Source organism: Haemaphysalis longicornis, unplaced genomic scaffold (assembly GCF_048455015.1).
Source record: "Haemaphysalis longicornis isolate Haplotype H1 unplaced genomic scaffold, Haemaphysalis longicornis Haplotype H1 scaffold_6, whole genome shotgun sequence".
In the NCBI taxonomy this organism is placed as follows: Eukaryota; Metazoa; Arthropoda; class Arachnida; order Ixodida; family Ixodidae; genus Haemaphysalis; species Haemaphysalis longicornis.
The window spans coordinates 112,845,235-112,917,323 of record NW_027526407.1 but is presented as its reverse complement, the minus strand read 5'-3'; the positions used below and the strand labels follow the sequence as shown (position 1 = coordinate 112,917,323).

Sequence of the window (72,089 nt, the reverse complement as noted above, 5' to 3'; positions counted from 1 at the left end):
GCAGTCACAGTGGGCTTAATCCTACTCAATGTCCAAAGCCAAACGTTAGCGGTGGCCGCTTTTCTCATGGAGGCGAAAAGCAAAAACGCCCGTCACACATTGCCAGTTTAAATGGTGTACATTCTGCTCACCTTCGGTAATTCCTATGTTGTCATGCTGGAGCAGTGCCTCAAATATTGATGCGTATGCATGCAAACACATTCAAAGTCCCATGCAAGGTGTAATATCAACTATTTTCGCCAATTCTGGTGCTGCCTAAGGAGACCCACTGGGGCATAAGATTACAAAGGGCAGAGCGAACGAAGTTACACCTGACATAGTTAGTACGCGAACCGGATACAGTTATGTCAGCATTGGGCCTATTTATTTCTCAAATAAGATACTGAACATTTCGTCAGCGTAAGAGTGTTTTCTCTGTCTTCTCCATCCGAGCTCATTGAAACGTGTTGTGTTAGTCGTCTTTTCTTGCAATTGGTTCTATCCTGTATTCTTCAGAGATTACGCTGCCTGTGCAAAAAACCTTAAAATGCCAGTTCGTGCAAGATGATATCTCTTCCCGGCCCAGCATTACCATCCCTATACGCTCCATCTCAAAATGTGCATTGAGTCACAGAGCAGTTTTTAATAATAAACTAAACAAAAACTTTTAAAAAATAACAACAATTGAACATTGCACGGTGAGTAATTCAAGTCAGATAGCAAAATATCCAACCAAAATAATTTCCTCATGATGGATTCGTTTTTAGGCTCCTAAACAGTGTACAATGACATCTGTTGGTATGGTTCGATTTTGTGGTATAAATTTAGATTGTTTTGCTCTTATGAGGCCTATTTTCATTCTCTTTGTAGGTACAGAGTATGGTGTCTATACTGCTATGCCGAACATTCTTAAACAAATGCAGTGTTTTGTGTTATATTTTTGGCTTTGTTGTATCTTTCATAAATTTAACCATCAAAATTTACAAGGGCCCTCCTGAGTCCGCATTGCATCTATATTATAAAAAACTACATACGATTTCCTCGTAATACTAGAGTGCTGGCTTTTTATGACTACACGAACACGGCGCGGGAAGTCGGAACGTCAAAGCAATCTCAGGGCAGCCAGTGTGGCCAGCGAAAAATTACGGAATAAAGAATCGTTCCGGCGTTGAAACGAGCCTTTTGAATTACTGTGTTACTTGGCGGTGATAAACCCCTGAAAGTTGTTAGGTTCGGCGTTAATTATTCAAAACGGTTACCCATTAGACAAACGTGTTGACGGAATAGGTACCCTCAAACTAGACTAGAAAGTTCGAAACAGGGATAGCACTATGAACGAATTAGACAAATAAATAAGCCGCAATAACGTTATTTGCACAGAGCAGTATATGAGCACTTCGACTACCACGGCCCCCGCATTTGATAGGCTGATCATACACACTAACAAACCTATATACATACGTACAGAGGTCAAACCTCTTAACAACAAAGCAGGAACGCGGGTCATTCGATGCTTGCAGCGCAGCCTGCTGATAGCCACCGGCATGAGCAGCGAGAGTTGGGGATGGCGCTGAGGCAGCTTGGCATGTGAAAGCTATAGCGGATGCTTCCGTGTTTCCCCTCTCTCTCCCTCAAAGCGAAGAAATATCGGCAATACCTTTCGCATGCCAAGCTGCCGCAGCGCCTTCCCCGAATCTCGCTGCTCACGCCGGTGGCTATCAGCAGGCGGCGCTGCAAGCATCGAATGACCCGCGTTCGCGCGTTGCTGTTAACAGTTTTGACCTTGTAATGAAGCGCCGGTGGACGAGGAAGAAGAGGAGACAGAGCGCGCAGCTGCGACGAGTGCGTGCAGGAAAATCGAACCAGGCCGGTGATCAGGGGGCGCCTGTGACGCGCTGGGTTTGAGAGCGCGGCCCTGTGATCGTTTCGGGGAAGACCCGGAGCGCAACCGCTGCTGTTCCCGAGAGCCGTCCGCCGCTGATCCCGCCAACCCGTGGGCTGGCCGTGCCTGGAGCTGGTGACGCGCTGGGCGAGAGAGCGCGGGTCCGGATTCACCTGGAGGTGGAACCCTCCGCTCACATCCACTGCTACGCCCTCGGGCTGCGACTCATCGGAAAGGTCGACGATGCCTGCCCGACGTTCTGCGCCTGGTTACGACGGGGCCAAGAACCGGTCATCGAGCCAGCCTCGCCGTGACGTCCTCGTCGAATCCGCACGCATCGGGACTTCAACACTTCGAGGCGCTGCGACAAAGCCCCGTAGGGCGTTTGCTTTCTTTATTGCGGACATTTCCGTTAGCCTCTTGCCTTTTTAGCGCTGATATTTTTCGTCTCGCGTACTTGCTTTCGTGCCTTAAATTCTACCTATTTCGTGTCATGCATAAGGCAACGTTTACTCGCGCACGCACTGGCCACTGACTCGTGACTTTCACGCAAATCCTGGGCCCATTCATTACAGACCTCCGTACGTACGTGCGTACACAAAAGGACGGGTTTACGGACCACGAAAGCGGAAATTTTGAGTGATATCTTTATCGTATTGCCACCCGGAGTGGTATGTGCGGTAGTTTTTATTAGTTCAAGACGTATACAACATCTCGTACGCATTTGGCAGTTTGTCATGCTGCTATAGGAAGATCAATGACACAAAATTACCATTTCCCTGGTGCGAAAACATTTGATCTTGACTGTACATACATACATACATACATACATACATACATACATACATACATGCATACTTGCATACATATCTATGCACACACATACGTGCGTGCGTACGTGCGTACATACACACACACATATATACATATAAACACACATATATAATTACATAATTACACCGAGGCATACGCAAGCACGCACACACGCAAGTACACTAGTAAATTTGTTAAGTGCGGACGTTTTATTAAAAATAAGAAACATGCATAATCTAGCTACAGCGGAATCCCATCTCGTTAATCACATTTAGCTCAACGCATAGCATGTGACTTTAGCATGATGGTAACGTTTACCTCTCCTGTGGCCAACGCATCGCACTTGTATCTTGCGCTTTCTTCGTTGCGTAAAGTTTAAGGTCACAATTTTTTGTATATTTCTTTACAAACATACACAACAAGGCAAAAACACCAGAAATAAGTGCCCTATGGAAGACTACCAGCAGTATATATAGAATCTTTTGATACACGACACATGTCTAGCGGAAAGGAACAAAAAGTACGAACTAGGAGAAAAATCAGTATTGTTAGGTAGACCAAGAAGGGGTCATAAAGGAGCTTTCTCTGCAAATCCTTGGTACCGGTCCTATCCGCAACACCCCGTTTGTATTTTCTTTCGTTCCCATCTTAAAAACCCTGGGCGGTGCGCCAAGTTAAATTGCCCGAGCTCTCACAATCGTTGCCGCAATCACCACAACGTTCTTCCGTTCGAATATTTGCCTAACACAGATTCTTCCCAAACGCATGCATAATCGTGTAACCGGGAAATTGACAGTTCTTATTGTTCGTTGATTTCGTATGGCGAAAAGTTATGTGGTCGATACTACGTATATTTGTGTGCCATTAAGTTCAAATTGGATGTCGCAGTGTGGATGGCGTTTCGAAAGCAATACCCCTGTAATAGACCAAAAGAAAGCTGCCTAACTATTCCAGAAATATTACAAGTGATGTTAGCTGGAATGCGGAAAATATATAGCAATAAATGTTTCCGCTCTACATATCTGTTTGCATGCTAAAAGCGAGGCGGGTGACAACTTTAGGCACCCTTGTTCGCCTAAAATCACTGTTCCAGCTGTAGGTATCGCTAGCACAACGCCCGAAAGCGTGATTGTTTCACCCGCAAGAGATGCTTTATTTTTTTGCTCTGACATTGGAGCAGTTTTCTTGATGCGGAACACTCCCAATTGTTGCTACAGGAATCTAACGTGCAGAAGAGTAAAGAATTTCCGTTTGAAAAGTCACGTTTACGTGGCATCGATAGATATGCAGCTAACCTAGCTTCTATAGAGTAAACGTCACGTGAACGGCAGGATTCACAGCGAAGGCTGTGGGACGTCGGTAGCCCAGTATCCTCAAACGCGCTCCCTTTCTGCTGCAGTATCACGCTGCAATGCTCTTATGTCGCTGCCATGTAATTGAGGCTGGCTATGCAGGAACGAAATTGCATTGTGTATACACGCTGTGGTATCTCTCTGCTTTCACCCCGGTGTCCAGCCTGACAAAAATGATTCGGAAAGTAGGGAAATAATTTTGTAGCTTTCTTAGCCCCAATAACCTTATCTGAGGTTCATATGTAATGAATTAAGCTTTCCATTCCGACCCAGAAAAGCACCCTCCGCACCCTCTCTTCAAGTCGCCGCCCTCTTTTGCTCCACAAAAAAATGACAGCATGCAAAACACGCCAGGAAGAAACAATATCTAATCCAAAGGATACCAGTATTCATTCTGTACTCATATCTGGCATTCTTGGCGATGATCTTCGGTCATTTCAGAGAACGTTCGTGTTCGCGCACGATTGAAGCATGCCGTCATCCGACCTATATTTTGTTTCGTTTTTACGGTGCGAGATTGCAGCTACGTGAAGAACCTTTTAGAGGCAATATGTGATGCCATATGTGAAGCAAAAACCCGAATATTTGTCGGCGCGGTACTGTTGAAGCCTATTTAAAGGCCTTGAAGTGCACGGATAACACTGAAAGCTTTGTGCATCTCGAGTCGCCTCGACGTTGAGCTGAGCATCCTGTTGGGACAGTAATGGACCATGACCAATTTTGTATATTCTGTGACATTTGCAGATCGTATGGTAGGCGTCCGTTTATTTGCCCTACACCGGTTGTGTGTGCACGTAGCTTAGAGAGGGGCTTGTGCCTAAAGAGAAGGAAGACGTTAAGGTGTGCGCAGCGTAGCTTGCAGTGTTGCGGAGTTACCAGTCCGGAATCGGAATAAATCCGGAATCATTCCACATTTTCGCGACCCCGGAATGGAATGGGAATGGAATGGCGACAATACTTAAAGGAATGGAATTAAGTGTATTTTGTCCGGAATGGAATGGGAATGGAATTACATGTATTTTCCCAAAATAAGGCAGATGTGCGCAGTTTTTGTAAAAATATGCATAAACACGTAAAAGAACCCACCAGCCGAAATTCAAACATCAGAAAGCCGGAGCCTTGAATTTAACAAACTCAGTACTGTTAAAATCGATTGGCTGGTTTCAAGCACGGTATATGTATAAGCAGCGACCCTACTACAATTCTGCCCTTATATACAGCGGTGCTACGACATTCGTCGCGATTCTCCACGTAATAACCGCGGCTCTAGGCCGTTGGTATGCGTGGTGGGGAACTACCGCGGAGGTATCCCCCCTCCCCCTTCTCTCCCACTAACTGGGCCTAATGATTTTTTACCTTGGCAGCGCATCCGCCCCGGCTGCGAGCTATCTCCGCTCCCCCCTCAACTTTTGTTTTTTGCTTCTGGAACCTTCGGCGACTCGCATGCAACCTTCCCCGTCAGCGGGACGCTGACGCGGTGCTTGTGTTCACTGCAAACTTCCACATATCAGCTTACGCCCCATCTCACCTCGCGCTCCCCAGTTCTCCCCCAGGAACGTTTGCAATACTGTCCCTCCTGTCTAGACACTTGGACGCATATGCCCGAAGAAGCGTCGACGAAGGCCTAAAATACTGGTTCGGGGATCCACCTGAAACAGGAGAGCCCATGAAATAGGAACTGCGGCCACGGCTGCCCCTCCCAGCTCCGACGCGGCAATTAGCGGCCGAATAAAGGCCGCGTTCGCTCTGTTCTAGGGAGCGTCTGCAAAATCAGCGAACAGCTCGTGGCACAAACGAACCTCTCACCAGATAGAAGAAGCTCTTAATCGACCAGATTTAGGGGAAATTCCCAAGGTGGAGTAAGTTTCAGTGAAGGAAAGCTTGATATTTACCTGAATGCAGCCATACGGCTAGAAAGGAAAGCTAAACAGCTTTCTCAGAAACTTCGCAGCTGAAGAAAAATTCATCGCGGTCCAGGATTCGAACCCGCGACCACCGCTTAACCGGAGCAGTCGCTCTACCAACTGAGCTAATCAGGAGGCTAGCAGTTTGTAGTGCGAGAACGAATTGATCAACAACTCGAAGTGAAGAACAGGTGTTAATCGACCAGATTTCGGGAAAATCCCCAAGGTGGAGTAAGTTTCTATGAAGGAAAGTTTGACATACACCTGAATGCAGCCATACGGCTCCAGAGGAAAGCTACAAAGAAGAAACTCTCCGTCACCTGAACAGTCGCTACTGCAACCGACAAAAATATAATAAATGATTCTCGAGATAGCAAGTAGAGCTTTGATGACGACTTCTGCTTCCCCATGCTGGATGTAAGACTTAAGTAACCACACATCTGGCGCCTGAAAGGAGAGGAGGAGGAGGAGGAGGGGGGGGGGTTCTCTTGTTTACACTGCCGCCGCGCTGGCGCCTGTAGGCGACAAAAGAAGCCCAATGATTGATTTAGGAGCACGCTCAACTGTACAAGCTAGGCGATGCTTCCCCCTCCGCTTTCTGTGATACCCCCCCCCCCCCACTTCCTCCTAGCTTTTATGGGAAATAAACACCGATTTCATAGCGCACTACCACACACTTGCTCCTGCGCCCAGCGGCTCACGTACGCACAATACGTCCGCCAACATGGCACATTAGAAATAGTTTTTTTTTATATTACCCGTGAAGAAAAAAAAAAACAAGCTGCACGCTGCAAGCTTTGTTCCGAAACGGTTCTGACCTATTGGAAAGCGAACGCTAGCCGCTTTCCCTTGCTTTCCCGACTCTCAAGGGAAGTTCTCAGTGTAAATGCGACGTCAGCTGACGTGGAACGCGTGTTTTCCACGGCATCCCTGATAATGACAGCAAAACGAAACCGCCTCTCAAACACGTCTTTCGAGCAGCTCATGTTTGTCAAGCGCCAGGTATAGGCCGAAGGCAACTGTTTTATTTTGCTTTTTTGTTTTTAGAACTTATCGTTGAACCAGCCGTCATTTACACTTCATGTTTTGACAACTGTATGGCGAAGCACCCATTTAGCTCATACCAGTTTGTTACGTAATTTGATGAATGAAACCAAAATAAAGCTTTTTTCGACCTTTCACTACAGCTTGAGACCTTTATTGCAGCATATAAAATTCACGAGGACATCTAATTGCGATGCTGAGCACGAGGTCACGGGTTCGATTCCCGGCCGCGGTGGCCGCTTTTATGATGGAGCAGAAAAGCAAAAACGCCCGTGTGTACGAGATTTCGGCGCACGTTGAAGATTCCCAGGTGGTCAAAATTAATCCGGAGCGCTCCACTACAGCTCGCCTCATCGCCTGCGTTGCGTCGGCGCGTTAAACCCTACAATTAATCAACAAGGGCACCTAAGCACTTTTTCTGGTGTAGGGATTCCCGCAACACTAGATTGGCCGACTGCCGAACGTGTCCTTCTATTATTATAGTTATCATTTTTCTTTACTTTTTTTTCGGTTGATCGCCCAGACCAGAGGACAGTTGGTGGAACCTACATTGCTACTCCACTGCATGCAACTCATCAAATTAGTTATACAGGCCTGAGTTATACAATGAGTTATACAGGCCTTGGATTCAGTTTTTGCTGAGCCCAAGGTCGCAACGGATTCTCTAAGTCCTTCGTTATATAGCTAGATTCAAAGGTTGCGTGGTGTAAAAGTGTGAACGTTCTCCCAATTTGTAAAAGAAAAAAAAACAAGACGCATATTACTATACAAACAAGTGCACTATCCCAGTATACACTAAAGAGAGAAAAAAATTATCCCGGCGCATTGCTTCCCACCAAGACAACCATACGAAGGTCGCGCATACTCTAAGCACAGCCTGAACTTTCGATCGTGTGCAGTGGATGATACCTGACGCACGTAACTAAGCTTTTCGGCAAGGGTGACATTGCAAGCCTGCACACACGCAAACACAGAAAGTTCTCAACCTATCCATCCTTTTAACGCGCGCTTGACATCCGTGAGAGCTGACGACCTCTGCGGCCCGTTATCCGTATTTGGTGCAAAGGCAGAACAAGGTGCTGGAGCGGTAACTCTTCCAACTGATACCACCAGGTCCAGCGGTTCTGTTCCCCGTTAACAAAATTATAGTTCTAACCATACTCACTACCGCTCCATACTCGTGTAAACTACTACGCGTGTAATACGCGCTTAAGGAATATGCCTTCTTCAACCATACTTTTGTCAGTACAAAAAGAACATGTCATCACTTTAGCATTTACACATTCAGGCTTAAACAATATGAAAACACCACAACTCGTAAAGACATGCTGACCATGGGAATACTATAATAACTAACGGGAGAGCTGCCCCTGTGGGAATTAGTGGGGTGATCGCACTGCACGGGATCAGCCACAAAGCCCCTATCCCTTGAGCTTGGGGACGTGTTTTGCGTGTTTTAGCAGTTCATAACGAGTGTAATAACATCAGCTTAATGGTGTGTTCATCGGTAACTTGATAATCACCCGATAAAACGGGGAGGAATTAGAGGAATGGAATTGAACTGGCCGGCCATTCCCGGAATGGGAATGGGCGATCTTTTGGCATTCTGAGGAATTTAAAGGAATGGAATTTAGGCGAATTGTCATTCCCCGGAATGGAATTGGAATGGAATGGGGACGCCCATTCCGCAACAAGCTACTAGCTTGTTGCCATACGTTTTCGAGGTACTAGCGGGTATTGGTCAGCTCGGTTTGAAGTTCTTGCAGCTTATGCTTCAAGGGTATGCTTTAATTGACCTTCACCAGGAGAAGGTAAGGACGACCCGGTATATTTAAATTCGTTAGATTTAGTGCTAGAAAACTATGTAGCAGGTCTTCCACGCTGCTTTTGGACGTGCTGGCGACCAAGCATCTTATACCACACCGTATTCCTAGACTTCTATTTTTGCTGTGTTGAACGGGAGTTGACGGGTCATTCCGGTGATCGATCTCCTGCGAAAGGTGGCTGGGGCAGACTTTATTAATTGCAGTGTGCTCAGGCTGTTTGCAGGCAACAAAGTACACTTTTCGTGCACAATCCCTAGTATGCGGGTGTGATCTTCGGTATTTTTACATACACAAGGCGACCCACCTATGTATGCCATGTGTCCGTGGTTGTTGAATTGAAACAAACATGCTTCTTTTGATGGTACTTACATAGGCTGTCCAGTCATATTTATTAATTTACTACTTTGGGCACAGTCGTGCCTTCGGATGTGAATATGGTGCTGCCGGAGTAACCAGATTTCAGGACTTCCTAATTGTCGGCCTTGCCACAACTAGTCCAGCTGAATGTTTTGTTCTGGCCTGCTGTTACGCTCAATTTGTTCCAAACTTGTGATTGCGTTTCTATTCCGAAAAACGTTTGCAATTGCAATCTCCGTGGTGTGCTGCTTCTTCTCTTGCCTTAAGGCAAGGTAATCGATCCTAATTATATTTGCATAATGAGTCTCATCTGAAAGCTTTATACGGGCGGTGGTAGCAGTCTTCGTAGGTGAAAGATGGGAGTTCGGCGAGCTTTGTGCTGCTAATTTTATTTCAAATAAAATTAGGTATTGTTTTTTAGGGTCTGTTATTATTTTAATTTTTAGAGGTAACAGTTGTAGTTTAAAAAGGGTAGGATGTGCCCTGCATATTTAGTGTCCGGTTCCATCCATGGGTTAGGTTCTTTGTCACTCGAGTGTGTCCCCTTTATTCGTACTTCTAGGTAGTTATTGGTATTCACGGTTTAGAGTGCGAATAGTTGTTGCTGAAACCTTAGTGCGGCTCCACCGGGGAAAGAAAGTCACCATCGTCGGGCTGGAAGCAGCGTCCGCAGATGTGACTTTAGATTCATTGTCCGCTGGGCGACGCTCGAGGTATCGGCCTAAACTCGGTTGCTGCGCTTTCTAGAGCGTATTAGGGATACGTACCATCCTCATTGACACAATGGTAACCTCGGGAGGGCGGGGGGCATAACATGGTTATAAATCTGTGTGTCAGTTTGGTGCCAGAGAGGAAGCTGCTGTTCTGCGTACGAAGGAAAACTCCAGAACCCCATGGGACGGTGGTTTGCAGAGCTCGCCACGTAGCGGCATTCGAGGGCACAAAAGGAAAGCAGTGGATTTTTATGGCAGGGGAACCAGAATACTCTTATTAGAAAACACTTCAAGTGAAGTGAGCACGTTCGCGGCAATTTTTTCCTTCTTGAGGAATGACATCGTTGATTATCTGATATTTGTGGGGACTAAGGCGATGCATACTGCACAAGTGTTATTAAAAAAACTGCTCAGCTTGTAATTTCTGAGCAGCGTAATAAAACACGTAAACGTGAATATACGAAATGACGGAGAAGTCCATGTAGAGTATCCAAATTTATTTTAAACGTTCTTGTGTTTTGGCGTCGGATAGTCACTTTTGTTCTTTGTCCAATTTTGTTATACAGTAAAACCTACCAATACCAAGCTCAAAAGTGTCGCGAAAAGTGGTCGTTTGATAAGAAGTCGTTTTATATGCGCTCGCCCTTTAAAAAGCGTACCAATATAATAACATTTCAAACAACCCCTTCGGTTACATGTGAGACCTTCTTGCTTCATCACCCGCCGCGGTGGCTCAGTGGCTAAGGCGTTGCGCTGCTGAGCACGAGGTCGCGGGTTCGATTCCCGGCCGCGGCGGCCGCTTTTCTGATGGAGGCGAAAAGCAAAAACGCCCGTGTGTACGAGATTTCGGCGCACGATAAAGATCCCCAGGTGGTCAAAATTAATCCGGAGCCCTCCACTACGGTGCGCCTCATCGCGCCTCATCGCCTCATCGTCGGCGCGTTAAGCCCTTCAATCAATCAATTTTTGCTTCATCAAGGGACGCGATCTCGTTTCTTATGAACGAACGAACCAAACTGTTTGCAAGAAACCTGCCACTGCAGGAAAAATTTCCGTAAAAAACTTATTTAGAACGTCTTGACACTCTCCGCTCGGTGTGACGGCTTCGATACCTATCGGCCTCGCCAGGCTGAGCGTTCCGGGAGCTGCATAGTTTCCGCGGGATACTATTTTTGCATCGCTCGATCCGGTGTTTGCGTCGACGCGGGCGTCGTAAAGATTGACACCGGTGATAGCAACGGTTATGTGCAGTTGATACGAAGTGGCATGTAATGTCCATTTATGAGATATTGCATACGCTTGAAATTCTAAACTGTTCACGCTTAATTACGTTTATTGCAGCGTGCAATTGAGTCTGTGATTCTCACAACAAATATAATTTAACTACATCTAAATAAAAACAATGACTGCAGGAGCAACGTTTACTTCTTAGAACACGTGAGGTGGAAAGTGCGCAGAAATTGGAATTTCATGTGTGGATGGTAAAGGCTATGATTTCGGTGGTTGGCCACCACGCTGCTGTGGCTGACCACCAGCTGACCGCCAGGGTTCATACTGCAGACCTATTTCTTTTTCTTCATCGCTGCCATTCTGCCGCTGAAGACCTGCCTGTACACTGAGTGACCTCGGTCGGGGCGTAAAAAAACCTGTGGGAGGTGCTCGCCGATCTTGGATATCTTCGTCGCGAATAAACTGAAGCAACGACCTGACCAGCGCGCCCTCGATTTCGTGCGTTCGGGAATGCTTGCATTTTTTTCACTTCGAATGCACGCAATTGTTATCATGACAGTGTCCGAAGCATTCCTTGTAAAAGTAGGACGCTTTGAAAAACGTTCGGTATATTTTGACGCAGTTTCAATTCGCGGCCTTATAAAGTAGACAGTGCTGCTGATTCCCAACAACAAATATATTTTAACTACATCTAAATAAAAACAATGACTGCAGAAAAATGTTTATTTTTTGCATAGAATACGTGAGGTGGAATGTGCGCAGAAATTGGAATTTAATATGCGGATGGTAAAGAATATGCTTTCGCTGTTTGACAGCCAGGCTTCTGTGGTTTACCGTCAGTTGAACGCCAGGGTTGATACCGCAGCCTTATTTCTTTTTCTCCATCACTTGCATTCTGCCTCTGACAACATGCCTGTGAGTTAGTGACCTCGGTCGTGGCGTAGAAAACCTGCGGGAGTTGCTAGCCGATCTGGGATATCTTTGTCGTATATAAACTGAAGTGGTGACAGACCACGCGCCATCTGTGTCAAGCATTCGGGAATGCTTTAATTGTTTTTTCAGTTCGAATGAACCATATTGTTACGGTGACAGTGTCGGAAGCGTTCCGTGTAAAAATCGAACGCTTTAAAAAACGGTCGGTATATTGGGACGCAGTTTGAATGGGTGGTGTAATAACGTAGACAGTGAACCATAATATGGCCGGTACAACAGACGTGCGTTAAATGTGGGATCATCATAGGTGGGTTCGACTGCAGTCTGTTTTTCGCATTGCTAGGTATAGTACTCGTACTGTAGTCATGTAGTAGTGTAGTATTTGGTACAATAACAAAGCCTACCTGAGAGGTATAAGAACTGCTGTCGCCGCATGCCACTTTGCAGGTTTGAATGACGTGCGCTTTATTTTATTTTTTCCCGAGTTAGCAGAGTGTCTGCGTTGTGCCCACATGCTTGTTTCACCCTGTAGGATCCAGTCGGAATCGGTGAGCGAGCTTTAGAAGTGCAGGCAAACGTGTCCTTGTTTAGCATCTCCGAGGTAAAGGAGGTTGTTCAGCCGCTGCGTTTGCCTCGGTTTGCTCTTCGACACTGCTTAAAACAATGCTTGCTAGTGACGCGCTAGGAGGTTTATCCTTACGAGTTTTGTAGTGAGTGGGTCACAGCGATTCCTAAAATTTCTCAGTCGTGTGATCGCAGATAAAGTGGGTAGAAATCAATGTGTAGAATGGGTCTGAAACCTAACCTATTAACACCAAAGTGTTTATTGAGCAGTACGCAAACGTCACCGACGCCATATCCGTGAGAGAATTGAAATCACCAGAAAAGGTTCCATTGGCGCAGCGGCACCAGGAGTCGAGCCCACGAACAGTTTGACCAGACTGGGATGTGTGAAATGCTCTGCCAACTGACCATTGAAGTCGTGCCTGTATAGCTTTACGAAAGGGCCTGATAACCTTCTCTCTAATTTTCACATGGTGCTGCCATCTAGCAGATGATGAGCGAAAAAGTGCGTCATGACGCTAATTAGTGCCGACACCTGGCGCCTCCGTAGGGCAGCGTATAGCAGCGGAAGATGCTGTGTTTGTTGATTCACCGCCGTCTATGTAAAACGCCGCTCAGCTCATGAAACGAAGCCGCCGCGTTCCAGCTCGTCGCAAAGCAAGCGTCATGCGTACACGCCATGGAGCACAGCCAATGTGGTCACACCTTTGCCGAAGCGAACCACCAGCAGGACGTCACTCTGAGAGCACACAAACTAAACTGCTGGCGACCCGCAAATTGTGTTCCTTTCGCTTCACAGGCCAATTCGCTGACAACCGGTTTGGTTTCGTTCGCACGGTTTGTGAGTGCCTGGGGTTTCAATTGTAATTGCGCAAAGCTCCGGCGCGTGTCATCCATTGTTTAAAGTTCATGGATCTAACGGCGCCACACCGACTAAATATAAATAGCACTGTGCAAGTTCGTGTCGATGCACAATAAACATTCAAATGCTCCTTTTAAGGCACATCTCACTTATGTGTTTTACCGATTCGTATGAGAGAAGTATCAACCGAATTTTTGAACAGCGCCCAAAACAACAACTACAGTAATTACATTCCCAATTATCGACATGTTACCAAGAGTACTAATTTGTTTTTATATAAATTAAAAATAAAGTTTTAACAAATACAGGTGCACATGTCAGCACTTTGATATCATGAATATTGTCAGATGTCTTCGCGAGGATTTGGTGTCCTGTTGCTCTACTGCCGATATTTCGGTGACGCTGAATACATCTCAAGGCATTATCCTTCTTTCAGGCTTCATAAAAGAAATACTTTTGCAGCAGAGGGCTCAGCTCACGCCGTTATTTTCATGCTTATAGGCGCCAGCATCCAAGTGGAGAAAACAAGTTTCATCGACAATAACACTGCAAGCTGAATGCATCCACCGAGTCACACATCCAGCTACCTCGTGTCTTAGGCCTTCCACCACTTTTTTGATCTGCGCCGCGATCTGCGCCGCAGACGACGCTGGTCGACATCGCACGCAGCGCCCTCATGCCGATCGCCTGTTTAAAGGATCATCGAATGTGACCATCGTGATTTGCCGCAGAGGGCTGAGCTCTCACCGTTAATTCCATGCTTATGAAAGAGTTTGTATAGCTTTGCGCTTTGTTACTACTTCCAAACTTTTTGCCGCAAATCCCAAGGGAAGTGTAACGAATTATCTTTGTTGATCTGTCTGCATACAGTGCGAGAATTGGTTGTTTCTTGGCACGTAGTAATTTTAACACGTCGTGCTCCCTAGTATGGTCGCGGTCTGCCTTACTCGCTGATTGTTTTCTCTCCAGAGGACGGTGCGTCTTGGTTTTGGTCTGTGTCACCCACTTGATAATCTGCGCGGGATACGTTGAGACCGATCCTGGTCCAGAACAAATAGACCAAGTTATTTAACTCCTACAAGACCAAGCGCAGTCAAATAAAAAATTTCACTAGGACACATCAATAAAGCTAAAGGACATTCAAACAAACGTTAAAAACATTAAAAGATGGCTCAACGAAGTGTAATGCAAACTAAGCGCAATCGACAACCTGCGCCAGGATGTCACCAGTGTTAACGAAGCCATTCAAGAATCCCAAGTACAGCTGCAGAACATTAAGACTAAACTATCATAACCAACTGAGTTTGTCGTTGACGACTTTCATACCCGAATGGAAAGAAACAGACTCATTTTCACGGGAAGTCTTAAGGAACCAGATGAAAAATGAGCATATGAGGAGTGCTTGACTACGGAATTAGTCTCCACACATCTAGGCATCCAGGCAGGGGAAATCGAGTGAGAGCATAGGGTGGGCCCGCCCATACCAGGCCAAAGTCGTACATTGTCATAAAATTGCTAAACTTCAATGATAAAAACAACAGTATGAGAAACGCATCTATGCTAAAGAACTCAAAAAAACCTTGCGTATGAATTGAGAAAGACTGTTAGGAATAAATCCAACTTGTTAGGAAAAACCGCGGGACTTCGCTAGGGAGAACCGTACCCAACATGAGAAGTACAGGGGGGTCTTCGATAAAATCCTTCTCAGAAACAAGTGTTACTCACTCCACTCAGAAAAATATGATATACTCTGTCTTCCAAGGCGCGAAGAAGCTACGGAAAGCATGGCAACAACTCACAGAGTCGCTAGTCGTAAAGGGAAAGATGATGTTAACGGTGACTGACATAAAACCGGTAATGCAGCAAAGAATTTCTCAATTTTAGTGTGCAATTTTTATGCCACCCTAACAAAACAAGATCAGTTATGTGCATTTGTAGAATAATGTTCGGCAGAAATTGTTCTGGACACAGAGACATGGTTGACTGCCGACATTAACAACACCGAATTGTCACTCTCTAAAGAATTTACCATATTCACAAGAGACCGAAAGGCCGAACGCGGAAGTAAAGTGGTAGTGGCCCTAAAAATATATTCCGCTCACGCCTTGTTCGCACGGGTTCCGATAAAGAAATTTTGTGGGTTCTGATTGAGATGTGCCCTGCTGTAACTTCTTCCGCCCGGGTGCGTTACCGCCCACCCAATTTCCGTTCTGCATTTGTTGAAAATGTATATGATTCTTTAAGTGCTATATAGGACAGATATCCAACGTCAGCAATCATTCTAGGTGGTGATTGTATTTATCCAAGCAATCTATTGGCAATCCTACACACCCCTGGGTGACACAAGAAAGAAAGAATGCAAAAAATGTTCAAATGTGCTTTCTTTATTTGCAACAAATGGTTTGTGTATCCAGACTTGGCGATGCAATTTGTGTATTCTAATAACAACCGAGCCAGAAAAAACAACTGCTAGTGTTTTGGAATATATTAATCATCAAAATAATAATCCTGCAAGAGTTGCCTTCGTTTTTTGTTGAATTTTCATAAACAATGCGTAACCCCAATGTTAATGATAACTGAATCTGTTTGAAAAACAAATTTACTTAACTTAAGCATCAGCACTTCCCGAAGGTCAAAATTATTTAATGAGCTCAATGCGCATGGTTCACGTCACACGTTAAAAAAGCAATAAATAAGAAGAAGCTCATGTACTCAAAATCCAAGCCCTCTAACTCCGATGGTCATTGGGAATGGTATCCCGAAGCATCAAAAAACAGCAAATCGTTAATTCTAGATTCCAAACGAAAATTCTACAACAGTGATATTGTCGGCATGTTGAAAATAACCCAAAATAATTTTGGAGTATATTCATTCCCAATCGGGGCTCACAAGTGAGTATAGACTTAGTCAAAGAAGGTGAAATACTTTCACCATCCGAGGTTCCGACCGAACTCAACCCAGCTTCTTTTCCGTCTTTAATGAGTGGCATTATCATCACACGTGAAAGAATTTAACGTGCCATTGATTGACAATCGAATAATTTCTCCGCAGGACCTAATGGCATTTGTCCAAAACTGCTCAAAATGACTAAGGCAATTATAACTCGTATTTTACCCTCCATTTTGAACAGTCACTCGACTCTGGTATTATACCAGATGACTGGAAAATCACACGCGCCATTCCCGTATGAAATTCGGCAACCGCACAGGACTTTCAAATTATAAACCGATCTTCTTAACAAGCATACCATGTGAAATTGTAGAACATATCATATCATCAGCCGTTATGACATATCTTTCAAAGCACAATTTTTTTATATTCATCAACCTTGATTTTTTCGAGGGCGTTTATGCGAAACTCAGTTATTTTAACTTGTAATCGACGTAAATCAGGTCGTACATGACTCATCCAAAATTTATGCCACATTCATCGAGTTTGCAAGCTCATTTGATAAAGTAACTCATGAAGCCTAATGATGTAACTTGCCCGGCTTAACATAAACAGCACCGTTAGCAATTGGATTGCAACATTTTTAACCAAGCGCTATCTATACGTTTCACTAACTTACCACAATTCCCTCTTAACAGAATTCAAATCAGGAGTGCCTCAGGGCTCTGTACTGCGACCAATTTTAAGTCTGGTTCACATAATGACCTAAACAGTAACGTAAGTTCTAATGTTCGGTTATTCGCAGATGATTGTGTGATTTACAGAACAATTAACAGCTACGAAGGCTTTAAAGGGACACTGAAGTGAATTTGTCAAGCTCCTTTTTTTGCTTGCACTGCGTAGACTGGCTCAAATTAGCACACTTTTCATCGTTTATCCAGTTGACAAATCGGTAATTATTTTACAAAGCGCGAAAGAAGAAAAACTACCATGCGCGGTTTGCGGCGGCCGCACCAACTAAAGCTGTGACGTTGGGAGAAGCGGGCACTGTGATTGGACGATGCCCAAGGTGAGCAACCAAAAAAGTTTCGGTTTCGGTTTCGGTTCTGTAAAACACAACCGGTGGCGTTATTGGATGGGCATTCTCAATAACTCAGTAATCATCGTACCGCGCTTCTGCCATGTTGTCAGCTGTAAAAATGCATAAAGATAAGCCTCCCAGGACGGCTTGGAATCGTAGCATTCACTAGCCGAGGCCTACGCAGCGTATGGACGCCCTCCGCGTAGCCGCAGACGCCCAAATGTCATACGCTTTTCTCCCATATTTGGAGCTTGCTTCACTCATGCCTGTATCGTAAAAAGCGTGTTCGCACCAGGCCAAGGGTCTGTTCATTCAGGCCTGTGCGCACTGCCCGCAAGCAGACGGTGCTTATGGCAACAGCACGCCAACGAGAACTCGCTAGCGCGCCAGTTCCAGCCTGCGCCCGTTCTGTGAGCTAGTTCGTGGAGCCATGAATGTTGCGGCCCCAAAAAAGGCGAACTTAATATAGAAAACACCGGCGGAAAACGAAAAAGTTAACTTACAAAAAAAAATCACGTACCAGCGGGGATTCGAACTCGTGACTTGCAAAACACTTGGGGTGACATACCTAGCGCCCCAGACCACTCGGCCACAAGCGGACTCCGCTGGCCTTGGTAATATAACGTATATGTTGTACAACCAGTTTACATTTTTATTTAGTTTTGGTATTTCAAGCAGCTTCGGTGACCATTTGTTGTATTGACCTCGTGCCGTAAGCGTCCCCCGAGTTTCCACAATAGCTCACGTCTAGCAATTGCATTTCGTAGACGGAAAAGCGTTCGCAGATGCGTAGTCGTGCTGCTGACCGCTGTCCTTGTTCGCCCAGCGCAAAAAAGTGCTTCCCGCACCCTAGTTTCACGCTGTACGGTAAAAATATCAGTTGATTTTATTTCCTTAGTACCTATATTGACTTCGCTGACTCTTCTCCCACCTTCAAGAGGCCTTATATTTTCCTACTGGCGTACCAGTCAGCGAAGCGTCGCATGTGCGCTTGTGCAGCGCTTGTGTGAAGCGACCTTGACTTGGAGCTAGATACAGTGTACAAACTAACCAAGTAAAGAAAGGCAGATTCTTCCATTCACAAATGTGTCCTGGCTTCGTTTCAACTTAGCGAACGAATTGCGACGACCCGTCGGCGGCCGGCGGACGAAACGCTGGGCCGATTGACTCTGTCTGAAGGCCGGGGAGCCGTACAGTAGCGCAGCCAATTGCGAGCTCGGCTCCTCGCGACGTCACACGAAAACGCCGCAGAAAATGGGCGAGCGTAAAGAGAGGAGGACAGCATTTTCCAATTAATTTTTCTACTAAATTAAATCGCGTAAACGCACACAGAGTGGTCGAAACATGGCCTGGGGACTGCGGACTACAATTTGCGCAAGTAATCCCGCAATGTTTACATATCACTTCAGTGTTCCTTTAATGCACTACAGGGCGACCTGGACCATATTGCTAACTGGTGTGAGCTTTAGGAAATGCAAATAAATGATTCAGAACAAACAATAGCACATTTACCAGGCTTACTAACATGCACCCAAATTCGTATTCTGTTGTTAACACATTGATAGAAAACGTTCGTACGCTCAAATATCTGGGTGTCTATTTGTCGTCCAACCTTACGTAGAGTGAACATATTGATGCTCCAAATTCCAAGGCAAGTAAAACAGTTGGTTTCATCAAACAAAATTGGTATTTAGCTAGTCAGCCAACTCAACGTTTAGCTTATACTACATTAGTTTGATCCAAAAATGAGTACGCGTCGTATATTTGGAGCACATTCACAGACATACTTAACAAAAAAATCGGAGGCTTTGCAAATTAAACCGGCACGTTTCATTACCAAGAAATATTCCCGCACATCTAGCATTACTGAACAATCTCTACTCCTGCCCTCCCTCGAAAAACGAAGATTACTAGCATTACTTTCTGACTTCCACCGGCTCTATCATAGTCCGTCATCATTTGCTGCATCGCATATCAATCCGGCCCATCGCATGTTTCTACGTCTAGATCACCCTTTCAAAGCCCTTTCAGTCAAGCTTCGTTGTTCTTGGCCATCTTAGATTTGAATAGATTTGCAGACGATGTTGCCACTATTCATACTCACGATTGGTTTGTGAGCAATTTGAAGTGATTTTTCTGTATAGGTAGCTTAAGTTATCAAAGCCGGAACCATTTACTATGTGCACTTGCTTTGTATTTCTTTTTATGTTTAATTTTTTGTTTGTGTTTTTCTGCCTTTTCCTTGTAGAGCCCGCTTTTGAGTGTGTTTGTATTTGAATGGAAATGTATCCAATTTACTGTTCCCCCCTATGTTATGCCTTCCCGGGCCTTTAGTGTATCTGAAGGGAAAAAATCTGTTTAATCAAGTTAATAACAATAAGTGTTTGATTTTTCTATGCAGTGAAAACAAACACAAACAGGGGTTTCACTAATTAACTTGAGTGTCTCTTTACATTCGGGAAACAAACTTTTTCCAAGGCCTCTGTCATCCATCCGTGCCAAGATTTTGTGTAGGATCCACCACTTTCCCCATACAATTCCCGCCAATGATTAGCTCTTGATTATCTCCTGCCTAACCTGTGAATAATATGTTTCTTTTCGAAACATTTTCATTCTAAAGGAGTAATTATTGAAGAAAAATATAGATATACTCCTTCGTAACGTTTGTTTTGAGGGACTGACATGTGGAAAGACCGGAATAAAAAACCATTGCTCGAACAGAAATTTTAGGTCAAAATATTCACAAAACTGTGGCACAAAAACGATTAAAAAGTAGAAAAACCATGCCGAAGCTACTCAGCACACCTCTGCTAGAACTGGTACTGTCATAACAACTGCAACCAGCACTGTCACACTGCTGATAATGGCATACATACATTGAAAAATATTTCGTGTCAAGTGAACACACTTGATCGCTCTAGAAAAAGTAGAATTCTTTTCCGTAATACTGGAAGCAATTTATGAGCTGCACTGAAAATGAGTACAAAAAGTCCATAAAGTTCAGGTGTGAGCCCAATGTCTACGCAGTCGCAAGTTACGCTTTACCTCCATTCTCACCAAAAATATGACGAACAGTTTCCGAAGATGAGATGCATTGGCGTATAAAAAGTGACGTAGAAAAGAGTTGTTGCATCGATTGTAACCAGTTTGCTTTGCACAGTATTATCCCGTACAATAAATGAAGAATTCGAAAGAGCGCTAGGACGCAGGGATAAAACCGACAATACAAGACCTGACTTGCGTATTGAGCATTTTTACTGTGGCGTGGGAAATTCTCATCAATAGGGTGTCGTCAGAAAATAGATGATGTACGCAGCATAGCACGAAGCCTACAGAATGAATTTATCCACCTTCACAAATGAAGTAGAAACATTGTGAAACAGAGGAGCTGGTGGCATTCACTAGTGTAAACGTGGCGTTTCTTAAGTCTGACCCCCTTTCATAAAGAAATGGGTAAAACGTGAAGCTTGCTACAAGGAAACTGAGCTACAACATAGTCCCCAATCCAAATTTATACAGTCGAAAATCTTTACTGCGAAACATGCGAAACATCGAATTCGAAGTGCTCTTTATCCTACTTGAAGTCCCAAGCCAACGCCCGCTCCCGTACGCAAAGGATATACTGTGCGCCCTTAAAGCGGTGATAGATGCCGCTTTCATGACACGACATTAAGGTTCGAGTATTACCACGGAAAGCTTTTTTCCGCGTTTAATGTTCTCCTAATTATCGGCACGAAGAGAGCTCAAGCTAAAGCACTGGCACGGTTAGGTCATGTGGTCCGAAAAAGGATATATAGATGAAACTAAACTTGTGTGGTTACGGCATGGGGGTACAATGAAGCCGGCCACCTCAGCAACGTTTTCAGCTGTAAAGCGGGAGGATGTAGAATATTAGTACACAGTGAACTGGCGAACCCTATTCTTCTGCAATGGTCATGGGTTCTGAATTTGAAGTGTGCCCTTGTTCTGTTTTCACGGCAAGCCTTGTTACTCTTTCAACCGGTATGTCTTCAAGTTGATACATTGTGACCTGGTCGAAGATTGCGACCTTGTCGAAGGTGATTGGATTTGCAAAGGGCTCCATGGATGTAGATACACAAGTGAATATCCAAACCGTCTGGGAGTCAAAGTGCAAACTCACACTAAAATTAGGAAATCTCATAAAAAGTTTTTTAAATAATCGCCATTATTAGACCAAGAAATGAATACTTTTGGGTTCTATATAGCTCGGATAGGGTGTTGCTGCGCGACATTTTGCGATATTTTTCTACAACCATGCTCGATCAAAAGCCGGTGGTTGGGCTGCGGTGGCCGCCCAACTTGTCGCTTCAACTAATTTTTAATTATCCTATTTTTATTTGTGTTACTCTTCGGGTCGTTCATTATTTACATAAAGGTGTCCTTCAAAACTACCAAAACAAGCACATAGCAGTGAACGTTCAAAAAAATTGTCAGACAAGTGTAGAAGTTAATTGTTCCGACTAACTGGTAAATAAAATGGCTACAGAAGTGCTGTTTGATCAGCTCAAGGTTTCCGTAACAATGGGTAAAAATAAAGCTTAGTCTTGCTATTTGGCACACCAGCTTTTGCACGATGATATAGACAGGATGCGTAGTATGTGAGGGTGCTAATAAAGGAATGTTTCAGTGTTTTGTTGTGAACTTTTCTCGAGAGAGGTAGAACTGCAAATTGCAGGGTGTAATAGGTATTTTTGTGCATTCTAAGCAATTTTTCGCAAATCAATTGCTGTTTGTGGGGTCCAGGGTGGTTCACAGGTTTCGCAAACCATTCGATGTTTATTTCCACTGCTCTTGCTTTCTCTCAAGCAGTTAGCGTAGGCTGTGTGATGTTCCACATCCACTCATCCACTAGGTGAGCTGTCCGGGGGTCTTGCTCCAGCCCAGGTAGATTCGTTGGTAGGGCCCATCTTGGACTTAGGAAGCAAAGGCCACGATTAAACAGTCCCTGAAATGCCGCTCTTGGCTCCAGCTCTCGCCAGGTAGGATTTTGCACTTTCTACGGCTGTATTCTGTGGTAGTAACCGTGAAGCCGCATAGTGCACCACTTCACCATGACCGAGACCTTCCACGCATAGCAGGACAATATTCTTGCCTCGCAGATACACACCGTAATCTGCGAGGCGAGAGATTTTGGGTTAGTTACATTGAAGGAATTATTACATACAAACGTACCCGATTTATCGAAATGTATTACAGAGTAATGGAAAATTGGGTAAGTTTGTAGCCGTTTTTTCATAGGTGGGAGCGCTCACACACGAGAGACGAAAGTAGAAATAACAGAGACGACATGGTGCTGACTTTGCTACTATTTGTTTATTTAGAGAAAGAGAAATATATACTTTCAACTTCTTACATCGTGCGTTCATCTCACCCAAGATAAAACCATGAAAGTCACTTTCTACAGCGATTAAATACATTCCGATGTACACGCGACAATTGAAGGGTGAGGGCATTAAAACAGTAAAACCATAACATTAGTAGAAGCCGTGACGAGTGCAATAAGTGACACACATAAAAATATTCTTTTTCTGTTAGAAAAATTCACAGGGCACTAAGACATCTATCTCCGCATCTTTTAATGTGAAATTCTTCTGTCAGCTCTCGAGTACCCTTATCTCGATGCCGTGACAAAACCATGGTATCACAAAAATGGCCCCGCAGGGGGCATCTGCTAAAGCAGATGTTTGCGTGTACTGTGCGACACCACGGACCCCGAGCACCCACGTTTAGCCGTGCGTGGCAGCGCCGTGACCGGGGAAAAGAGGGTCCTGGTGGTTTAGCCGAAGCCGAGTGCTTGGACCTTTAAGACCCCTTGGCGAAGGCAACACACCACTTTGGCCTCTGCTTCTCGTAGACGGCACCTCCGGTCTGACCGACCCGAGGGAATCGGCAGCCGCCTTTTCCTGTCCTCCCCTTCAACCTTTCACTTTCCTATCTTGTCTCTAACAACTTTCCTGTCGTCTCGTTCTTTCTCAGTTTACTTTTTTCCGGGAGACTAGAGTTAACCTTGTGTGGCGGCCAATCCTGTGTTCAGCCATGTTTGGTTATAGTCGCGGTGTACAGCTGCCGTGGGCATGACTTGCTCGCGAGGTCCTGTCTTGTCCCCTTGTTGGGCTCCATGGTGGGTGGCTGGCACCATGGCCGAAGAGTTTTTTTCATTTTATGGCTTCCTTTTTTTGCTTATCTGATCCCTCTCGCAAAAGAGGGGGCACCGATGCAACCGCCCAGTTTTTTACGAAGATTGTTGCCAACTATCCACGCTTCCACGTAATACACAGCAGGGATGAAGAGAAACCTGCCTGACCTGTCTCGCCATTTCTTGTCGCAAAGACCCTAACTGCCACAATTGAGGAAGGCTATAACGTCAAGAAGCTGGCAAACAGAGACCTTCTACTCGAAGTACTGTACAAACATCAGCTCGACGAGCTCTCAGCGTTACTTCTTTCGGAGAAATTCCTGTAACTGTCAGTGAGCACCGATCACTAAATACAGTCCGCGGAGTCATCTCAGATGACGTCCTAAAGTATGTGTCCGAGGAAGAGCTTCTAGAAGGTCTGAAGGAACAAAATGTGACAAATGTCTACCGTATCAAAATCAAAAGAGAAAACAAAGAAATTCAGACAAGGCATATCATCCTCACCTTTGCATCAAGCATCCTTCTGAAATCTGTGGAGGTAGGCTATACCAAAATGAAACTTCGACCCTACATCCCTAACCCACGGCGATGCTGCAAATGCCAACGCTACGGCCACGGCTCATTGAACTGCGGGGCCAACAGGCATGCGCGAAATGTGCCTCTCATGAACACCCTCCTGAAAACTGTCAAGCCCTAACATACCTTTGTGTAAACTGTGAGGGCAACCCCGAAGCGTACTCACGTGTTTGCCCTGCATAGAAAAAAGAAAAAGAGATACTAACACTCAAAATAACCGAGCGCCTTACATTTCGCGAAGCACGGAGGCGACTCTCCTCGGCGCATACGCGACCCTACTCCGTTGTGGTGCAACAGGGCGCAGCATCACAGCGGTCTTCCGCGCTTGCTGAAGCCACATAGAGTGAGGTGCCAGCAAGGCCCCCCGCGGCCCCGGTGGAAGCAGCTAGCGCTGCGCCACCATCTCCAAAGCGGGCTGCAGGGACCCCTGGTTCGGCATTCTCCAAGGCCTCACCCCACACGGTGAGGTCAAGCAGTTCGACACACGTGCGTTCCGCACGACCCTCCAGCGTCTCTGAAGAGACGATGGACACATCTGAAGGCGGTTCTGCGGCCTCTACGTCGGATGGGAGGCGGAACACCCTAGACAACATAAAGAGAAACAAGCCCCCAATCAGAAGACCGAAAACCTAGTTTTCACTCCACAAAAAAACCAGCATGGCATTCATTGTCCAATGGAATTGCCGAGGACTTTTAAATAATTTAAATGACATCAAAGACATCTTCGCCACACACTCTAGTGTAGCTGTTTGTGTTCAGGAAACAAACGTAGGTCCTAAACACCATATTATACTGAAAGGTTACCAGGTCTTTCGCTGTGACTGACAGCAGGATAGTAGGCTCTCGGGTGGAGTGGCAATAATTGTCCAAAATGGCGTAGCAACTGGAGAAGACAAACTTAAAACTAGGCTAGAAGCAGTGGCGGTCGCTCAGCTTGCATTTAAAACAATAACAGTGTGCTGTGTGTACATTGAACCACACCTCACAGTAACAGCAAGATTTTGAAGTCTGGGTAAACCAACTACGGGAGCCTTTTTTAATAGTTGGCGATTTTAATGCCCACTCTTCTTTTGGGGGGAGCAAAAGAACTGGCGCAAGGGGGCAGATTTTATATGATTTTATTCTATCCAATAATGTTTGTCTTTTAAACACCGGCAAACCTACATACTGCTCTACAAGCTCAGGGAAAATGAGCTGCATAGATTTATCCTTTAGTTCACCGAGTGTTTTTAGCGATATTAAGTGGGATGTCATTGACAACCCATGCGCGAGCGATTATCTACCTGTAATCATTAGCGTAACATCATCATCACCAACCATTATCCCAACGAAACCACGCAGGTGGAAACTTCAGTTTGCCGACTGGGGTATTTTTACTTCCGAAGCTACTTTAGACCAAGTTTTTTCGGACACACTGAGCATCGACGAATTGAATGAAAAGTTAACATCTGGCATTCTTAAAGCTGCACGCTTAGCTATTCCACAGTCCATCGGGAGTAGTGAGACAAAACAACAAAGTATGTTGGACACAAGAGTGTAAGGAAGCCAAAAAGCAGCAAAACAAATCTTGGGGAATCTTGCGAAGGTACCCAACGCAAGAAAATTTATTAGAATTTAAAAGGAAACGAGCTAAAGCCCGATACATTCGGCGGAATGCCGAGAAAGGTTCATGGAAAAATTACGTCTCGTCTATAACTCAACGGCACGTACTCCCGTTTTACAGTTCCTTTTCTAACAGTACTTGATGTACAAAGTAGCCTAGAAGAGCTGGCGGATATACTGGGTGAACATTTCTCCAGCCTTTCCAGTGCTGTGCATTACGCAGAAGCATTTTTAAAATACAAACACACTGTAGGGAAACAAAAACGTCCAACACACGGCGGTATAAACGAACCTTATAATAGTTTGAAAACGCTCCAAGAATTGAAGAGAGCTCTATTGGTCGGTAAGCAGAATGCACCCCGCCCAGATGATATACATTATGAAATGCTCGCACATCTTTCGCGTCCTTCTGTAGAAGTACTTCTGAAGTTTTTAATAAAGTTTGGGTATCGGGAAGGATGCCGGTAGCCTGGAAAAAAGCATTCATTGTAGCTTTACTCAAACCCGGAAAGCCGCCAACCTCCCGAAGTAGTTATAGACCAATAGCCCTTACGAGCTGTCTAGCCAAAACTTTTGAACTTGTAGTGAATACCAGGCTAAGTTTTGTACTACAATCAAATGAACTTCTTGACATGCACCAGTGCGGGTTTTAAAAGGCGTGCTCAACAACTGAACATCTTGCCCGCCTCCAAAATACCGTACGAGAAGCATTCATACACAAACAACACTGTCTTGCTGTCTTTTTTGATCTGGAGAAGGCTTGTGACACTACGTGAAGGTTTGGAATAATGCCGGATTTAGTAGAGTTAGCCATCCGTGGAAGAATGTTGAATTGCCTGAATGACTTCATGGCAAACCGTTCATTTCAAGTACGCCTGGGCTCAACTCTCTCGAGAACATTTGTACAGGAGAACGGGGTCCCTCAAGGGTGTATTCTAAGCACAACACTGCTCGTTGCAAAATGAACTACATATGCAAAATAATTCCAAATTCGATTATGTACTCTGTCTATGTTGATGATCTTCAAATAGCTTGTACATCATCGAATGTTGCAACATGCAAGAGACAAGTACAGTTGACTATAAACAAACTGACGACACGGGCAGACAGAAATGGTTTACAGTTTTCAGTACACAAAACAGTGGCTATTCTCTTCTCTCTCAAACGAGGCTTACAGACCAATCCGAACCTACACCTCAAGGAAACCGACTTACCCATAGAAAACGAACACAAATGTCTAGGCATAATGTTCGACAAAAAACTCACTTTCCGGCCCCACATGAATATTCTGAAAAAGAAAGCTTCGCGAGCTCTAAATATACTTAGGGTTCGATCACGGAAACACTGGGGTTCCGACAGATCATGCCCTCTACAGGTTTATCACTCCGTTGTTCGCTCCTGCTAAGACTATGGTAGCATTGTGTATGGCTCCCCGAGACAGTCCTACTTGAAACTGTTGGATCCCGTTCACAATTTAGGTTTACGTCTCTCGTCTGGGGCGTATAGGACATACCCCACAAACAGCCTCTACGTCGAAATAAATGAACCACCACTCACAGATAGAAGAAGAATGCTCACATGCTCATGCATACTAAAGATCCGTTCACTGCCAAAACATCTGTGTTACTCCATAGTTACAAAATGCCCATTTAGAACACTGTTCAATAATAAACCCCAAGCTATCATACCATTGCTTCTTCGGTTTGAAGAGAGATGCCAAGAATTCACTACGCTGCACACATTACCTCAAATTTCCCATAGACAGAACCAACGATCCCCCGGTTGGTACTCGGCGTCTCGGCGTCGGAGGTTGTAGCGGCCCGCATCCACCAGCTGCTGCTCCGTTATACGAACTCGAGTGAGCTGGCGGGCCTCTTCCGCACGTTGAAGATATCCGTGGACATCGGCGTTGAGGTCGTCGTCTTCTACGTGCGGAAGCATGGCGTCGAGCATCGTAGTCGGCCTTCTACCGTAGAAAAGCTCGAACGGCGTCAGCTGCGTCGTCTCCTGGATAGCCGTGTTGTACGCAAACGTGACATACGGGAGCTCTTCGTCCCAAGTCTTATGTTCAACGTCAACGTACATTGACAGCATATCTGCGATTGTCTTGTTCAGACTTTCTGTTAGTCCGTTCGTTTGGGATTGATACGCCGTCGTTCTTCGGTGATCCGTGTTGCTATAGCGTAATACTTCTTGCATCAGCTCCGCAGTAAATGCCGTTCCGTGGTCGGTGATTAGGACTTCCGGGGCTCCATGTCGCAGCACAACTTGGCTTATAAAGAACTTTGCCACTTCTTGTGCAGTCCCCCTCGGAAGAGCGGCGGTCTCTGCGTAGCGCGTCATGTAGTCTGTCGCTACGACAACCCACTTGTTCTGTGATCGTGACGTAGGGAACGGGACTAAAAGGTCCATTCCAATCTGTTGAAATGGTCTCGATGGGATGACGATCGGTTGCAGAAGTCCGGCGGGTCTTGTCGGCGGCGTTTTTCGTCGCTGGCAGTCACGGCAGCTCCGGACGTAGTGGGTGACGTCAGAGGTAAGGCCGGGCCAGTAGTACCTCGCCTTGATTTTTAGAATAGTGCGGGCTGTGCCGAGATGTCCGGAAGACGGGTCGTCGTGGCACGCTTCCAAAATTTCGTCACGAAGGTCCGCGGGGATGACGAGAAGGTAATTCGCTCTTGTTCCAGGGCTGAAATTCTTCTTCACGAGGACGGAGTTTCTCAGGCTGAATGCTGGTAAGCTGCGTTTGAAGGTCCTAGGAACGGCAACGTTGCATCCCTCGAGGTACTCGATTATGACGCGTAAGTAGGGGTCGGCACGCTGCTGGGCGGCTAGGTCGCTCTCCGTCACGATCCCGAAGAACGCGCTGTCTTCATCAGAGTCTTGTGGTGGTGGGTCGACGGGGGCGCGGGACAAAGAAAGAATAGAACACGCGCTTCCCTTGGCGCAGAGATAACACAGACCGGCGCAGCCGGGCGGTAAAAGCAAAACACAAATAAACAACTCCAATGTATGTTTCGCGGCAATATAGTTTTCCTACAACATGCGACTTCACACTAACACGCCTTCAAAAAAAGCAGACACTAGAAGAACATATTTTGCAGGAATTTTTGGCACTAAACGAAACATACAAAGACTAGACCTCATTTTACACATACGGTTCCAAAACATCATGCTATGTCGGGAGTGCAGTAGTGCAAGGGAAATGTGAAAAGGTGATCAGGCTACCCCAGTGCGCTTCGGTTTACACACCAGAATGTTATGCCATTGCTTTGGCGGTAGAAAGGATAATGAAGAATAAAATTAAACGCAGTAATATATATACAGACTCTGTCAGCCCAGTCACAGCAGTGCATTACAAAAATGCAGCTCAACCTCTAGTAGGAGAAATAATACACAATTTGGTAACAATCACAACACAAGGACAGGAAATTAAGTTGTGCTGGGTCCCTAGCCATGTGGGAATCAAAGGAAATGAGAGAGCCGACGTGTGTGCCGCACAGGCGGGTAACGGAACAATAGAGACAGTACAGATTCCTAAAGCGACTGCATGAAATTTATACAGAGCAAACTGAGGGAAACTTGGCAGTCCTCATGGGATAAGGAAATAGACAACAAACTCCACCTAGTTAAACCCGCGATAGAAAAGTGGGAATCAAGCAGACATGAGGAACGCCTCAAAGAAGTGATTTTATGCCGTCTCCGCATTGGGCGCACACATATTACACATAACTTTCTTCTTATGAAACAACACAAACCAAGATGTGAAGAGTGTGACCAGGAACTTACAGTAAATCACATCTTACTCTCATGTACGAAATTCGAGGCCTTCAGGAAAAAAACATTTTAGGCTGTTCTACAGCGAGCAAATTCCATTTCACCCCAGCCTACTTCTAGGAGAGAAAGCTGTTGTCACACTTCCCTCTGTCTTTAGTTTTTTAAAAGAAGCTAAACTTCTCAACAAGCTATAACAAGATAAAGCAATCGGTTATTATCCACAAAAAACACGAATCCTTTTGTATGGCGCATGATAGCCTTAGTTGCTTATGGGCCATAAAACACAACACAAAAAAAAGATGGGTGAACGACCATGGATGGTGCAATGTTCCCGCAATTTATGTTAATATTTCCCCGTTCTCATCTCATCATTCCCACTTCCGATGCACCCTTCCCGTTTCCCAAATATTCCCATTTCACTGTTTTATGTTCTTGCAGACAGATGTTTAAACACCACCCAGTTTCTTCTATATAAGTGGTGGGGAAACGTTGTCCGTATCAGATAAACAGCTACTGGATAATTTTTGGGCGGAATATTTTGTGAGGGATGCTCGCAGAGAACTATTATTGATCCTTATTTTACGATCTTTGACTGCCCGTAATTCAAGATTATTATGGCCTTCTTTGAACGGGGGAACTAGGACCATTTTTCTTCTCGATACAGCCTCAGATTCAAAAACTGCAATTCGTGCCCCTTTTTTAACCCAACTGTGAAGCTCAGTCCACAGCCGTAGGGTTTAAAAGCTTCAATGCTTGACTCACCTTTTGGTCGAGACTATTATACTTTCCAAATACTAGAAAATTATCGATGTATCTGACAATTTTACTGGCCGCCTTTAACAATTTTTGTCAATTTGTCTGTCAATTCTTTCTATAAATATGTTTTTAACAACAGGGGAACTATAGACCCTATGCACACACCTGTTTATGAAAATAAATGTTTCCTTGCCATTCCCAAAATGTGGACCTCAAATAAAACGATAGAATTCCCAGGAAGGTGTTGACAAACATACCACAAGTTCGAGCGAACCTAATCTCGACATTATTTTCAGTGACGCAAAGCCGCACGCTCTTCATAAGATGTTTATATAGCATGGAATAATATAGGTCTTGGACATCAACACTAAAGACAACGTAGGCACCCGGATTCTAAAGCTTCTAATGACAAGATTCTAATGACAAGATTATGTTCATTAGCTCTTGTGGTGTGTCTGTGAGCCCTGTCCTGGAAAGGCTATCGTTTTATTTGAGGTCCACTGCTGGTAAATAGCAAGGTAACTTTTATTAGAAAAAACAGGTGTATGCATAGGGTCTAACGTTGCCCCTGTTCCTAGAAACATATTTCTAGGAAGAATTGGCAAATACCTTAATTGAAACTTTTGAGGGGCGGCCAGTAAGATTTCCACATACTTTGACATTTTTCTAAGTTAGTAATTGTAAACCCGTGTAGTCTCGACCAAAAAGTGATTCATGTTTTGAACCGTTATAAACACTACGGCTGTGGACTGACCTTCATAGTTGATTTACCAAATGAACATGATTTACCGTTTGTGGATCTGAGGCTGTGTCGATAAAAAACACATACGCCCTGCTCCTACTTCCTCCGTTCAAGGAAGCTCGAAGAAGCCCAATCTTTCCCGCGGGTAACATAACGATTGAGATTGACACGTGGTGTATTGGGCGACTAGAAATACTTTGTACCATTTTAGAACAATTTACCATACACAAAAATCAAGGCAAATAAGCGTTGTCTTTTTTGAGCACCACTGAAATTCACCGCATAAAAGGTATCAAACCCACGTTACTTGTCGAAGCTGTAGAACACCTTAGCCCCTGAGCCATTGCTGTAGGTGAAATCTGGAGTTTTCTATCCTACAGCACCGTATGATGGTTGATTGAATATGTGCTTGCATTTTTACAACAGCCTACAAATTGGTGTGAAGCCACTTTTAAAAACAGCGAGAGCAACAACCTTTTTATCCGCTAGGGACATATGGCGGAATTTAAAAAAAATTAGGGGCCGTCAGTAGTATGCAGCCGGTTGTTAGGAAAAAGTTTTTCGCTCATTTGGCGTTATTTTCCTTATCTGTCCCCCCTCCCTTTTTCTCTGCGAAAGCATGTATTCGCGGTATAAGCATTATTCAAAGAGACGGGTCCGTGGGCTAGAAACTGGGGTATTAGCCGGCTATTCCCTGCGAATGGGGCTAGCGGATGTCGTGTGGTTCTGTTACTAGTGAGCAGTCCAGGAACAGCGAATGTGGATATACGGAGGACTGGCGTACTAATTGGGCGTGGCAAAGCCCTTACTTAGCCCTGCCATAAGGTTTCATATTTGGCGCCGTCAATGGTTATTCTTACCTCGGTATGACCTGAATGTATCGTTCTGGACACATTGTATACAAAGGTAGCGTTACATAACTTTATCCTAATCTAAGAAAAAGGGATAATTAAGGCAATTTTTTGTGGTTTTTCTTGCCGTCAGAAGATGAGATATATTTCATCAATTAACGTGTGACCAGAAGGTAAACGTACTATCCCATAAATACCGCACACCAGGCAATTGTATTGGCCAATCACATATAAAGCTTGCACCCAAAGCTCACAGGAAACCGACAATTTCCTCTTTTGCTTGCAGTATCGACATAAGCTTCCATGGTTTTATAAACCACTCAAAGTAACTGGCTCGCATGACTGGCGCCAATGAAAACCTAAGGAGCCCTAATTGATCACGTAGGCTTTTTTTTTCAGCGAAATTGCAACGTATTTGTTAATACGACATTTTGCTATAAGATACCACAGAAAGTTTGGCCTCTTAGGTGTATTATAGACTTCTAGAAAACGCGCTGTGAGTGAATGTTTCTATTAGAGTGAAGGAACCTTCTTTCACTTTAAAGGGTTTTTGAGCCTGGCCCTGCCAACCAAGGCACGCCGATACGCAGAAACAAAAAGCACGGGTTTATTGCGAGCCAAAACAATAAAGTTATTTTCAGAAATATCCGCTTGACACAGAATGGTAATCAGAGCAACACGACATTGAAAAGGCAGAAAATATAACGCCGCATCCCCCACCCCCATATAAATGTCCCAGACCATTATCCGAAGCGGCATCGTCGGCGCACACCACTTGTTCTGGTGGTTAGTCCGGGCTAGCCGAGGGTCGTAGTAGTAATAATAATAATAATAATAATCTTTATTACATAAAAATTACACATTATACATTCCAGCCCACTTAAGCAATGATGCTTGTGAGCAGGCTGGGCAGCCCAACTTCGTGCACGGGACACATGCCTATGCCCTTTACAAAATATAGAAATGTAAATAAGAGGAGGGAATTTCCTCTGGCCGGACAGCAATTACTGTTCGACAACACAGGCAAAACAAAGGAAATTTCAACTAACACAATGTAACGGAAGAACATATACAATGCAAAATTAAATACACAACCTATTATGAAACCTATGCAATACGAGCATCAGCACGCCAAGTGTGGGTGTGTATAGCTAAATAATCAAGAAGTTTCGGTTAGCCATAAGCACAAGAACAATTTGTTTTTTTAGAAATATAAAGGGCAGCATGTACTACAAGTTTATTAAAAAGAGAAGGTACATAGTAGGATCGTGTTCTTTTCCTGTTATTGGTATACAGGCGAGGAATTACATACGTTTCAATACAACGCAAAGATATTTGTTTCTTGTTGTCTACTTTAAAGGTATTTGAAAAATAATGTTTGCAAAGTGCATCAAAGGCAAACTGTTTGTCAACAGACAGCATGTCTAGTTGATGCATTGACAGCACCACAAGATATAAAGTTCACACATTAACCCGCGTTGGCTGCCGAGGTGTCCGCAAAAGACTAAACCTGTGCCCAACAAAAAAAAATGACAAACTTCCTCAGAACTGCAATTCCTCAGTTGTTCAAAATTTTTTGCAGTGAAGTAAAGAAATTAATATGTAGGGTGAAGAACTTCTGACGTCGCGAGTGCCTCGTTTAATGAGTTCAATTACGAACTTATCAAGTGACCATTTTTCAAATAGCAGATTCACTGTGGGATCACTTCCATTTTCACCACAAGGCTGGATAAGTGCAAAAACATTCTTGTTATGTAACTTGAACAAAGTGAGATGCAACGTTTCTTAAGAACACGTAAAAAAATTGCCATAATCATAAAACCAGGAGTTTCAAAGTATACCTGGAAATTTATTGTTTTTTTATATACATCGGTTGTGCTTTTTTTCTTTATAATCGTGTTAGTTGCTTTTCTGTGCCTCAATATCTTGCTAACAAAATCAATGTAAAAATCGAATAAAAAAAGGGACCATTTCCCCGCGAGGGGGACTCGAGTAAATGCGTCGCATAGGGGGTGGGTGTATTGCGTTAACGTTAAGTGTTTGGGGAGTTAGTGGTAGTGAATGCGTTGTATCAGCAGTTTCTTGACGTAGTTTGAATGAGTCAAGGATATAAGGCGCGTTCGTAGCCTTCCATTCTGTGTCGGCTTTGTGGCGCAGTGGGTAGAGCACCGTGTACCTTGCGTTCCACCCGCAGGGTCATGAGATCGAAACCAGGCGCCGGTAAGTATTATTTTTATATAGTGTAGGGGGAGGGGTGCGGACCTGTTGTTGAGAGCGAGGAGGGTAGCGTGATGCGGGAGAGGAGGAGTGGGGGAGAGAGGCACCTGGAACGGCTGTTGCGGACTCCGAGGCACGCCGACAACGCCGGGTGACATCGTGAGTTAAAGAAATGCTCTGCATTTAATCTTATGAGTTTGCTGACACTGTTTCTGCTACGAGGTGTACACGTTACGATTTACCGTGGAACAAAGAATTTCTTCCCAGACAAGTAGGCAACCTTAGGGTAATTCGATTTAAAATGTAATTTTGACCTAGAGGAAACGTTACTGCAGAGATCTTCCGATGATCAGTTTGATTTTCCAATCATTATAGCTTTAAATATTACAGTGTAGAAAGGTTATTTTTGTTCTATTTATGTCCAGCAATGTTTTTGAATTTACACATGGTCCACCATAAAAAACATAGAAAAGCCCACCATGCCAAATATCTTAACATACCACCGCACAAAATAGAAACACACCGGAACAAAACAGTCGGGGAGAAAAAGGCAAGGCTAGCAATCACCTCTGCAGGAAGAAGACAGCCCAAACAAGCGATTTGCGAAAGAGGCAGCCTTACGATTTAGATGTAGTGTAATTGTATCATGGAATCGCATTATTTCATTCAGCTAAAAAAATAAATAAGGGACTTCAGAAAAAAGTTTATGCAATGCTAACTTTTTCTGAAAACCGCCCCTTTTCTTGGTCAGTTCTTTCTGATCCCTTAGGCTCCTACAATCTTTCATGTCAGAGTGCCTTACCTGCTATACACCTCGCTATGGACGACTTACTGTTTCACCCCGCTTTTTCTTATGCGCCCCCTTTTCACTAATTGAGTTGTAGATATTTTCGCCCTGCTTAGATCTGTACCTAACTATTTGGAATAAACATTTCAGGGCTTACGCAGGCGAGAAGACTGTTTAAAAGGCAACGAAAGGCAAAAAGAGGAGACAGATCACAGGCCTGCTTAAAATGTTCTATGCCTTTTAGTAGCCGTTAAAATTTCGGTTATGAATAAATTGCAATTTTGACACTATTTTGGAAGCATCAAAATACCTCTGTTGTCGGTTCATTGATTAATTGATTGTCGGATTTAACGCGCCGACGCCACGCAGGCGATGAGTATCGCTGTAGTGGAGGGCTCCGGTATAATTTTGACCACCTGGGGGTCTTTAGCGTGAGCCGAAATCTCGTACACGCAGGCGTTTTTGCGTCTGCCTTCCATCAGAAAAGTGGTCGCGGCGGTCGTAAATCGAACCCGTGGCCTCGAGCTCAGCAGCACGACGCCTTAGCCACTGAGCGACCGCGGCGTTTGTTTTCTGTTCGTTCCTAAACAAGTTTCCCCACAAAATAATCCTTACCAGGAATGACGTTTGCTGCAGCTGAATGTCAGTTCAGTAGTATTGGCTTTCTCTTATAAAAGGCACGCTTGTTAGATGCGTGTTTTGCGAAATACAGAGTTGGTGCAGCTGCGCTAATCCCGCCATTCATCGCCAAATTTCTTCACTGACGCCAACCCTGCGCCGAACTGCCCCTGTTCAACCAAACTCGATTTTCACCGCCGTCCTGCATCGCAGCCCTGGAATTAGGTAGCGAGATACAGCAGCTATGAGGCCCAGTCTCGAAAACTTGCTGAAACATCACGTCTTTAGTATCAAGGTGGATATGGTTTTGGGTTCATCAAGGCTATGAGCGGCAAAGAAACGTTGGCTCTTGCTTAGCTTTAACGCCGCAGGCACTACACGCCGTATCCGCCGTCACTTGTGTTTTATTTGGGCAGCATTTAGGCGGTTTGGTTTACTGGTGCCTGCCGATGCACCAGAAGCAATGAAAAATGACCCATAGTGGTTGAACTGTTCTTGAGCCGGGTCGCAAACAGATAAAACGAGAAAAATATTCAAATTAGAGGTTGTAGAATATTGAAGGTGAACTTGAATTTATTTGAACTATATAATTCAATTATTCAATAATAATAATTTATTTCAACTATAAATTGTGTTAAGGACAAATGGTCCAGATGGTAGAAGAGGTAGCATTACGTGATATTTCTGAGTATTGTATGCAAAATGTCCGGACGTGTTACCGCAGGCTAAAGGGCCTGCCAAAAGGGCTTATTGGGCAGAGCCTGGCATTCTTAAACCGCTCAGCTTGGAAGCCAGAAGTATAATCGCTCCATTTATTATAGTCGAAGCGGACGCCAAGCAGAGCATGTACTAATTCGAGCGGCACACCCAAACCCAGAGGACAGGCCTACAGATTTTACACTCGAGAGTCTTTGTGCCTTCCAGAAAAGTTCTGCGTATCTTGAGAGATCACATAGTTGCAGTTTCAGATTGGCCAACGAAAGGATTCCTCCCGACAAAGCTTCGCGTACCACATCGGCGTGAGTACACGAATGGGTGCATGATTTTAGCAGCATATCTAGGATTAATTGAAAATTGCGATTCGGGCTGCGTCATCGAACAATTCAGTAAGGGTACACTTTTGTAAAATTTGTCAATATTTCGCTGCATTATACCATAGCGAACGAGTACTTCTGCGTTTCGTCATTCTCGTGCAAGAAATCGTGCGCTGTGGTACGTGGTAAGACCTCTTTGAGCAAGAACTGCTAGAAGTGGCAGAACGTGTGAACTTTCCCACAGCTTCACCACAGGGGCAAACTAACTTTGTTCGTGTGTTTGGTTCTAACAAAGTGTAATTTTGTTTCCTAAAAATTTCCCCATTATTTCCCGCTGCTTTATACTGAAAACCGTTTTTGCTATTTTTCTTCTGTATTGGACGACCTTGTTGTGACTCTTCCAGTACTTTTAAATTATTTCTGTGGGTGCCTAAGATTGGCCACTTGCATTTATTCTCGATTGAACAGTTCTACCGAGTAAAAAAGAGCCTAAAAATCTTTGTTAGTGAACCAGTATGTGTGGAGTCTTTCAGTTTTCGAGCGCGGGACAATCATTTTTTATACTTCAAATGTTTTCACTGCGGCTTGGATAATAAACCCATCCTTTACCTGCAACTGTGTCTCCCTTGAGGCCGCAGTTTGTTTTACCGCTTGTCTGAACCTGTTTGTGAGGAAACCAACCGCAGTGGCTCCATAACAGCCTAAGTCAGGGAGACGCATATTGTGGTATTATTATCAGTAAGTCCTCAACTCGTCCACAACAGGCCAGCTGTTACGTGTCAGCCAAAAGAATCAAACTAAAAAAACTACTTTCATTGCAGCTGCAGCAGCGCAAGTAGGAATGTAGCAAAATATGTATATGAATATGTGCGTCGTGTTCATGAAGAGAAGGAGCAGAGGTGGCTTACCTTTGGCTTCTGTGATAACTCTTAGAAATAGTACACAGGGCTCTTGAATCTGAGCATCACGTTATTCAACACAAAACAAAGATGTTGTGGCCAAATTTTGAGTCGCCTAATATACAACCACTTAATGGCACGATATAACGAAGTGAGCTTTGCGCATAGTATCATGTTTAGTTATCGACAAAGAAGCCGCACATAGCAGGTCGCAGCCATGCTATCGCCAAGATGACTGTCGCCTGATTAAATCTTCGTCTCATCAATTAAGGTTCTTCTGACGTTCCACCACCACGTAACTTATTGGTGGAATGTCCGGATTGTTCGTCATCCTCGCCCCAGCTTAGCAACGTTTCAGTCTGTACGCAATCGTCGAAGTTACGGAGACCATGCCGGGCAGCCCCAGCGCCACCTTGACCAGCCCTCATCCACGTCTCCGTTCCCTGTGTCCACAGCACGTGACCATCCCATAAAGAGCTGTCCCGACGAGTTCCCATCAGACGATAGTAGGTGACCAGGCCATGTCCTAAGCCCTCTCGTCCCCCTTGGTTCTGAGTACCCATGTCGCTTGGTCCCAAGTTTTATGACATCGCTGTTGGGGGCTAGAATTCACCCATGATGTCGTAAACCACCAACCGTAGCAGCAAGCGAGCAATTCATTGTCGTCTGTCATAGCATAGTTTATCGCACTCGTCGCTCTGCAGTGGCCTCGATTGGGACCAATTAAATCAGTTGGCTGTGTAATGACGACATGAACCAATACGGATGAGGCGATGATTGAATATGCGCCAACAATCTCCGGCAAAAGCACGGAGGGAACAAAAAAACGGAAAATATACTTACACTCGATGTACCATCTTTGCATATTTTAGCCCAACAAAATTATAATAAACTCACTATAAAACTTGAACAACAATACTAAAGGGAATGCTCAATGCACGTCAATAACATCTTAACAACTTTCAAAATTCAAGATAACCTTTCAAATTCAGTGTTTCAATTCACTCAAGCAAAAAGTACATAAATTTTCACATCTGTTCATTTATTGAGCTAGTAAGAGGCGCGCACAATAACTGTAAAAATATAAATGCCAATGTGTTTACATCACTCAGAGCTCTTGTGGTATTGGCTAAATACAAACGATGGTTATTGCTTAGTCACTGTTATTGCTTAGTCACAATTTACGTCACAATTTCCCCACCTGTGCACAATGGCCCCACTTGTAATCTTTGTCATTTCAAGCGTGTCAATATTTTCAAGATTTTTTTGGTTATATACCTTTCTATGTTTCGTATAAAACGACGCGCTGTATCCGTAAACTGCTAATTATTATGGACTTCACGATGAAAGAAAATGCTTTGATTTCATTTGTAGTCATCAGTGTACATTTTTTCATGAAACAAGCTTGTTCTAAAGAAGCCACGTATTATCTTTACAAGTTTCCACCAAAGTACGAAGCACGTCCCTTCAATGAGGTATGTTTCTGTGTCCAGAAATGTAACGAAATATTTTCACATTTGGTGTACTTACCAGGACTTTATTAAAATGGCAATCACCTACAGGGCACGTTGAGTAATACTGGTGACGGGTAGTGGTGAAACCACGTACTTTGAGTTCATTAGTTCAGCTGTTCCCCACCATGCAGAGGAGAATAAACGTAGAGGCTACAAAGGGTGCACGGTGGCCGTACGAGCCTTGGTCTGTCTCCGGCGACCCAGCTTTGAGATTTTCCACCAGACAAGAGATACATAGACCCTGCTCGGCGCTAGAGCACCGTGATCAAGCCTGATACCTCTCGTGTAGTTTACACTCTAACTAATGGCATATTTAACACACAAAACAAATCATCGGTCCACAAAAAGGGCGCGAAGTGAATCCATCCACAGCGCCCCATAGAACCATGTTTTCTGAAATTAAGTCATTGACGTTTTTGTGCTAATGCAATCAGTAGATCAAAACGTAAATTTCCAAGTAAATAAATTTTCACAATTCCAAAGTTATTGAAACATGGGTTGAAAAACAAAGACGTAAAAACTTATCTGGAGATATACCACTTGAATATAAAAACAAGAAAGGTCTACTAACATTTTTGAGATAAAAAATTCGGGAACTCTAAATCAGGATTACATGGCTATAATCGCTGGACAACAGTTCGGGCATGATATCTGAGATGAAACTGTTGTACACAACTGCATTTTATTTCCATAGGGGCCTCGGTGTACAGTGAGTAAGTGCTGTGGAGCATAAAACAATTAGCCTTGTGCAAAATAAATAAAGACCAATAGTCTTAAAATGGCTATTTCAGTGTAGTTAACGTCTCGTCTCAATAAAACAATGCTTAATGCATTTCTTCAGACTGCCTTCATTTCAAACTTACAACGCTCTTTTATATTTAATGGGTTTATGCATGGTCACACCTTTCGATGTAAACTAAAACTACCTTACTCGGTGTTCTGAACATTAGATCACTTTATAGGACTCGTCGGCTGCAGCATAATTGATTGAATAATTGGTTGATTGATTGATTGATTGATTGATTGATTGATTGATTGATTGATTGATTGATTGATTGATTGATTGATTGATTGATTGATATCCCCTTTGAAATTGGGTCTGGCGTAACATCTTACCAAGATAATACTAATATATCTATGTTTTATACCCTTCGTTTATGACAAGCGCCACTCTGAAGACCGGGAAAAATACTTTTCCTGTTGCAGGTGGTAGCTGTCCTAAGCAGCCTTCCCCTCTCGGCTTTTCATTCACCAGCATTATCATCTTCTCTTCGTCGCCACGACTGCCTTGAAGTCAACTCCCTCTGTTCTACCCTTAAATTCTACGGCTTTGGGAAGCCAAATATTTCCGTCTTGAAGATTTGGAGGGATAAACTCACTATCTAAAACCATGTACCGTATAATTTTTGTTTCATTTCTGTGGTAAACGCATACCCCGTCTTTTTCTGTATACTTCGCAAAAAAGGCCATAGTTGTCAAGAAAAATTCTGTAGCCTCAAACAGACAAGCAGGCCGCCTGGAATATACGTATATATTTTCCTTTCTGATGCCCGATTTCTCTTTTCTGTGCATTTCTAATGATGTTTAGGATTCCATTTTTTCTATGCATTTATTGGTTTCCATCTGCCTTGCCTTTTTTGGTTACCTTGACTGTCTTTCATTGTGCACTTTTCTTTTCGTATTTCATCGTTAGCCTTCTATTTCTCCTTAAGCACTGCTTGTCCACGCTTTTCATGTGTAGGTGCCTTAACACTTTAGCTATCCGCTTACGTTGATCTATTGCTCTCAATGTTCTCTGAGAGCATATTTTACTCTGAGCTCATCGACTTCAAGTGACACCCGGAAATATCTCCGTGCAGTGTTTCGTTAGTTGTTTAACGATGTTCTTCTAAGGCAAAACATCCTTCCGTTCTCTGGTCCACTTCAAAGAAATATAGAGCATTCGAATTTGGGCATAGTACTGCATTCGCAATTATGAAGCCCAGAAACAATATTCATTACCACAATCCTCTCACTACTTCATATTTGTTATACCCCCACAGAGCTCTACGCTTCATTGTAGCTGTGCTGTGATCTACTTTATTCTTTAGTTGCTTGTCATGACTTTAAGTAGTTGTACCCTTCGTTTATCCGTAGCCCCAAATATTTGTATTTGTTTGGTTTCTGGCAACTAATATTTATGAGCGGTTTCGCATGGCTCAGGTTGTCAGCAAAAACAACAATGACGTCTGCATATAACAATCCGGGAATAAGCTGTTGCACTACTTGGCCTTGCCGCATATGCGCTAAGTTGAGCCCTAAGTTACTTTATAACATTGTTTTTCTAAGCCTACAATTTTTAGAACAAGCAGTATTGAGCTCAAAGGGTATCCCTGTTGCAGTCCTCGGTGGCTGTACACCTGCTACCCGCATTTCTGCCATTGGCATGTCAGGTGCACTCTATTACATTTATAGATTGTTATAAGGAAATTTACTAACTCTTCATGAGATCCCTGGTATTTTAGCAACCTTCAAAGCACTTTTTTTTCTTTGTCATGCTCCCCTTTAATGTCCAAGAACGTCATTCAGGATGGTCTATTTTCTGTTTTCACAATTGCAATGCACTGTCATCACCCAAATTACCACAAAATCACCTGTCTTGTCTAAATCTGTTCTGCAGTTCCCTGAGCGTTTTATTTTCTTGTATTCATACTTGAAATTCTGATTTTTATCCCCTGCAATACGAATGTATACACGACATACGTTACTTTTAGTGGTCTTTATTCTAAAAACTTGCTTCGTTGCCTCTGGTAAATCCCCCCTGCTTTCAATCCAACCCTCAGGTATTTGGTTCTATTGTATCACCTTATCTAATGCTCTCATAAACACTGCCGTACATTTTAAGCTAAAAAGGTTTATCAGGGGCCTTGGTATGCCGTCCGGACGCGATGCTGCTAGGGGGAGCACCATTTGCACTGCTTGTTCTAATCAAGGCTGCTCAAATTTAGGTGCATTTCTGCTGTTGTTTGTGGTGCTATTGTTCTCAGTGTATGCTTCACTTACTATATTTAGTTAAATTTATCAATATTCGCTTGATCAATACGCCGCTAGGCCTGCTCCCATTATGAATGTTTATCCTCCTCATTAAACAAGAATTGTTGATGAATGACCTTTTTACCCTTTAATTTTATACGGTTCCAAAATGTCTTGGACGTGCTTTTGTTCTTCCTTATTTCTGCCATCCCCTGTTCGCTATTGTGTTTTTCTTTGCTAGCACCATTGTTTAAACTTCTGTTTTTTACCGGTAGATATCCTATTTTTCCTTCACTACCTCAACTTTCATACCAGTTCTTTTTCCCTCTTCATGTTCGCCCGGCGCAGTTTTTCGCTCCTCAGTTGCCAGATTTATTTGTTTATTTTACCACCTTAGCTTCTTTTTCTTTCCTTTCGGTCGGTTGGGTTTCTCCGCTTCATGATGATGATGATGATGGTTGTGTGTTTTGTGGTATAAGGCCGACTAAGGGCAACGAGAGCCAAGGAAAAGTTCTTTTATGAGGACGAAGTGATACGAAGTGTAAAACATTTACCTAAAATATACGTGAAATGACATAAAAGGCAATGAATATGACTGGTGTAAAGGGCCAGTGTTTCAACATGCACGGTAAGTATTGAGGTCAAATAATTGACATTGCTAAGAAACTTAGAAGTACGCTTGTGGATGAATATAGGGTTGTCTGCTAAAATGTACGATGGGTGTCAGTGTTGCGGAGTTGCCACTCCGGAATTGGAATATTTCCGGATTCATTCTACCTTTTGGAGATGCCGGAATGGAATGGGAATGGAGTGACGACAACGCTTGGAGGAATGGAATGGGAATGGAATTAAGGGCCTTTTGCCCGGAATGAAATGGGAATGGAATGGCGATTTTTTAGACGACGGTGTTACCATTGCTGGCGCCTTCCAGTTACTTAATTAGTCTGCGGCGACGACTGCGTCGGTATATCTCAAAGGTGACGAAAACGAGAACGCATACCCGCTATCTCGAGTGACTGAATCCGCGCAACCTGCCGCAGCGTGTGTCAAAGTGAACTTTGACCTGCGCAAGCACGTCTGTGCGGTGGTGCTGTTAGGTCAGCTCTTCAAGCTTCGGCAGGCTGCGGGTACGAAGGGAGGGAGGAAATAATTAAATATGCAATATTGAGGCATAGCTTCTCTGTACAACTGTCCGTGACGGCGATGGTAGACAGGCGTCTCGCACACTGGCAAGCGTCGTGTAGCCAGGCCAGCAAGTGGGGAATAGCATGGAGAAGCAAAGGGCATAAGAACGGCGCGCATCCGAAGCGGCGGTGTTTCTCACCGCAAGATGCTGCTGCGAAGTCTTGGAGCTAACAATATAAAGCGTTCGCTCATGAAACATGAAACAACAAGTAGATAATTCAGAGACTTATCTACTAATGCGTAGCATTCTCTACGCCGCCTCTCGTGAGTGTGGTTTTTCAGCCACATTTCTTTAAATGCTGTCCCACAAATTGTCCTAATTTACGTTATTACAACGATTACATTTGGGACTTTTCCGAAATCTGCATTATTTTGTAAATGCAGGGCGTTACATGGTTCATCATTTTCACTAATTATATTTTATATTTGTTTTTTTTTTTTTTTTCAAAATTTCGTTTGGACAATTATGTCTATTAACACTATTACAACGATTGCAGGTGGAACTTTCGCGAATGATGCATTATTGTGGAAACAGCATGCGGTATACGATTTGACATTGTCCGTATTTTTTCAATATATTTCTTATTTTTTAGTTTTTCAAAATTTCGTCCTGCCAATCATCTCCATTTAGGTTATTACAACGAATAGATTTGAAACTTTTACGAAGTCTTCATTTTTGTGGGAATGAGGGCGTTACACGTTTCGCCATTTTTTGTAATTTTTTTAATATTTCTCATCATTTTTTTTTATTTTTTCGAATTTTTGTGCGACCCGTTATATCCATTTACGCCATTACAGCGATTACAGGTGGAACTTTCGCGATATCTGCACTTTTGTGGAACTGCAGAGCGTTAAGCGGCTCTGATGTAGGAGTACTCGGCAAAGAACGCCACGCATTAAAACTGTTAAAGGTGTTCTCGGCCGCTGCCCTCCCGTCTCTGGCATTGGTACAGTAGTATTAGTGTAGTGCTCGATGCTGTATATTCACTTGAAATCATTCAAGTAAGCATTTAGAATACGTGTACCTGTGAGCAAGCTCCGCGTGACATGTCTCTTAGTCATCCACAGCATACTAATGGCGTTGATACGACGGTGCGCCAAGCAGATAGCAAGATAGCATGCGACGGACTGCGCAATGAAACAAAAAAAGCCTACATCAACGTAAGAGCGTAATACCTGTTTCATCTCGCATCGCTCAATACCAAACCGTTAAAACCTACTAACATGCAAATACTATATTATATACTCGGTCCGTTACTTATTATGCAAAAAGGGGCTGTGCGGCACTGAACCTTTTTAAAGCGAATGCTTTCTTAGTAGGAGCGAGCACATTCTCAAAAATTTATTACATTACCCTTTATACTGGTTGCTCGAACGAAAAGCTCTGATAAGGTCTCTACACACGGCGCGTGCGTAAAACCGGGGACCGCAAATGAAGTCTCTCTTTTTCTCTGTCTCTCTGAAACAGGACTTCCATTGCGTCAAAACGCTTACTTCAAAATCGCAAAAAACGAACGGGTCTAAATGAGACAACACACGCTTCGATCATGAAAAAGGAGTACAATATTGAACCTTTACCTTTATCTCATAAACCACGTAACTTTGTACATACATTTAGATCGTTCGTAGTTGCGTTTACTTGCGAAAAATTGTCTCATGGGTTCGTTCTTCGCTTGCGATTTGGGTGCTTGAAGGTTTGACGATCGGTTAGAAGCACTTTCAGCGAAAGCTGGACGCACGTTTAGCTTTCGCGCTTCTTTCTACTTTCGATAGGGCGGGACGGTAATTTTTTGCGTTGGGTAGTTGTTCTGCACGATATATGTAAACAACCTGTAACACCTGCCAACTTGGGTGACAAGTGGCACATTTTGCTTACCTTTGCTGTTTTAAACCCGTACGATAACGTAAGATACACGTTGCGTTTCTCGGCAACTCCATAAAGCACCTGAGGCAATTTTTACGATGCGGAATTAAAGCAATAGAATTGAGCTTCCCATCCATTCCAGGAATGGGAATGGGCTAACGTATGTCATTCCGACGAATTGAAAAGAATGGAATCACGACAAATTCTAATTCCTCGGAATGGAATTGGAATGGAATGGCGGTGCCCATTCCGCAACACTGGTCAGTACTTCAAGCTTTTTTCTTGTCGGGGTTAACGCTGAAAAGTGAAAAGTGACGCTTCCCCTTACGAGGAACTCAAGATGATGGGCCATGTCGTCAACGACGCGGGAGTCCGGCCTGACGCAGCGAAAACTTCAGCCTTAGGGAACTTCGCAAGACCGCAACACAAGAAGGGCGTGCGGAGATTTCTCGGACTGTGCGCATACTACCGGCGCTCCGTCGCAAAGTTCGCCCGCATTGCTGACCCAATCACAGGCTTGACGAAAAATAACACCTCTTTTTAACACGAAAGTGTTTTACTCCCTGGTACACAAAGATCCGAATGACGTCACATTCCTCACGGAAGCCACGTCGCCAGAAAAAAGGGCACTTGACGCGGCGGTGCCCGGATTCAAGTGCAGGAGTCTCTCGCCACAACGGGAGGTACGTGCCACTCTGCCCACTGCGCTATGAATAGGGACGAGGCTGACCTGTGCGAACGCGCCTTATATCCCTAACTACAAGTAATTCAGATGGTTCAGCTGCCTAGGAGAAGCGAAGGGAAGTAGCGCATCATGACGCTTATGAGCGCCTACAGTTGGCGCCTCGATGCCAGCACCTTCGTGTACGGGTGACGGCGTCAATTGAGCCACCCTCCGCAGTCGCGTTGTTCGTATGACCGTTATCTGTTTGAAACTGCTGTTTCTGTGCATGTCATTTTTGGTTTTAGTTATTTATTTGAAATGCTCACCAACACCGCAATGGCCTTCTCGGGTGATGCATGGAATACAGATATATAAGGTATACAAAAGACAGAATATGAAAATGGAAGTAACCGTACAATTATATGGGTATATATACAAGAAGAAGGAGAGTTATCAAAGAGACAGAGACATTTTCTGCGCAACAAGAGCACAGAGATTGTGTGTACACTAAAAGACAAATACAAGAACAATCGTGATGATTCTCTTCGCTCCGACACACAAGAACAGAGGGAGAAGTGCATGTGCGGTTGTTTTTTGTTTTCAGGTGTTTTTTGTTTCTATCGTGTCGGTCTTACTTCGCCTGGCGGGGTCAGGCTCTAGAACCCTGCGCGCATGAAGGACGTTCCTTTAAGATTTACCTGCTCCTGTGATGGCACCTTTAACTTTCGTGTTTTACCGATTCCTATGAAGGAGGGATCAGCCACACATTCTTTAGCTGAAAAACGCCCAAGAAAAAGAAGTGTGCGAGCTGCAACAACGCCTTCATTATCGGACCGTGCTGGCTCATTTCCCCGAAATCCACGAAACAGAAATGCACACGGACGCCACTGATATGGGCTTGGGTGCCGTTTTCGTCCAAAGGCCAAGCGGTTGCGAAAATGTAATTGCCTTCAGGAGCCATGGTATGTCAAAGAACAAAAACTACTTCACTCTTACAGGGGGGTAATGCCGGAAGCTATGCATTGGATTCGTTTATTGGTGTTTTTGCTTTTACCGCCCCGCTTCGCGGGACTGGGTCATCTGTGTCCTGATTGGTATGCATTTCATTCTTTCTTTCTTATGCCCCACGGATTGTGTCACTTGCTAAGGAGAATGTTTCGCCCTCACGCCACAAACCTAGAATAGTCTCCCATTATCTACAGTGTTCTCGATGTAATTCGGCGGTTCGAGAAACACCCGCACCAAAAGATAAATGCCCGTGGTCTTCGAGCCACTGTGGTCCAGCGAGCACTCCTTTTGGTCCTTCAAGACGATGGCCGCGCCACCGGTTGGTGCTCGGCTCCGCGACAGCCACAAGATTCAAGCGGGTTCCACTTAGCAGCCTACTAAACGTCGGATAATAAAACGGAGGCCGACCTAACCTTTCCCTCTCCTCTAAGACCGTCTAGCTTTTCACAACATTGCCTTCGGCCCAATAGAATGTGGAATAAACGTGGTTTTACCCATTCATTAGGCCAACACCAGGCTGCGCACGTCCCTTTGTTGGCGGCTTTATTCCGTGTTATTTATTGAACCTAAATAGATCAGGGTTTGTACTATTTGTTAAAAAGCTCCATACATTGTTCCAATTCGTTTACGTTTTCAGAAGGAATGATGTGGAATGTGGGACCGTATTCATAAATGGTGATAAATGGTGAAAACAAATATGGTTATACATTTTATGAAAGAGGTAAATTCGTGAGTGTTTTCGGCGAGTCGACAGGTTCGGAAGGCCTAAAGCCTTTTCACATTTGAGTGACGCTGGCTGTGCTGTGATGACTCGATAAAATAAAACGCGCTGCGCGATTTTGTACCACCTCGACTGAATGCATTAATTTCATGTGAGCCGGATTCAAAATAGAAGAAGCATACACTAATTTAGTGCGAACGTAGGTAGTGTATAAAAGTAACTTTAACGACAAAGGTGCGAGAGAAAAATTTTTAGGTATGTAGCCTAGAGATTGGTTAGTCTTGGATATTATGCTCTCTAAATGTAGGTTCAATGAAAGGCTGTTAGTAATAACACGACCGCTGGATGAGAGCGCACGCAAGGTGCGGCCTGCCGCGTCACACGGATTTCAACGGGCGAGGGCGTGAGGGGCGGTGTTTTGCCGCCGCTTGAGTCCCTCGTGGCGCTAGCGTTCGGGGACTGGTTTCGGGACGGAGCGGGGCGGTCCCCGTAGGCGAGCGCTTGCTCCGACTGAGGGACAGCCAGCGCACGGGTTTTAAAAGATGTTGTCATTCCTGGGCTACTCAACCGCGAAAACGGTCTGTCCGTATGTATGTATGCCTGCCAGTCTGTCGCTCGATCCAACAGCCCAGCCGTGACTGAAGCAGCCAGAGGTTAAAATAATTCTTGAATGAGATATAGGCAAAACATTTTCAATCTAACAAATCTAGAAAGATGCCCCATATTAGACAACATTGTTAAAAAAAGATAATATTCAACAAAAAGATAATAACCACCGGTTAGCTTTTTCTGAAAACGTCTCAAACACAGCACGTAAACCGGGTAGCACAGTTTAAAGGAGCCATGAAGAGAAAATGCAAGTTGGTTTTATTCGAAAGATTTAGTGTTTTATAGTGCCCCCAGCGCTTGTCCGGATACAAACGGTGCTTTATTCACTGAGAAATTAAACAATTTAGGTTAAAATTTTGATTTTCCCGCTCAATCGTGCGTTTTCGTGGTCCCAAATGACATCACAGCAACCGACCGCTCTGCAGCCTAGAGTACCTTCATTCACGCATCCGCCGTACGGGGTAGAGACACGTACACGCTGGCGCCACCATTTTCGGTTGCTCGCTCGCCGCCGAAGCAAGTCATTGTGTCAAAACCGCGCTAAAATTATTGCCGCAACGCGGTTTACTGAAGAAGTTTGAATCATATTGTCTGTTTCGCGTTGCTAGGTCTCGTGGGAAACAAAAAGAATAACGCGTTGAGCCCGTTGGCCCAATTGCGGCGGCACGGGACCGTTCAAAGGTTGTCTCCACCCTGTAGAGCGGTGTTGGTTTGTTCCCGCGTTTCTTTACGTTCCGTAACCTAGATGGCGCCACCATACCGTGGCAAGCGTTTGGTTTGTTTTTGCCCGCATTTAAACCTGGCTTGTTTTTGTTCTGGGAGAAAATATTCGTTCCCTGAAACAGTGCTCGCTCGACAAATGGGGTCACGTAAGACACCGTTGCTTGCGTCAATCGGCCAGTGTCGTCTGAGACAACCCCAAGCCCCGTAGTGCTGTGCAGCTAAACCAAGCATGGTGTGCGCAGTACGAGCAGCAGAACGCATCAGTACTTCTATGTTTACATGTGATTTCGTAACTTGTACTGTTTGTTCCATCATTCTTACTGCTTTGTAAAGAATGTGCCCTAAATGTAAGCGCAAATGGCTCGTTCGTGTAGTTTGTAAGCTCTACCTAATTTGCGTCTGCTTCTGCCAGCCTCCGCCAATCGCAGAGCTTAGCTCATGTGACATGATAGGTTCTGTTGCGGGAAATGAGCTGATGGGTCGCATGACCATTCCCGTTTTTCCTAATTATGTAGCTTATTTGAGCGAAGTTTACGTTAAAAGTGGTGTCAGTATGATTCTAACGAGACAATCTGTTGAATGAACCAAACTTGTGTTTTCTCTTCATGGCTCCTTTAAAGCCGCAAGTTGATTAGTTACAGTTCAATCGGCACGTATATGGTGAGAATTTATTCGTCCGAAATTTGAAAAATGTCACCTTTTCTCGGGAAACGCGGTGTCGACACACGGGATAGCGATGAATATTTGCCGGTGACGGATTAAAGCTTGCCTTAAAGGAGCCATGAAGAGAAAATACAACTTCGTGTAATTGGAAAGAACTAGGATTCAGCATCTCGCTCAGCTCCATTACAGCCACAAAAGATGTTTTTTAACGATAAAAAAAGCAAGAAGTGTTTAGAAACTTTCAAATTTCGCGCCACAGTGACGTGTTATGAGCAAGAATGACGTCATATGGGCCAACAATAAAACATAATTTTCAGTGCGTTAACTGCACGTTAGCAGTCGAGTGATGCAGTCAAATGGAACTAGAGGCCCCATTACAGACGTCCAGTCATGTGTCGTAGCGACAGCTCAGTTAGGCGGCCGCCAATCGCACAAACCAGGTTCCCTGACGTCATAGAAAAGTTGCGGGAAATTGGCTAAAGGGTCGCTACTGCTTCACACGTTTTCTTCAATATCTCCGTTATTTTTTCGAAGATTGCGATGATAGTTGTATCATTGTTATCGGGACTAAGCAGTCTTTCTAATAAACCTTACTTGTATTTTGTCTTCAGGGCTCCTTTAAAGACACTTTAAAAAAAAATGTTGGCCGGGTGGAATGCGCACCTCATATAACGAGGACACCCGATTCGATGGTTGAAAAAGGATTTGAAAAGACTGGACATTTTGCTATACGTGTCTTTTGATACTCTTATACTGGCTCAGTCATGTTTTGCCGCGCATCGAGATTTGGGTTGTTTCATTTCCGCAGGCACGACAATGCCTTTCAACGCGCTACTGAACACTTGATGACAGAGGTTGTATAGAAAGAAAATTAAATTCACCGGGCTGTGTTGAACAGACAGTGCGTACGGTCCACTCTCCTAGCTGCTAAGTATTTTTCAAACTTTGCGATGAGGACTAGCGCTAGGTACATTTCTTCCGTTATTTCATCGCCGATTCAAACCCATATGCATTTATCCCTGAAGCTAACGGTCGGGCTCCTGGAGCAGCACAAGTATGTGATCAAATTAGCGTGCTCTAAAGACGTTGCGATAGTTCTGCTCTGTGAACATACTGCGCTTCAATTCGAAACAATTTTCGTAGCGTAGGAAAATTTGCACATACGTTATTATTACGTCAGCTTTCTTTTTTGAGTACCGATGGATAATTTCTACGTAATGCAAGAAGTGTAATGCCTTGTATCTCCACAAAAAATCCGTAATTCACGCAGTTAGAACAATTATTATTTATGATATTCAAGATTGTTGGTTTAAAATAGGAAAGAAAACAAGAAAATGTGAAATAGAAAAACGGTGTTTGAATGCTTACGCATTATTAGGCAATTTTTGGAATTTCTGTACAATTTCTCTTTTTTCATTTGTGTCTGGGCAAACATTTAGCTTGCCGAGCTCGCCAAAAAAATTTTTTTTAAGTTTTTTGTGGACCCGGACATCCCATGTGCTCTCCTTAATTTTTTTCGAGGCTACAGGGAACAAGTAATAATATCAGGTAGAAACTGGATTCGCTTTTCATTCAGCTGTATATGTATATATATATATTGTCAAAATAAAAAAGGGCCGACATAGCTGTGATGGTAGTATTACTTTATAACTAAACAACCTGTAATCAAGTCATCTGTGCCGTGAGATTAATACGAATTGTGGTGTTTTAGCTGGTGCACGAGGAAAAACCTACATAAAAGTTGGTTTTGTCTTAAACATTGAGAACTGTTGGCACTCATAAATATCAAGCGACGTCACAAAAACAGAGTTTCTGTTTGTCCGGAATTTTAATATGTTCTCTGGAGTCGCAGCTTGCAGACAAAACGTAAATCTCTGTGGGGCGTGAGGTCACAAAGAGCATGCCGCGCGATGTAACACACAACGACACAGCAATGCGAGACAGAAGACACACTATCAACGCATAATGCTGCTGCTGCGGACGGAATTTAACTTCCATCTTGACCAAATGAAGCTCGGCAGCCGCTAATGGTGTTTGTCTTTTAGCAGGCGTAACATTAGTGCTTGTAAATGCCTTAAGGGGAGCGTGGAACGCCGATGATAAGCCCACACCTCTAAATAAGCGGCCCGAAAGCCGGCGTCCCGCGGGCCGCGCTCGCCGCAACCAGTCCCGGAACGGTGGCGCCGTGGTGGCAATATTTGGCTCTAGGGGCACTAACGCCGCTTTGGAGGCACGCGGCAGGCCGCACGTCAGTGCGCATTTCATCCAGCGGCCGTGGTAATAATATTGCCAAGATACTACTTGTAGAACAGCGTGGTCTGTAAAGGGGAATCCTTAAGAGTGTAAGCCGGGGGTGTCTGATTATTAGGGGAAATTCGCATTCAGCTGCATTTTGAGACGTTTAACTGCATATGCCATGTTGCTTAACGCCAGTCGGCACATTAGACTCCTTTGTAGCTAGTTCCTCGCTAGCACATGTGCTTCCTTGACCCTAAACCTACATATTTCATACTCCTTTTCTACCATCCCCGAGTCATCTTTCCGCAAGTAAGCAGACGATTGAATCCCAAGAAAGTCGGCTATTTATAGTATCCAATCACGCGTATGCTTGTTGAGGTCCTCGCATGTTAAAAATGACTCATTTTTATTATTTTGGTGATTTTGGTCCGGCAGTGTAGGGGTAAAGTAGTCGCCATAGGCGACTCCTGCTCTAACAAATATATCAAAAAGCCGAACGCCGGGGCCGCTTTCAAATTAATAGAAAGGGACTGTCTTCGTATCGTAGTAAATGAACACGCAACAGCCGTATCGATTCGGAGCGACGTCTATGGTTTTTGCCTTCGCTGGGAAGTTGAGCAAGTTCAGCGGAAGATGCGTTGTAATCCCTCTCAGCCTCACTATTGCACTGACAGCATCAGCCCCAACACATTACATTATCGGCCATTCTTCGTTCTTAGCAAGTTGCCGTTTCCTTTTGTGAGGATGCTGTACACAATTTGCTGCATTCAAATGGGCCCGAATTTTGGATAATTAGTAATGAACAAGTCGTCATTCTCAGGTTAGAATGAGGAAGCGGAGCGACCATTTTGCTATTGGCTGTGAGATGTCTGGTTGGCGCCCTCTGGCTATGACTTCGGCTTAGGGACTCGCGCCGCTGTCGTCTGCTACACTCCGCTTATGAAGGGCAGCAGGGCCTGTGCTAGAAATTGCCTGCTTTGATAGTTCATGCATTAACAAGCGTGTCTCTAGTAATTTAGTTATTTTTACCAGCTTCCAACACATTATCGCCCGATTTCTTTGACGTGCATATGCTGTAAACTACTTGAGCACATTATTGCATCTAACGTGTATAAACACCTCGAATCCAACAACTTTTTTTTCGTCCATCAGCATGGTTTCAGAAAAGGCCTGTCATGTGATACACAACTGCTGGAATTTACAACCGACCTACACTCTAACATGAATGCTAACCAACAAACAGACTGCATTTTCCTTGATTTTTCAAAAGCGTTCGACCGTGTTGCTCATTCCCGCCTCATTACAAAACTATCAGCCCTTTGCCTGGATTCTTTACTTTATCATGGATTCGGAACTTTCTGTCTATGCGCCAACACTTTACCGTGGTCAACAACTTTTCTTCACACCTCACTGATGTTACTTCTGGAGTTCCCCAGGGGAGCGTCCTGGGCCCGTTACTGTTCCTGATCTACATAAATGACTTGCCCCTCAACATCTCATCACGGATACGACTCTTTGCTGACGATTGTATTATATATCGTACGATTACTAGCCTTAACGACCACCTTTCCTTACAAAATGACTTAAACATAATCTACAAGTGGTGTAATACATGGCAAATGTCACTTAATTTGAGTAAATGCAAAGTAATGTCTTTTAGTCGGAAACACGATAATTCAGATTTTCTTTATTCCATCAACCACAGTGCAGTTTCGCAAGCCGCTTCCTATAAATATCTTGGTGTTCATCTAACATCTAATCTCTCTTGGAGTACCCACATTTCCGCCATCTGCGCAAAGGCTTCTAAATCTCTCGGTTATCTGCGACGAAATTTACGATGCGCACCAGCCCTTGTCCGCAAACATGCGTATCTAACCTTTATTCGTTCACAGCTAGAATTCGCGTGGGCGATCTGGTCCCCTCACCAAAACTACCTAATCGTCCAGCTGGAATCTATTCAAAACAGGGCCGCCAGATTTATTACACGCAAGTACGACCGTCATCTTAGCGTTACCCAAATCAAACAAGAGTTATCACTTCAGCCGCTAGATACCCGTCGCACTATCGCGCTATTATGCCTTTTCCATAAATACATAGTTCGCGCCACACCTAACCCACTTCCTCTTAACGCCCCAGTACGTACGTCACGCCGCCTTCATAATAGTCATAGTTTCACGCGAATTTTTGGCAAGACGCTTGCTTTCAATTCATCTGCATTGCCTCGAGCAATCATGCACTGGAATGATCTTCCTGACCAAATTGCATCCATACTTAGTCAAGATGGCTTTAGCTATAATCTGCACCGACATTTTTCTAGTAATTGTGTAATGATGAATTGCTAGAATAATATTGTTACTGTTTATGGGTGTTTCCCCCTTGTATTTTTTTTTTGTGATGTTTTTTATTCCACAAAAACCCTGTGCGTTTGTGATCATTGTCTGTTAGAAACGTGTATGACGTGTTTCATTTACGTCTGTAAGCCGATTACCCAAACTCTATATTGTGTACTTGTCTTTTCTTCTTTTTCCCCACTAGTTTTTTTTTGTGTTCTTTCAAAAATGTAACCCCCTTACTCAATGCTCTTCAATGGGCCTGTAAGGTATAATAAATAAATAAATCTGAATTATTTAAAGCTGTGTCGCCCACAAGTTTGGAACACACGAGTAGAGAGAGAACACCTTTCTTCAGAGCATCAGTCAGAAGAACGTGTGAAACTCATAATTTCTAGCTTATTCGCGAGGTTTAGCGCTCAAATCTCATCGATAAGTATTCAAACTGCGTAGGCCCCCTGCAGTGATTGTGAAATGTTCTTATGAAGACTCAACAGTCTAAAGCTACGTACCTAGCAGCGGGCCCCTACACGCGTATCGCACAGCAGGAAATAAAGCGGCTGTCTTCTATTTCTTTCGATGTTGTTGACTTGTATCAGATGAATATTTCTGTTGTGTGTGTGTGCCCAATGCATTAATTATTCTGCATCGCCTCAAATTTCTTATTCATAGGTTTACCGATGTTTGGGAGGCTCATAAAGATCATGTGGGTATTTTGCTGTATGGCGTATACATTCCCTTTGTCACAAATTGGCTTTCGTTATGGCTGCGTGGAAGAGGGCACATATTCGCAGCGTGCGTTGTTTATTCACATGCGAATAGAATCAGAACGTTTGTGCTACTCCAGCGTGATCGCGCCCCAAAAAGCGTTGTAAAGAGTACTCGAAAGTGGCTGTTGTGCTCCGAATTCCTATCGTAACCATCGTTCTTCTAACGAAGTGACTCAATTCGAACAATTATGACACGATTACGGTGTAAAGGCATGTTATACTCGCTAACGGTCGCAATAAATAACATACGTGAATTTATTACAAGAATCGAAACCGATTAGTATTTCCAAGCAGCTCTTTATTGTTTTCCAACCCTTCAAGGCCTAAAGAACAATACCTGGTATACTCGGGATGGTGTTTTAAGATTTGAAGAAAATCACTGCTACTGCCTTGTCCTGGACTGAGGACCCGGCCCACTAATCAGCTCAATATTACTGTTAAATAAAGTTTTCTCTTCCTCTTGAGTGCAGTTTTCTTGCAACAAAAATCTGAATATTGTGAAGATATGACTGTGGGAAATGAACCAAATATCCCTCCAGGTCTGAACAAACATAGTGTTACTGTATCTATATGTACAAGTGACTCGTTTTGCTCAATAAATCTCCATACTGGTTAGAAGCTTGGTATAAGACCAGCACGTGCCTAGACACACAGCCGGTTATTTGGTACTGAACCTTCAGTTTTTGAAGCCCATAGTGCATGTCAGCATAGGTTCGTGCCATAACAACGTAAAGTTATGAGATACAGTACTTTCGAGCGTTCGGCAAGTTTGCAAAAACTGTTTTACCTTACATAATTTTACGGGGAATAGTAGAGCCTTCTGCCAGAGTCGACTGCACCGAAGGCGTAAAATTTGTATTGGGCTTTTATTTTTACTGTTGTCTATTACTAGCAGATGGTTGTTCCCTTTGTTCTAAAGATATCTCAATAGAGAACCGGACGCCTAGCTCCGGCTCTTTGTGCTCCGCACAGGACCGGCTTCGCAAGGAATGGGGTGACGCGGCAAGATTTGTTCCGTAGCGGTATCCAAAAATATATTTTTGGTCATGCCTTGAGCTAATGCATGCAATTATAATCCTATTGTTATAAAAAAGTTGAGCACACGCAAAATGTGGTGCAAACAAGCATCAAAAGTCAACCGAGCGCAAAGAAACAGCAGGTAGAGGGAGTCCCAGTGAAGCCGACGACAAATGCGAGAATCCCTAAGCCGACGTCACGGAGGGGCGCTTCGCAGCGCCGCCCGTGGTCGCGCTCACCGCCAATAGAATACTCGGCACAGAGCAACCCATCGCTTACCTGGTCGACGTCTTAAATCCGTAAGCCCTGCAGGAATGAATGTTAAACTACATCGCCTAATACCGCCTGCAAACAGTGCCCTTTCTTCGTATTTTTATAAAAGAAAACGAACTTGTAAAATAAAATAATAATGATTTTAGCCTTGTTTTTTTTGTCGGAAAGAAAGTAAGCGTTTTGTTGATTTGCGTGATTTTGCAAGGAATACTATCGTCATGGACATCGATCGGCGTTTTTGGTGCCTACGTTAAAATGTTATGGAATAACTCATTTCGTTGTCTAGCTTACACCCTCACCTCGACTTTTTCTCTTTTAGAACAAATGACCACCATTCTCTCCGGTAGTTGGCCAGCGGGCCGTGTTGTAGGGCTACGTCCGTACTTCGATGACCAGTTGTGGATGCTTAACGTGGGCCGAAATGTCAGACACAGGCGTTCTTTTTTGCTTGGGAAAACTCCGGGGAGAACAAGTCACAGCTCTCAATGGAATTGTGATACGCCAATGTTCTGAAGACCCACATTGGTGCTAATATTTCAAGTAAATGATGCATGCCTTGAATAAATGGACATGGTAGACACTGAAACTCTTACAATATTTCAACGTGAAAATGTTTTTAAACAATTTACGTACAGTGTTCTGTTTATCTGACAAATGTAAATCAGAGTTAAAGGCCAAATGTTTTGGGCTTTCGCTCACCTGTACAATTTGTTGCTGCTCCATGATGTCATAAAACTCGCGTGCGATGCTGGAGAAAATCTGTGAAAATATCACAGGAACTTTATAAACATGGAATGAGCAAACAGAACTATTATGGTGGGCTCTACACACAGTGCTAATACTTTCGCTGGACCCGTTCTTCATTTTTAGCTTATGGAATATGGAAATACAGACAAAGCTCAATTAAGGAACAAAAGGTAAAGTAGCTTCATGTTTGAGCTATGTTATTGCAACTGAAGCATAAGGTGAAGAACTGGCGTTCGCAGCAGCAAATGGCCCCCAAATGTATACGTACACAGTAATACGTGCGCTCACCGAAAAACTTCCCAATTTAAGTTTAAAAGGTGGCAGAATCAACCCCAAAAGACGAAAGTATCGCAAGGACGTCCTGCTTCCCTGCGATCACACGACTTGTGGCTCCATTCCACAAGTGAAGCTGTCAGTTCACCTGGTGTTCATCGAAAGCATCGGAGGGAGTGGCACCGTTCCCGAAATAAAAGCTGATTCGACGTCCCGTTTCCGCGCCTTGTAGGCGCGATCGCACTCCCAAGTACGAACTGTAAACCGCGTAGTTGCGTCCCACGTAACTTGCTGCCCCGCACGGGAAATATCACGGCAGCCATTACCAACGTATTCACGCATAGTACCGGGCTGCAGAGAAACCAACATTCAGCACCACATCCTCTAGACTACCAAACTTTTAGTATGAACTCCAGCCGATATATTTTCGTCGTTCCTGTCGTGCGTTTTCCAGTTCCTTCGTATTCGTTATATTTTTTAAAGCCGGTTCTATTATAGTCCACAAATAAAAACATTGCATCATAAAAGCGACAGCGACCTCCCACTCAAAACACTTCTGATTTCAATTTATTAGAACTACTTCTCTCCTATTTTTCTGTTAAAGAGTCAAACCACTTTTCATTTATTTTCGATTCGACACCGTAGCAGAGTGGACAAAGCATTATCATTAGAGCCAGATTTGGAGGCAGAGGACGGTGATGAATTTACCCTGTGCGTGCCATGTATATTGAAATAATTGTTTCAGACAGTCACGTTATCACTGCAAAAATATTCCGTTTTTTCCATTATGTCTTAAAACTCTATTAATAATTTCCCAGGCTCAGACTTTTTTTCTTCCTTCGGGGGTACACATCATAACCTCTGTCCAACACCTCCCTCCCCTCATCTGTCCCCTTTCTCTCCCGTCTTCTTCTAAGCCGGCCACTCGTGTGAAACCTTACGAAAGGTTGCTCAACTAAAAAGCCACACATTGCAGATTCGCAAACTCGAAAATGCGATTTCAAGAACAACGGATGGAGGGTATTTTTTTTTTTATTACGAGTGTTTGCCGCGCGGCATATGGAAGGCGTTTTAAAGATAGAGGTAGAGAAGAAAGTAGGAAGGAAAGAGAAAGAGAGGCGTTTCAAAAATGGGAGTAGAGCAAAAAGTAGGAAGGAAAGAACACATGGATGCGGACGTTGTGCGACTTGTACCTGAATTTCAAACACATTTCGTGCTTTTGCTGACATTTGAATTATCCCAGAAAGGCGTGGTAGATCTCGCCATATTCAATCTTCCGTGCCTTATACAATGAGTTCGTTTTTGGTGAACGACAATTTTTTTTGTGAAAAACTGGAGCTATATTTTACGTCCACCCTTTAGTTAGGTTTCCCTTGCATAAAAAAAAGTATACCCTAGCAACGTTTAATAATTTTTACTTGAGCACCAGTAGTGAGTAAAATATTTTCTGCCCGCCACCCAGAGATAGAGGAATGTGCTGGGAACAAAATACATCTAAGGGAATCTTGCAGTCAGTCACCAATTGTGTACCGAGCAAGAGCACCATAGTCATTTACCTATTGAATATAGAGAGTCAAAATTAGGTTCCGCTAAACTCGTGCTGAAGCTACACACATGTTGCACAATACAACGCAGTTGGCGCAACGCAAGACTTTGATATTTGAATATAAACAGCAGGAATGTTTATGCTTACCAAAAGTGCGAAGAAAGCCTAAAAATGCTTCGTGTAGCTCTCTTATTGGGCCAAGCTCGCGGTCACCTGTGTGGCGTTGTACGCAGTACTTTCGTGATCCTCGTAGTAACAGCTGTTGTAAACGTCCATGTAGAGACAGCTGGAGTGAATCCGCCGAGGGCACCTGAGGTGAAGGTAGAAAGTATGCGGTGCCAACAGCTGTTATATTCCAGTTCGTGCACGTGCAGAATGTGGAACTAGGCGCTCGAGCTTTGCGGCAACTGCCGGAGGTAATATAACGGGGATATTAGCGTTATTCACCTATATAGAAGTTACAGGTGTCCGTTATTAAAACATATCGATTCTACTAGCGCAAAGTAAGGTTAAAAACATCGCCTTGTTACGGTTCACATAAACTTGACGGAAATTGTAGCATATTCAGTACGCGAGAACATTTTCTTTTGTGCAACATCTCAGATACCGCAAATGTATTGCCAATCAAATGTTTTTGAAGTTAAATAAAGCAAAGGAAGAATCCCACATTTCTTGAGAAAAACATCGTTGAGGCTGTAAGGCCAGTCACAAAAAAATGGAGTGAGCTCATGCAGGAGCTATTATACTCACTTCTGAAAAATATAAACTTCTCCCAAAAGTTACGGCTTTCAAGGTTCAACAGTATACTCGCCAGATAATTTTATGACGTCTTTTGCTGCTCCACATTGCTGTGCGCCCCGGCGCCAAAATAAGAATTAAAAAGCTTATCAAAGTTGAAGTTTGCGCCGATGTTTGCGCGATCGTTTTTGTACTCTCTTACCTTGTGAAATCTTAATGTCAAGCCAAATATTCAAGCTAATCTGGCTCCTAACAAGCGGAGTCATAGTGTTGTTCACTACTGAGAAGAAGCGGAAAAAGAAAGAGGACGTGTACAATGACTTTAAACACGGCATGGGTCAAGTAATGTACTGTTTTAAACAACCCTTTCTTGTGGTGACCGCAATACGCGCAGCAGCAAAAAATAAAAGAAAAGACCGAAAGTCTGACATAAATGGCCTGAATGTTCGAGGGCCCAATAAGCATAGGACCACGCGGCAGAGGAGCCTACTACCTAAAAATTCACCACTTTCGCAGAATGGGAGCTCCTACAATTGGTGAGTTGAGGAAGAAACTTTTTTTCGACACCGCCTAGAACCGTTATACATTTTGGTGCTTTTTTTTTGCGAGATGAAAGCAAAGCCATTCGACTCGAATGACACCTGATAGAATATTTGCGTATGCAGGCACGTGGTATGGCTTGTTGAGGGGTAAAGTTTGTGTCCTTCGATTACCTTTTCATGGCTGAGAAAAAGTGCATCACTCAGTCTTCTCTCGTCTTTAGTACGCCATAATGCGTAACGTGTGCCTTTAACTGGTGGCGCCGTGTGCTGCGACCATGCTTTCTTTAATTTTGAAAGCCTAATTCCACATTAGCCATAAACATGGCGCGTGCTGTGATATGCGCCGTGTGCACGGTCTAGTTACACAGTGCTTCAGTTTGGAGTCCTTGACCAATGGCATTTGAGCTTGGCTTACAATTCAACCGCACGCTTGCATTTTTCTCTTGTTATCTTCCCTCTACAACAACACCCTACCACCCGTATGTTAACAACTCAAACTTCCAGACTGCCAATTCCTGTCCTTCCAGTTCCGCCATAGAACGGCAGCGCTGACCGCTAGCAAATTATGAGTTTTGACAGCACGAAGCCGAAGGCAAGCAGGAAAATTACGTCGCATTGACATAAGTAGGGACAACAAAATTTATTTTCTTGGCAAAGCCAGCGTTTTTGAAATGTTCTGTACACTACAATTTAAAGTACTAATCTTGAAATGAAATAGTGAAATTGACCGCTGGAATGATTCCATCATCACATCGATTTTCTACAAGGTGCTTGTTTTGGGCAATTGCTTGTCGCCGCCCAGCTCCGTCGGTAATCGTTCTCCACGGAATGGAAGGGAACTAAATTTTTGTACTACCATGTAGGGTCGAGGTGCAGCTAATATTCCCTAGTACGAATAGTATGCCATGTGAAATCGACGATAATCATCCGCTGTTAAGTTATACTTGGTTGCTTGTTATTTGAACGGTTAAAAATATTGCGCCAGGTAAAGAGACACAAATGGTTGATTGAGTGGCGTATTGGAACAGTGAGCTTGAAATTATAGCGGGAAAATACGGTAGCAAAGTACAAACTGCCAAAGAATACTTTTAGCATGTGGGTGCTAGAGGCAACACCACATAAAATCATTAATGTTGTTCTGCCGTATCGTGTGAACGTGTCCATAAGTCAGGATTGCTGTCTGTGAAAGCTCCGTCGGTAATCGTTCTCCACGGAATGGAAGGGAACTAAATTTTTGTACTACCATGTAGGGTCGAGGTGCAGCTAATATTCCCTAGTACGAATAGTATGCCATGTGAAATCGACGATAATCATCCGCTGTTAAGTTATACTTGGTTGCGGGCATTGCAGGTTTATTGAATGCACTGGTGGAAATAAATGTTCGTAAACTAGAAGATCATTTTATTTGGAAATAAATGTTCGTAAACTAGAAGATCATTTTATTTGAACGGTTAAAAATATTGCGCCAGGTAAAGAGACACAAATGGTTGATTGAGTGGCGTATTGGAACAGTGAGCTTGAAATTATAGCGGGAAAATACGGTAGCAAAGTACAAACTGCCAAAGAATACTTTTGGCATGTGGGTGCTAGAGGCAACACCACATAAAATCATTAATGTTGTTCTGCCCTATCGTGTGAACGTGTCCATAAGTCAGGATTGCTGTCTGTGAAAGCTCCGTCGGTAATCGTTCTCCACGGAATGGAAGGGAACTAAATTTTTGTACTACCATGTAGGGTCGAGGTGCAGCTAATATTCCCTAGTACGAATAGTATGCCATGTGAAATCGACGATAATCATCCGCTGTTAAGTTATACTTGGTTGCGGGCATTGCAGGTTTATTGAATGCACTGGTGGAAATAAATGTTCGTAAACTAGAAGATCATTTTATTTGAACGGTTAAAAATATTGCGCAAGGTAAAGAGACACAAATGGTTGATTGAGTGGCGTATTGGAACAGTGAGCTTGAAATTATAGCGGGAAAATACGGTAGCAAAGTACAAACTGCCAAAGAATACTTTTGGCATGTGGGTGCTAGAGGCAACACCACATAAAATCATTAATGTTGTTCTGCCGTATCGTGTGAACGTGTCCATAAGTCAGGATTGCTGTCTGTGAAAGATGAAGCGTACGCATTCAGGCCAATTGGCCAGGACTAAATAATTTTGCTCAAGCAGTAAAATGATTGACGAAGGGAAATCTCTGTGCGTAACAGTAGCTCAAAACTGCCCAAAAGAACCATAAAGACGTAATATTCAGTCCGATGCCCACACGAATGACAACACATAAAAATAAATTTTCGGCACCGATAAATACATACACCGATAAATACGTACACCGATAAATACAAAGATACGCCGAAATACACCGATAAATACATACATTTCGGCACCGATAAACCAAAAGCGGTGTGCTTGGGCAACTGGAACACATGGTTCCCCAGATGGTCCCCTACGTCATTATGAGATAGTTAGGTGCTTACTTCGTAAAATCAGCTCCATATTCCGAAATGTAACATAGCTCTCGGAAGGGCGAACGCATTATTCGACTGATGTGCGCTGTCACCTCATTCTCTTTAGGCCTCGAATAAGATAACGTCCTTCAGCTACGCCATGTTCTTATCACGAGCATGTGATGTCAATTGCTGAACGTCGTCCTCCCGCGTATTTTGAAGAGGAAGCGTGGCGCTGTTATCCGAAAGATAATATATTACAAGCATAATAATCAATCAATCAATCAATCAATCAATCAATCGTTTAACAACGTGCCCAGGAACAGCCGCATTGCCTTCGTACTGGCGCACAAAAAAAAAACTGGCAATGTAAGATGCCCACACCTCACAGGTAATGCAATTAAAGGACAGTGATACTGACACAAGCAAACAAACATTACACGCTTTCGCACACCAGAATATACTGTCACCCACAGAAAACACAAACACACACATACACACAAAAAGAAGTACAGTGCCTTGCATTAAGGCATGTGACATCACACCACTGGTCGTCATACACAGATAATTTCCAAATATATATGAATGTTAGCAAAGTTTAGTTGCACGGAAATGGAGTGAATCAACATAGCTTATGTGTAAGAAAAGGAGCATGGAAGGAATGTACATGTAAAGAAAACCAGACATGGAATAAGGGGATTATACAAAAAAGAAAGTCTCGTGTTTTCATCACTTAATTCTCAAGTTACCCCGTGTGAACAGAGGTTAAAAAGGCGCACTTAATCATGGTCACAGACGTGTTTGCGGAACTGTGTGGAAGAATAATTAAATATGTCTAAATATTCGTTGTACTGATTGTAGGTACACTGGAGGCGAAACATGCGGCACAAGCCCAGCAGACAGCTCGGATTTAGAAATGTGTCGTGTCTTTTGGTGGATTTTTCCGGCACATGGAGTGTAACTTGTTGCAGCATTTCACCGCAAGACACTGTGCCGGGAATTATTTTGAACAGGAACAGATCAGCCTTAATACGTCTGGAGTTTAAGCACTCTAGCATCGGTACAGAGAATGACACAAAACGGTTATGGCTTTCAATATGCATCAACACTTTCAACACTTTCAATATGCATACTGACTGTTTTGCATGCGCTTTCCATACCACAGAAGCATACTCGAGCTGCGGACGAAAAATAGTCGTGTACAGCTTGAGAAAAGACCCTGGCTCCTTGAACTCCTTTGCTAGGCGACATACAACGCCAAGAGATCGGAGGGCCCGCCTACTGACCTCCCGGATGTGCAGGAGAAGCTCAATTTACTGTGGAAATTAACACCAAGATCCTTAGGCTTCCCAACACGTGGTAGTGCTTTACCGTTAATTTTATAGGACAACAATATGCTGTCAGTTTTTCAAATGTAGGTCACTACCTTAGTTTTTGATGTAATAATAGGCAGCTCATTGCGTGAGCACCAATCTGAAAAAGACGTTATCGCTCGCTGGAGAGCGGAACAGCTTGCGGTGTTTGAAACAGCCTTAAACATTTTGACATCATCAGCATACAAGAGAAAGTCACAATGATGAATTACTGAAGAAACATCATTTATGAAAATCTGAAAAAGAAGTGGCCCCAGAACAGATCCCTCAGGGACACCACTTGTGGCTTCGTAGGAGAGGGAATACTGCCCGTTTGCACGCACGAAGCATGACCTATCCGATAAATAGGTACATAAAAGAGATGTGATGTATGGTTGTAAATGGAGTTGAAACAGCTTTCTAAATAATATATCATTGCAGACGACATCAAAAGCCTTGCTCAAATCGAAATACACGACGTCGAGTTGTCCTCTTCCCAGCACAGCTTCTGAAACAAGCAGCATAAAATTTACAAGATTAGTGGTGGTTGATCTCAGAGCGAGAAAGCCGTGTTGCTGAGGTAATAATATAGTTTTTACGATGAAAGAGAGTAGTGTATGAAGTACAATCTTGAAGAGTTTTGAAGCAGCGCAGAGAATAAAAATCGGGCGTTAGAGTCTTTATGGATGCCCGTTCTACGTAAACTCAGGTCCTCGATGCCAGCAACACGCCAAGTCTCTACAAAGAATGTCCACACTGAAGGTAATGTTTTCCTACCAGAATATGTCAAAGAGACTCTGAATATATGTCCTAAGTACGCTGTAAAACCTAGAATGTCGGCGTCAGAACTCTTAAATATGGTACAAACTGTTGCTGGGAGAGCTGCTGAGGGAAGTTCTCGTTGTATATCAGCGGGTGTCGAAGTTTTGTTATGAAATAAGAAAGTACCGAGCAGTGTGCCTGTAAAGGGGGTTGCTAGCTTTATAAAAGAAACCAACTTGTGTCTCTTACCGGCAGATAAATAGGAAAGTTTTAGGGTCCTTCGGGCTGACAGTTTCGAACGAAAAGCCCATGAAGCCATAAAAAGCGTGTTCACTTGCCGTAACGGTGTATCGCTTTCCCAGGTGAGATCTGAAGCAAAGAAACGGTGCAAGAAGCTCAACCTAGAGAACCTGACTAAGCCGGTTGAAAAGAGTAGAGGTTGCAGTTTACAAATGTTTTTTTTTGGGCCAAAACTCACAAAGTTGGCAGGCCTCTCCGAATAATAGTCTCTGAGGAGGGACCCTGCAGAAATAAATTGCGCGCTTTCTCCAAAAGAAGCTCGCAATGCTCGATGTAAACCACCCGTTTTTGACGAAGGGATCAGCGGAAGTAGTCGACTTCTTACAGGACAACTATGAGCAGACATTTACAGCTTTTTCAGTAGACATTAAGGACTTATATTACAGCTTACCTCATTACGAATTGTTAGAGTGTACAGAAGAAAGCATCGATAGTACGGGGTGGTCAAGTTCCAAAATGCTGCTGGTCTGACCGCGAAGGGGTTTATTAAACTGCATTCACTCTAGTTGCGGTCCACCTTCGTGAACTGCAATGACAGCGTCTATCTGTGAATGAGTGGTGCGTGCATCGGGTCCTGTGTGGCCCCACTTCTCAGTGATTTATTCTTGGGGCGTTAGGGCCGAATACTGGCGCCGTTACAGCAAAGCCTGAACATTGTTGGCATTTTTCGCTTTGTTGATGATTACCTTGTTGTATTTATTGGCGCCGTTCCCTATCAACCCAGTGTTTCTGCCAAACTAACTGCTTTCACTGAACACTTGCGTCCTCCAGGATTAACCCATGAACATTTGGAGGATAATTGGATGAAATTCCTGGACCTACAGTTCTCTCATACCCCCACCTGTTGGCAATACGAGCCCCGGGCATGCAAGCCGTTGCTTCCTTTCCCGTCAGGACACTCCAAGGTGGTAAAGCGAGGTGTCGCCAAGTTACGTTTTATAAATAGCCTAAAAAAATTGTGCCCACACAAAAGTGATGACAGCCTGGGGGTACAAGTAAACCGACTGGAATAAGCAAGGTTCCCGAACCATCAGTTGACATCAGTTGCGCATGACGTGCTCAAGCACTGTAAGCAGGGCTTTGGCGTACGAAAACAGGAATAAAAAAGAAAAAGGAAATATGCCGTCATTTCGGACAAGTACGGTGTTTCCCACCGTCTCAAAATTATTAGGGGAAATGCTGACGTAAACGTCATCTTTTCAGCGCCGCCGAAACTGGGCGCTTTATGCAAGAAAAGTTTCGCACCTCTGTCAAACGTGCATGTGATATTAAACACAAGGTCAACTTCGTTGATTGCAGTAAGAGCGTCGTCTATGTTATCCCATTGGGTTGTGCCAAAAAGTATATTGGCAGACTGGGCGGTCCCCCAACAAAATATTGCGTGAACACGCCAATAACGGGCCAAATGGCACAACTGGACATTTTGCCGTCCGCTGTCGCGACCATCGTTGTACACCTTTGTTTGACAAGAGCAGCATTATCGCCAACCACAGGAGTGAACGGACTCGCGAAATTATTGAGGCCCATGAGAGCACACGTGCCGGTGATAATTCTGTGAGCCAGCCCTTCCTCACGTTCACCGAAAAAGAAGTTTATTTTGTAAGCCAAGGTGTTGCTGTGTAATCAATGATCAGTCTGAAAAGGTTCCCCAGTACTATCGTGTGGCAGATTGTGCAAGGTGGAGAGAATATTTGCTGTATATAAAAACGCGTTTCTTAGTAATAAAGTTAGTTGCAAGTTTGCGCATTGTCTCGTATTCTTCCCTCGTCCTTGTGTCGTTTGCGCTTTGAATATTTAAGACTGATAATTTCACTACCTCATGTTTTTTCGGTCAAGAATTGTAGGTGTGTACGTACCTTACTATTGTTATTGTATTTTTCCGACAACAATCGCGTTTTTCGTTGTTTTTACTGTCGACATGGATCCGAGTCTGGTTTCTGTGTGTTTTCTTTTGCATTTTTTGCGTGTTATATTGAACCCCGCACTGTACCTCGTCATTTGCCTCCCTTATGTAATGTTATGGGCTCTTTAAGGTTGAATTAAATGAATTGAAGTTACACCATTTGAAACCAGTATGTAATGAGAGATTGAAATGCCGTATTGGCAAATGCTTTCAGACACACCACACAACAAAACGGTTTTCGCTGACCCAATGCTCCCGTGCCCACCGTCGCCGTGTTTCGGCCGCTTCCGCCCGGGGAAAATTAGGCATAAAAAACAAAAAAAACGTAACGCAAACGCAACGTGGACGAATAAGTGAAGAGAAAACAGTTACCTTCGCAAACTGACTTCTGTTTATTTAAACAAAGCACACCAATTTATGTATGACCTATTTAAACAGAAAACAACAACAACAAGAATAACAACCAAGGTATAATCATGATAACAATTGTAGATGGTCGTGAGAATGGCTAGAACGAATAATGTCCCGCGCCTGGTTACAAAATTATCTTTTCTAATACCTATATCGTCGTTCTGATCCGACAGTACACCTAATTTCTCATCGAGCAGAAGCATAATTTCTTCGGCCATAGCCTCTATGGAGTGCAGGATAGAATCCCGCTGTTTTACCGGCGGCTTCATTGATTCTCAGTCAGTTACCGAGAAATACGGCCTGTGAACCACATTTATACTCGTGTTTTTTATTCCGCCAATAATTCAACATATTGTATGATGTGTGCAGTAGCGCCAAGAAAAAGTCAATTTCGGCTGTTGTTCCATCATTTAGAATTTTTATTTCCATTTCATAATAGTGCTTTTACAAAAGAGAGCACTCTTCATTCAAATGTGATATATTTCCCCAGAGAAGTGGCCATGCGCTTCGCCCTAGTACAGTGCACGGGACCAGACCGGCCCAATAATTGCGGCCCGTGCACTGCTGTACTTCGCCCATTCTGAGATATTAATCCAAATTTTGCATGAGCACGCTCCCCTAGTTGTTGTTTCCCTACTATTGCGTCGAACGCACATGATGTTTGAGAAATGAGATTATCAGGTATTTATTGATTACCATCAATCAATTCGTAAAGACTACATGCAGTTTCTTCATAACTGGTTGACATAGGTGCGGTAATCTGGGTCACTTGAATCCCGTGCATTTTGATGTTCCTAAGTACAATAAACGCTACACACCTCGTCGTTGCTGAAAAATTCTTTCACTTTCAATGGTATGGCCCTCTAAACCGGAACATCAATCACTACCTGGCTCTTTCAGGATTTCCGGGTTAATAAAAAACCCCTCCAAGAGAAAGCGCTGTAAACCGTTTACCGACCCCTTCAAACTTCCTCAACCATCTTATGCTACAGATAATATCGAAAAGCTCCCCTAAACGGACAGATAAATTAACTTCTTTCTACATTGTGTCTGCACTGAACGTATTATGTATATTGGTGGCCTGCGCCGACTCAGAGATAATTAGCTCCAACACTGCATAGTTAAACCTGGATACAATAAAGTTGGCAGAGGTTCTCAATTTTTTGTTGCATGCAGATATTTGATACATGCAGGTTTCAAGTTAATGCTCCCCTGAATAGAACATAAACAAAAGTAGAATCCTACACGTCTGTGAAAATGAACTCGCTTTTGAAAGACTTATTTCACAGTACGAAACTGTTTTGATAGGTTGGCAAGTTAAATCAGCTCACAACGAGCAGTTTTGGTAAAGTTGCAGCCAACATCTGAAATTCCAGTCTTAATCGGCGAAGTCGCTGGCCAATATTGCGCTAGTAATTCACCCGGGTAGACATTTAAGAGTTCCAACTGGGTAAAAAACTATTCCGCTGAATGAGACAGAAGCAATAAATAACCAAATAGTAACAGCGCTCATCGAAACGGGATGTCAAGAAACTGCAGATACTTCAAGGCGAAACGGCCCACCCACCGGGGTAATTTTGAAAAGAAAACGAATATTCTTTAGAAAGGGGTCAAATAAAGTTGGAGAAGCGTGAGAACACCTTCCGCAGCATCGGAAGCAGAGTTAGAAAAGAAAAAAACTCGTAATAGGTTGCGCTATGTCAGACACGCGGTTCATATAATTTGCGAGAATAGAAAGTGGACCCAGGGTGACAAAATTGCATGGCTGAAATTTGAATAACGCAAGTAGCTTTGGGGCGCACAGAAACGTACAACCACTTGTTCTGACTGCCTGAGAGAAGTCTACCTACTATTGTGTGTAGTGGAATGCGCTGTCTGTATAGTTATGCAAAGTGTTTGTGTCGCCTTGTTTCCAGTGGCTTGCATTGTATGAGTATATAGATTACAGATAGGCCCTCTCCACACCCGCTGCACGTGCGTCTTGAAGACCCAGTGAGCAGGTGCGAGTGTGTTGCATGTGTGTGGTCTATGCGCAGCCTTTCTAAGGTCAGTCCGATGTGTCCCTGGTGTGAGTCAGTTGTGTGTCGTCCCAAGTGTGGCTTTATTACATGTAGTTTCTTGTCTGTCGGTTCATTTTATTGTACTTGCCATTTGTTACGAAGGTATTGGCGAATTTGTGGCTTAAGGTCACTGTGTGGTGTTCTTGTTAGGCCTAGTGTGTTCCTGAGGATGGGGAGAGGGCAGCGGCCCTCTTATCAGCAATCTCATTGCAAGCGATCCAAGGCCGGCTTGGAACCCAGCACAAGACCAGAAAAAGTTTTTGGGCAGATATACATACGATAGTGTTGAGGACCGTATTGACAATTCTACTTTTGCACGGTTTCTGTAATGCCAATGCGCGCGCAACGCTCATGGAATCAGTATATATGATGGACTTTTGAATGTTGTGTTCAAGTATTTGATGTGCGATAAGTAAAATGCCATGTGCTTCAGCTGAGTAAATTGTCGTGCATGTGCTCATGGTTCTGCGTGCATCAAAGTTTGGCCCATGAGCAGTGCAAGATACTATGGTTGCAGATTTTGATGCGTCACTATAAAACTCTGCACATTGATACTTGTACTGCAGGGATAAGGAATGCTGCAAAATAGCAGTTTGTGGTATCCTGTTTTATCAAGTTTTATGAAAGGCAAGTCACAAGATACAGATTGAAGCTGCCAGGGTGGTAAATTGTCAGTTAAGAAAGGTTTGTAAATGTCTTAAAAATTGATGTTGAAACCCGATCTTCCTGTCTAACCCTAAGTGAGAAAAGGCAAAGAAACGGACGGGCGATTTACAAGCAGTGCAGATGTGGATGTAGCATTAAAAAGGTTTAAAAATGCTTATTCACCGATAAATGTATAAAGGCGTAGAGCGAGTTCATGTACGTTCGTTGGTACTCAAGCCACCATTTGTTACACGCCGCATGCAAAGTTTGGATGGGGCTAGTGCGGAAAGCACTCGATGCAAGGCGAAGCCTCAAGTGTAGCGCTGACTCGAGCATTCTTAATGCTGTTTGTTCACTGAGACCCATACAGCACACTGCCATAGACCAAATGAGATCCAACCAAAGCAGTATACCAGAGTAGCAGGAGTTCTTTGTCGGCACCATACGATTGGGGTGGCAGAGCCTTAAGGATATTCATTGTTTGGAGACATTTATGCTTCAGTTGCTTGATTTGAGGAATGAATTTGAGTTTCTGGCCAAACACAACACATAAAAGCTTGATCTTCTTGCTCACGTGAAGCGAAATGCCATTCAGAGTAATATCTGGGTCCGGATGAAACCCACGCTTCCTGGAGAACACAATGCGAGAGCTTTTTTCAGGACTCAGTTTAAAACCATTCTTGTCTACAAAGCAGGGAAATGTTTTGACACCAAACTAGACTTGACGTTCGCAAATTGACATAGCACATGATTTATAGGATACCTGGACGTCACCTACGTCCATGGAATTAGAGATTGTAGGTGGCAATGCCTTTCCCAGAGAGTTCACCTTAATTATGAAAAGAGTGCAGCTCAAAACTTCATATTGTGGCCCGCCATTTTCTTGCACGTGAACCCTTTAGAGTGCAGTACCGACTCTCACGCGAGAGGTTCTCTCCGACAAGTAACTAATAAGGGAATTTAACATGATACCCGACAAACCGAATGAATTGAGGTCACTTGACTTCAAGTATGCAGTAACGCCAAGCATTGTCATAGGCCTTCTCGATGTCGAAAAACACCGTAAGGACAGAAGTGTTTGTTTATGAAGGCATCCTTGTTATATGATTCAAGTGCGAAGAATTGGTCATTCGTGGATCGCCCCACACTAAATCCTGCCTGGCAGCTCTCGGGAAGGCCGTTGTATTCCAAAAACTAAACAAGCCTCCGGTTTATCATCTTCTCGAGAAGCTTGCACAGGCATCTCGTAAGGTTTATGGTATGGTAACTTGAGGGGGACGATGGTTCCTTTCCCTCCTTGAAGAAAGCCACTACTATGGCCTCCCTCCAAGATTTCGTAATGTGCCCCAAAAGCCATATTTTATATATAGATATAGAAGTGTTTCATGTGTGTCACTGTGTGTGTATTGCATCATTGTATATGTGATGTTGTCTGGGCCTGGAGCTGAGTGATTACACGTGCTCATAGCAGCCCTAAGATTATGCAGTGAATATTCTGAGTTATAAGATGATGACGTCTTTTTATCTGGTATAGGCTTGTTTTATTTTAATGAAAGTGTTTGTGCAGTGTGCGGAACTGGACACGTGTTGGAAGTGTTGTGCTAGAGTGTCAGCCTGGTGTTCGAGTGTGTCCCATGCTGTGCTGACCATAAGTAGGCTGTGTGTTGGCTGTCCCTTCAGGTTGCGTATTCGTGTCCTTACTTTTCGTTAGCATGTGTAGCAGTTTATTGATGTTATGAATGACGCCAACAATCTGGTTTTGCCCCACGGCGCCCACGTTTTCCTAACGCCTTTGGCCGCTTGAACAAAGGAGGTTTCCTGACGTAGGCTACCGTCGCCTCTCGCCCCCGCCTGCAGTCCTCTTTCCACCACGGCCTCCTTTGGTTACGTGGGGCACCAGAGGAGTAGGGAGAGACTTTCGGTGACGTTGAGGATGTATGCCGTGACGAGTTGGGTAGCGTCTTGCACGTGTATGCGTCTTATAAATGTGTGGTGTCGTTTGGATGTCTCTGTAAATGTGTTCCAGATTGCTCTTCCTTCATTGAACCTATTAAGGGAAAATCAACAGCTTCTGCCTTTACCTATAAATGTTAGTGAAGTGGGAAAGTGGTCACTACCATATGTGTGCGTGTCCACATCCACTCAAGGCATGGAAAGGCAATTGCAGAACCAAAAGCCAAGTCAAGATTTGAGTACGTATTGTGTCCTATATAATGGTATGTAGGCTGTTTTTAGGGGCGAAGCTCCTTAAGGCGTGGGTCTGTCCATCCTCGACGTATGTATGTACCCACCTCTAGTTCTTGGATTGTTTACTAGATGGCATG

The 72,089-nt window shown here is 43.8% G+C and overlaps 1 protein-coding gene across 1 annotated transcript; it reads right to left on the bottom strand.

Moving 5' to 3' along the window:
- Nucleotides 1-22,811: 22,811 nt before the first annotated feature.
- On the bottom strand, nucleotides 22,812-58,843 carry LOC144141892 (uncharacterized). Its single transcript, XM_077673363.1, has 3 exons — nucleotides 58,750-58,843; nucleotides 56,736-56,795; nucleotides 22,812-24,744 (listed from the first exon to the last, which is right to left on the bottom strand). Exons 2-3 carry the CDS (start codon nucleotides 56,765-56,767, stop codon nucleotides 24,438-24,440), a joined length of 339 nt encoding a protein of 112 aa, XP_077529489.1. The 5' UTR covers nucleotides 56,768-56,795; nucleotides 58,750-58,843; the 3' UTR covers nucleotides 22,812-24,437.
- Nucleotides 58,844-72,089: the final 13,246 nt, after the last annotated feature.

Excerpts from the sequence above, each read along its gene's own strand:
- LOC144141892 (XM_077673363.1), bottom strand. The coding sequence starts at position 56,767 with ATGACATCATGGAGCAGCAACAAATTGTACAG. Across the intron at positions 24,745-56,735 it reads AGCAGCAACAAATTGTACAG|GGTGTTCCGCCTCCCATCCG; the intron begins GTGAGCGAAAGC and ends TATGTTGTCTAG.